The sequence below is a fragment of the Rhinopithecus roxellana genome, chromosome 19 (genome assembly GCF_007565055.1).
Source record: "Rhinopithecus roxellana isolate Shanxi Qingling chromosome 19, ASM756505v1, whole genome shotgun sequence".
Lineage (NCBI taxonomy): Eukaryota > Metazoa > Chordata > Mammalia > Primates > Cercopithecidae > Rhinopithecus > Rhinopithecus roxellana.
The window spans coordinates 81,386,637-81,458,725 of record NC_044567.1 but is presented as its reverse complement, the minus strand read 5'-3'; the positions used below and the strand labels follow the sequence as shown (position 1 = coordinate 81,458,725).

The 72,089-nt window shown below is 45.7% G+C and overlaps 2 pseudogenes; both read left to right on the top strand.

Moving 5' to 3' along the window:
• Window positions 1–30,979: 30,979 nt before the first annotated feature.
• LOC104654047 lies at window positions 30,980–62,774 on the top strand (annotated as a pseudogene).
• On the top strand, window positions 45,463–47,376 carry LOC104654046 (annotated as a pseudogene).
• Window positions 62,775–72,089: the final 9,315 nt, after the last annotated feature.

The window sequence follows — 72,089 nt, the reverse complement described above, 5'->3', positions numbered from 1 at the left end:
GCGGGCAGGGAGATCTCTGGGGGGACAGCAATGTGGGGTGAGGGTGGGAGGGGGACCCAAGAAGCTGCTGTCTCCTACGTCAAGTCCTAGGCAGGCAGAGGGGCTCTGGGACAGCCCGGGGCTGCAGGTGAGCCACTGGGAGGGAACTGGGGGAGGTGCAAATAAACCGGCAGAGCCACCCCAGGGCGGCTGCCCCAGCTGGGGGGTGTGGGTGGGGGTTGTTGGAGGAGGGAGTACAGGCAAGGGGCTAGCTGGAGTCCCCTCAACTTGGCCTCAGCTTCCAACTGTTACCAACACTCCTTGCCAAAGGCCCCCTAGCCGGCCCCGAGTGGGCCAGTTCCTTTCTCTCAATCACAGCGGCCTCGGGCTGCCCTCAGAGTTTGTTCTAGGAAGTGGGTGCTCAGCCTGGATCCAGAGAGGAGGCGCCCCCACGTGGGTTTTAGGATTCGGGAACGGGAGGGGAGAGAGTGGGGAAACTGCTATGGCCGCCCTCTAGTCCCCCAGGGGCGAGGGCTTACTCACAGTTCCCAGCAGAGAAGGAGGAAGAGGGCCCCGGGCTCCTTCCAGTCGGGGCTGCCTGCTCAGGTGCTGCTTGTATAAGAAGGTGCAGCAGTCTGGCTGGAACTTCCCTCCCAGCGGCCAATGCTCCAGCAGCAGTGGCAAGCTCCAGGCCAGTCCCACCTGCCTGAGCCTTCTCACCTCTGGACCAGAATGGTGACCGCATCCTAAAATCCCAGAGCCAGGACCGCAGCCCCGGGGAAGATTCTCAGAGGCCCCTTTATTGCATCGCCTTTGACCTGGCTTCCCAGGGCTCCCTGAGTGGCCTCTTTGGGGGAGGGGAGGAGTCATCCCTGCTTACCTCCCCTTCTCCCCTTCTCCCCTCTCAGAAGGGTTTGCTTCTGCCCTCTCCTGGGCAGCAAGAGAACAAGAGACGTCCCTCTCCTGGGATGTCATCAACTCTCCCACCACAGGGCTGGGCACACAGGATGCTCAGAAGAAGGAGCGCTTGCTTGCCTTCGGCTTGTACTGTTCTTGCCGAGGGGAACAGGGTGGCCAACCCTAAAGGCCACCTGGTGGCCAGGGACTTGGGGTCAGGGGGCCTGGAACTGTCCTGGACACAGCCACTTCCTGGCTGTGTGACCTTCATCCTGTCGCTAAACCTCTCTGAACCTGTTTGTACTCAGGGCAAATGGAGGTGTCCATGCCTGCCTTCCAAGTTGCTGGGAGCTTAACCCTGGGTACAAGCCTTTGAGCAAGAACCCACAGGATTCTTAGCCCCTTTGGGACTGCATCTTACCATACTCTGTCCCCAGTGTCCAGCACAGTGACCAGCCTACACCAAGTGCTCAATATGTGCGACTAGAGTGCGTGGGGAGTGACAAGACTGTAAAACACCATCCACGGCAGGAGCTCCTCTGTTCTGGGGGTCCCTGGCCCTGCCTGGTAGCCTGCCCTAAGCCCTGAGCTGCTGCCTAATAGAGGGGGGTCCCCACATGCTCCCCAGTGCCCCCATGCCATGCCATCCCCACATCCTGCCCCCTCTGTTCTGCACCCACTTTCTTCTGAGATTCCTTCTCAGCAATGACCTTCTCCTCATCTTCAGCCTCCCCATCTCCTGCCTACCCACCTGAACCTGGGGACCATGTTTCCATCCATGACCTACACCCCCCGGCCACACTGTCTCTCTCCTCCTGCCCATTGTCCACACGCTCAGTTCGCACCCTCACTTCACTCCTGACCACTGCCCTCTGCCTTCAGCACCCCCCTGACCAGCTGAGCTTCTAGTGGCCACTTCAGGTAAGTGTTATATGGCCTTTCTCTCACGTGACCTTCCTGTGCCCGCAGAGAATCCGCAGTCCCGTAGCACCGCCTCCCTCCGTGAGCCTGCGCCCCGGCCCCTGGGTCGGGGTTGGGATGCGGGCTCTGCAGACGCCCCGGCGAACAGCCCTACCTGGGGGCTGTCCCTGCCCCACTTCCAAGGGCCTTGGTGTGGGGGCCTCCGCTGTCAAGGCGGGGGAACCGGTTCTCTCGGTTTCTCTCTCCTTCCCCAGCGGCTTCAACGCAGACGTGAGCCCGAGCCGGGCCCGCCCCGCCCCGCCCTCTGCTCTCCGGCTCTCACGCCGCCGCCCCCCGAGAAAGGCTGCCCACCTGCCCTGGGACCCCTACAGTGCCCCCACGAGAGTGGCCCCTGGAGAATGCACTCTGAGGCAGTGACTATCCGTACGGAGTCCCAGAGCAGGGGTCCCCAGAGCTCTCCAGAGTGGTCACAAGCCCCTCTCCCGCCCCGGCTCCGGTGTGTCAGGGATGGGGGAGAGCCTAACTAAATCTGCCTGCGCCCCTCCACCAAAGCCACGAGTCGGTGGTCTTCTCCGGAAGTGCATGGCCCCTCCAGACTCCCACACTGACCACACCTCCTCCTGCCTCCTAAGGTGACCCGGACCAGGGGCCAGGAGACCGCCCCTTGCCGAGGCTGAGGAACCGAAGGAGCAGGGTCCAACTCGGCCCCCTGTAGGGCTCCTTCGCCACTTTCTCAAGCGTTCCTCGACGAGGAAAGGGTGTACACTGAGTCACTACGCACACTGGGCCCCGGAGGCGGGGTAATCAAGCTGCCCAGACTGGACCAAGAAACCCCAAGGAGGACACTGTCCCGGCGCCCCTTCCCCCTGGACCCCGCAGCGCACTCACGTCGGCTGGGCGGGCCTCAGGGAGCCCAAGGGCTGGGTGGGCGGAGCCCGCAGGTTAGGCCCCTACCATCACCCTGGGCGGGGCTTCCAAGGGCGAGGCCAGAGAGGCTGCGCGGAACCGGAGCTGGCAACGCGAGCGAAGAGGGACAGAGACACTCAAGAGTATTGTCACCGATACCCAAAGCAGCTGTGTCTGGGCGGGGCGAGGAGGAGCCTGAATGCCTCTGCTGGGGACCTTGCGGGGCATTGGGAAGACGAGGCCCGGAGCCGGGAAGGCTGCGTCGGGTCGCTAGCTGAGCTCAAGGAGGGTGGGGCCGCGTCTGCCCCGCCTCTGCCCCGCCTCTGCCCCGCCTCTGCCCCGCCTCTGCCCCGCCTCTGCCCCGCCTCTGCCCCGCCTCTGCCCCGCCTCTGCCCCGCCTCTGCCCCGCCTCTGCCCCGCCTCTGCCCCGCCTCTGCCCCGCCTTCCCCCTGTCCCCTCTCCCCCTTCCCTGGGGATTTGCTGTCCCGGAGTCCCTGCGTCCCTCCCGCGCGCGGCTCTGGGAATGCTGGGCTGAGGCTGGTTGTCTCGTCCGGGCGTTCCCGTTCGCGGGGAGGTCATTTGCACCCTGAATCACCCACTGCTACCGGACTGCAGACCCGCCCGCTCCGGGCCCACCTCCCACACCAGGGCCTTTCCCCGCAGTGCTCGGCCGGGCCTGGAAAAACTCCGAGGGGGATTCCCAGCGCAGGAACGCCCACCGGGCGCAGTGTCTCGGGCTGGATAAGAAGGGGACCCGGCCACGGCTCCTTCCCCGACATGGGGGAACACAGAGAAGGGAAGGGATTGGGGACGGGGGTGCCAGGAGGATCCCTGGAGCACGAGAGCGCACCCGTAGCCAGCAGGTTCTCCTGCGTCCACCGCCCACGTGACGCAAGATACAGCGGCGTCAACGCCTGAGTCGGCGCTGGGGGCCTCGGCCTGCTCCCCTCCCACCCCCCAGTGGAGGGTAGCCCTTCGCCTACCTTCTCCTTCCCGTGGGATACGGCCAGTGCAGCTCCCGCCCCAGTGTGGAGTCCAGGGGAGCAGGCGCGCAGAGCTCCCAGGTGCGGACCAGTCACCTGCCGCACCCTTTCCTCCTCCACCCTGCCCCTTTCCCCACCCCCACCCTACTTCCCACCTCAACCCCGGCTCGGCGCCCCACTCCCGACCCTGCCTGCCCGGGCACCTCGGGGCGACCGCTCGCCGGCCTTGCCTCCACTTGCTCCGGCAGGCGCGCATGGGCTCGGCATTCCGCGCTCCCTCCTCGACCGCGCGGCTCCCGCGCTGCCAGGTTTCCTGTATAACAGTATAACCAGGGAGGCACCGGCGGAGAGCGTCCGGCAGGACTTCCTCCCGGACTGGGGCTGGGCTGCGGTTGCGAGAGACAATCCCCGGCGTCCTGGCTTTCTGTCCCCTCTGGGCCAGGCCAGTGCATGAAGAGCGAAGACGCCACCCCCTCCTCTGCACTTCCCGGGACCCTGGGACACACCTGGCTGTCTCCAAGGAGGAAGAGGCCGCGGGGCTCAGATGGTGGGACTGGGGATGGAGGGAGCCTCCCCCGAGCAGCTTCTCCTGGCCAGGTTACCTTCCCGTCAATCCCCACTCCCTCTTGATCCTTGCGGGGAAGGAGGGCCACCTTCCAATCCGTCCACAGGGTAAGCTCCGAACAACCTCCTGGAGGCCAGGAGGCCAGCCCCAGGGCCCTCTGCCTTGGGGATCTTCTGTTTGGGAATTATCTGCCTCTCTGGACAAGCCGCCTCGCCCTGATCTGACCCTGCGCTCACACCAGACATCACAAGCCACAGCCCCAGCAGACCCCCTGTTCTCAGGGACCCCAAGGAACAGTTGTGCCTGTGGACCTGGCTGTGTGTGCCGGGAGCTGGCTGATTCAGGCCAGTGTTCTGGGAGGAAGAGGGGCCCGCAGCCCAGGCCATGGCCCCTCTTGACACCACCTCCTGGGGGTTCAGGTTGGGTGGGAAGCTGAATCTGGCCACGCTAGTTCTGGAACTAGCCCCTGCTAGGCGACATCATGGATTTGCAATAATGAAAATCCAGACCATGGGTAATATCTGCAGGATGCATGATGTGGCTTATTCAAGAATAAAGAGAGGCCGGGTGCAGTGGCTCATGCCTGTAATTCTAGCACTTTGGGAGGTTGAGGCGGGCGGATCACCTGAGGTCAGGAATTTGAGACTAGCCTGGCCAACATGGTAAAACCCTATCTCTGCTAAAAATACAAAACATTAGCCAGGCGTGGTGGTGTGTGCCTCTAATCCCAACTACTTAGGAGGCTGAGGCAGGAGAATCGCTTGAACCCAGAAGGCAGAGGTGGCGGCGAGCCGAGATTGCCCCATTGCACTCCAGCCTGGGCAACAAGAGTGAAACTCCGTCTGAAAACATAAAAATAAAAAATAAAGGGAAAAAGAGAAAGAGGAATCAATGGATTAAAAGAGATTTAAGAGACATAAAGTAATCATATTGTATGCATCTTGTTTGGATCTTGATTTAATAAAAATGTTAGAAATGCTTTTTGACATAAAATAGTTGGAAATTTGAACACTTACTGAATATATAAAGATATTAAAGAACAATTGTTTTAAGAAAGGGAGAGATAACGTGCAACCAACACTTGATAAAGAAGAACCCAGCAGCCTATCTATTATTAGAGAAGGCTACGGGGTATGCTGGGAGTCCTAACCCCGGCTCGGCCATCAGTGTGCTGTGTATGCAGCCTTGGCTGAGTCCCTTTCCCTGCCCAGACCTTGATTTTCCCACCTGCCCTTCAGATACTGTCATCATGAAAGTATCATCCTTAACATGGAAACTCACACACTATAAATGCTCCATGTAAAGTGGTGAAGGGGTGGAGAGGGGAACCTCCCTCATGGACCATCACAGATGCTTAACATTCTCTTGAAACCTGACAAGCTTTCTCCAGAAAGCTGAAATACGATGCTGATCATCTGCTACCAACACCAACGAGTTCAACACATGAACTAAATAATGGAGAAGGACACTTCCGTTTAAGTGGGTACTATAGAGCCGTAGTGTGGCCCACATGTTAGTGGCAAATCTGGATGCAAATCCTTGCACTGCCTCCTACCAGCTCTGTGACTTTGGTCATTTCTTAACCTCTCTGTAGCTTATTTAGTAAGAATGCCGTGAAGATGAGATGACTCCCTTCATACATTGTTTGGCATCATGCCTCACCCACCGGGAGGGCTCAATATGTGTCCCCAATTGTTTTTTCTTTTCCTTTGAGACTGGGTGTCACTCTCACACCCAGGTTGTGGTGCAATCATAGCTCACGGCAGCCTCGAACTCCAGGCTCAAGGGATCCTCCTCCCTCAAGCTCCTGAATAGCTGGGACTACAGGCACATGCTACCACACCTGGCTAATTTTTGTAACTTTTTTGTAGAGAAGGGATCTTGCCATGTTGCCCAGGCTGGTCTTGAACTCCTGGGCTCAAGTGATCCACCTACCTTGGCTTCCCAAAGTGTTGGGATTACAGGCGTGAGCCTCCACACCAGGCTCTTTAGGCGTTTCTTAACCTCTCTGCAGTTAATTTAGTAAGAGCGTTGTCAGCTGGGCACGGTGGCTCATGCCTGTAATCCCAGCACTTTGGGAGGCTGAGACAGGCAGATCACTTGAGGTCAGGAGTTTGAAACCAGCCTGGCCAACTTGGTGAAACCCCATCTCCACTAAAAATACAAAAATTAGCCGAGCGTGGTGGCACACTCCTGTAATCCCAGCTACTCGGGAGGCTGAGGCAGGAGAATGACTTGAACCCAGGAGGCCTCGGAGGTTGCGGTGAGCTGAGATCACACCACTGCACTCCAGCCTGGGCGACAGAGCAAGACTCTGTATAAAATAAAATAAGATGAATAGAATAGAATTGAATAGAATAGAATAGAATAGAATAGAATAGAATAGAATAGAATAGAATAGAATAGAATAGAATAGAGCTGTGAAGATGAGATGACTCCCTGCATAGAGTGTTCAGCATCATTTCACACACTGGGGTGGCTCAATGTATGTTCACAATTGCTTGCTTTTTGATTTTATGTTTATTGAGACGGAGTCCCGCTCTGTTACCCAGGCGGGAGTGCAGTGGTGGGATCTAGGGTCACTGCAGCCTCCGCCTCCTGGGTTTCAGCGATTCTCCTGCCTCAGCCTCCTGAGTAGCAGGGGTTACAGGTGTGCACCACCACCCCAGCTAATTTTTGTATTTTTAATAGACATGGGGTTTCGCCATGTTGGTCAGGCTAGTCTTGAACTCCTGAGCCCAAGTGATCTGCCCACCTTGGCCTCCCAAAGTGCTGGATTACAGGCCTGAGCCACCGTGCCCAGCCCACTATTACTTTTTCGGGGGAAGCTTCCATTGCAGCACCCCATGGGCGCTCCACCATCATGTCCCCCTACCCCTCAGCTGAACCTTCTCTCCTTTCCCTCTCGCCTATAAAAATGACCCTTCATTATGTCATTTTCTCACTGACATGCTAACCCATAACTTGCAGTGCCTGATGATGCAACTTTGACCTGCTTTATAATTGCGGGTTTCAGGCAAGGTGGGAGGCCTTCCACAGTCACCTTGAGAACCACAACTCTTTGGTGCCATCTGCAATCCTCCATATCAGCCCTGCAGATAACAGACAGGGAACTATGGCTGCTGCCTCGTTGGAGTAGGACATTCTTTTTTTTTTTTTTTTTTTTGAGGCGGAGTCTCGCTCTGTCGCCCGGACTGGAGTGCAGTGGCCAGATCTCAGCTCACTGCAAGCTCCGCCTCCCGGGTTTACGCCATTCTCCTGCCTCAGCCTCCCGAGTAGCTGGGACTACAGGCGCCCACCACCTCGCCCAGCTAGTTTTTGTATTTTTAGTAGAGACGGGGTTTCACCGTGCTAGCCAGGATGGTCTCGATCTCCTGACCTCGTGATCCGCCCGTCTCGGCCTCCCAAAGTGCTGGGATTACAGGCTTGAGCCACCGCGCCCGGCCAGGACATTCTTTTAAAAAGATCTGGGAGCAGCTCTTTGGAAGGTTGAGGAGGGTGGATCACCTGAGGTCAAGAGTTCAAGACCAGCCTGAGCAATATGGTGAAACCCCATCTCTACTAAAAATACACAAATTAGTTGGGTGTGGTGGTGGGCACATGTAGTCCCAGTAGTCCCAGCTACTCAGGAGACTGAGACAGGAGAACTGCTCAAACCTGGGAGGCAGATGTTGCAGTGAGCTGAGATTGCACCAACTGCACTACAGCCTGGACAACCTCCCTGTGCTCCCGGTGTTGGGAGACCAACAAGATGGAATCAGGAGCCATAAACCAAAGCCCAAGTCTCAGCTCTGAGTATTATGGGGGTATTAACGCCGACCTCCCAAGATAGGAAGCACAGACCAGGGAATTCTAAGTACTGAAGCCCTGAAACGTCCACTTACTGTACATGAGTCGCTGCTGTCCTCTAGTGGCCACTGAATAAATTGCACAGCACGCTGGCCTGAAGAAGGGGAAGTGGGAGATGCTTTTCCCCACTTCTGAATCTACCTGATGCTGGGGTTCTTAACCATGCTCCACTCATGACTTCCTTCTCATAAAATATATTTTGTATAATTACAGTAATTTTAAGCATTTTAGGCAGATTTACAGAAGTATTGACATATAATAAACTGTGCATGTACAGAGACTACAATTTGGTATCTGACCCTTGGTATACAGCTCAAATCATCACATTCAAGATAGTGAAGATAGCCATCCTCTCAAAAAGTTTCCTTGTTGCCCCTGGTGATCCTGCTTTCTGCCCTTTCTACTTCTGCATCACCCCCAAGCAACTACTGATCTACTTTCTTTTTGTTTTCTTTCCTTTTTTTTTGAGACAGAGTCTCGCTCTGTCACCCAGGCTGGAGTGCAGTGGCATGATCTTGGCTCACTGCAAACTCTGCCCCCCAGGTTCAAACGATTCTCCTGCATCAGCCTCCCAAATAGCTGGGACTACAGGAACGCAACACCATGCCCGGTTAATTTTTGTATTTTTAATAGAGACTGGGTTTCACCATTTTGGCCAGGCTGGTCTCGAACTCCTGACCTCAGGTGATCCGCCCACCTCGGCCTCCCAAAATGCTGCGATTACAGGCGTGAGCCACCACACCTGACCCCGATCTGCTTTCTATCATCATAGGTTAGTTTATATTTTCTAGTGCTTTCTAGACATGGAATCATACAGTATGTACTTTTTTTGTCAGGCTTCTTTCACTCACCATAATTATTTTGAGATTTATCCATGTTGTTTTGTGTGCCAATAGTTCATTACTTTTTACATTTTTAATTGTAGTTTTTGTGGGTACATAGTAAGCGTATGTATTTGTGGGATACCTGAGATGTTTTGATACAGGAATGCAATGCATAATAACCACATCATGGAAAATGGAGTCTCCAGACCCTCAAGCATTTATCCTTTGTGTTACAGATAATCCAATTCTACACTCTTATCTTTATTTCCATTTATTTATTTAATTTATTTTTGAGATGGAGTTTCACTCTTGTTGCCCAGGCTGGAGTGCAATGGTGCTATCTTGGCTCACTGCAACCTCCGCCTCCTGGGTTCTAGCGTTTCTCCTGCCTCAGCCTCCCAAATAGCTGAGATTACAGGCATGTGCCACTAGGCCCAGCTAATTTTGTATCTTTGGTACAGACGGGGTTTCACCATGTTGTTCAGACTGGTCTCGAACTCCTGACATCAGGTGATCCACCTGCATCCGCATCCCAAAGTGCTGAGATTACAGGCGAGAGCCACCGTGCCCAGCCATTAGTTATTTTTAAATATACAAGTAAATTATTATTGATTATAGCGGCCCTATTGTGCTTTCAAATACTAGGTCTTATTCATTCGGGGGTTTTCTTTGTACCCATTAACCATCCCCACCTCCCCTCATTAACTTTTTATTGCTGAGTTCTATTCCATTATATGAATGTACCAAAATGTATTATTAATTCAGAATGATAGTAATTTTAAAAATCAATATAATGCCCTAACTAGAATATACAACAGAAATTAACTCAAAGGCGAGTTCTGTATAAAGCCTCAGGGAAGCTGGGTGTGATGGCTCACACTTGTAATCCCAGCACCGAAGCAGGTGGATCACTTGAGGCCAGGAGTTCGAGACCAGCCTGGGCAATAGAGCCCCTCCCTCCCTCCCTAACCTCTACAAAAATTTTTTAAAATTAGCCAGGTTTGGTGGTGCAGGTCTGTAGTCCCAGCTACTCAGGAGGCTGAGGCAGGTAGACCACTTAAGGCCAGGGATTTCAGACTTACAGTGAGCCGTGATCGTGCCACTGCACTCCAGCCTGGGCAATAGAGTGAGACTCCCCCGCCAAAAAAAAAAAAAAAAACAGGCCGGGCGCGGTGGCTCAAGCCTGTAATCCCAGCACTTTGGGAGGCCGAGACGGGTGGATCACGAGGTCAGGAGATCGAGACCATCCTGGCTAATACGGTGAAACCCCGTCTCTACTAAAAAAAAAAAAAAAATACAAAAAACCAGCCGGGCGACGAGGCGGGCGCCTGTAGTCCTAGCTACTCGGGAGGCTGAGACAGGAGAATGGCGTCAACCCGGGAGGCGGAGCTTGCAGTGAGCTGAGAGCCGGCCACTGCACTCCAGCCTGGGAGGCAGAGCAAGACTCCGTCTCAAAAAAAAAAAAAAAAAAAAAAAAAAAAAAAAAAAAAAAAAAAAACAAACAAACTCAGGCATGACCACCTGGGAACATACAATGATACAGCCAGGTACCTATATATTATACATGTACTAGCTACAAGTACAGCCAGGTAGAGGTGGGGCAGATGGGCACATCAACTTCTAGCACAATTATGCCGGACATCATACAACGGGGGGGAGGGCTGGCCTTTGGGCCCAGGTTTGTTTGGCTCTGAAGCCCAGTGGCTGGTCATTCCATGCAGGAGGGCACAGTGCTCTGTGGCCCAAAGCATTGGGACTGGTGCTGAGCAGACAAGATGGACACAGGCAGATTTCAGCTAGATGGAAGGATGCGTTTCTCACGGGGCTGACCATTGCGGTGGCAGGTTCCTTTTTTTATTACATGGATGGTGTATTTGGGCTGGCTCACCCTGGGATGTCTCCAGCCATGACCCAGACTCATTCACCAAGGTCCATATTTGTCTTTCGAAGGTATGTTTGTATTTCATTTACTTTGCATTTCACGGTGACCCAATCCAGGGGCTTTTCCCAGCACTTCCCACAGCAGAGACATGCTCCTTCCTTGCCCGCCGCCCTCAGGGACCAGCAGCAGGGGGTGGCACTTCACAGTCCCGCCGGGGGCCTCCCTCAGGGCAGAATATAATTTTATGGAAGAAAGTGTTTAGCAATGCTTTCTTGAGATAGGATCTCGTTCTATCACCCTGGGTGGGGAGTGCCGTGGTGCACTCACTGCAGCCTTGACCTCCTGTGCTCAGGTGATCCTCCCACCTCAGCCTTCCAGGTAGCTGGAACTATAGACACACACCACGATGCCCGGCTAATTTACCTCACTTTTTGTAGAGACAGCGTCTCACTATGTTGCCCAGGCTGGTCTTGAACTCCTGTGCTCAAGCAATCCTCTCGCCTCAACCTCCCCAAGTGTTGAGATCATAGGTGTGAGCCACTGCACCTGGCCCATAGCAATGCTTTTGAGACAAGGTTTTATAACCTGCTACTATAAAAGAATCAGTTATATTTGCCTTCAGGGGTAATTTACCTACCGTGTTGTTATTAAAGGAGTCTGTTGGTTGGTGGTAACCCCTTGGCTTCAGAGTGGCCTGTCTTGCAAGGAAACTTTGAAGAATTTAGTACAACATTAGTGTTACAGAGAAGGACCCAAAGTCCATCGTAAGTGGAATGTAATACACAAGTTTTCCAGTCATTTCCTAACTCTGTCCTTAACATCTCACCCCAACAGTTTCCCCTGGATCCAATTAAATGTGTAAGTCACGCTTTTATTCTTAAGCTTTGCTTCTTTCTGTTTTCCTTGGAAATGTTTTCCTTCTGCTCCTTATACCTTTTTGGGTTGAATGCTCAGTTCATTTATTTTGTTTTATTTATAGGTTTTTGGTTTTGTTTTTAGTCCCCTTTCCTCTCCTCTGTCGCTCACAGTGCAGGCAACTTTGTGCAGTGGAAACAGTGTGGTCTTTGGAGCCTGAAAGCCTCCTGTTTTGACTCTTGGTTCAGCTTCCCATGAGCAACTGTGAAGTCTCAGTTTTTTCGTATGTAAAAGGACGGCAGAGATAGCCCTCTGCAGTGTTTTCTGAGGGATCGCGGTACGTAAGGAACATTGCACAGTGCCTGATACACGGCGGATGCTCACCGGATACCTGTCTCACCTGTCTCCTGATCACTTCCCACCCTGCACATTTACAATGCCCGCCTAGTTAATAAAACAAACAAAACCCCATAGTTTTTTTTTTTCTTTTGTGTCCTTTATATTAGTACTTCTTGCTGTAATGTCACAATGCATGGGCTGAGAGGTGAGTTGCCAGCAATAAGACGGGGACATAGCATAGAATAGCTATTAAAATAGGGGATTCTGGAGTCCAGCTGCTTCTTTCTGTCCCAGGCTTCTCCACAGACCAGCTGGATTAAGCAAATAGCATCAAAGCCTAAGGATCCTGCTCTCTATTTTGTTTTATTGGAACAAAAGCAGTTAAGACGGGGTTTCACCATGTTGACCAGGCTGGCCTCTGTGGGATTTTAATTGTAGTCAGAATATGGAGCCTCTATAATTTCTCCCTGGAAAGCTTGAGGTATTATTTGTAACCCAGTTTATATCAATTTGTATACTTATTCCTCAAATATTTGAGAAGGTGTACATTTTATGCAGTAAAGACAAGAGTGATAAGCCAAAAATTCAGTCTTATTAATCATACTATTTGAAATACATCTAAGTGGTGATGGTATCTGTGTGTGTGTGTGTGTGTGGGTGTGTGTGTGTGTTTTGGAACAGAGTACACCTGTCAGCTCTGCAGACCCACCTTTTGTCATCTCTGGGGTGTTGGTCCAGAATATCTGTCATTCAACTTCAGAGCTCCAATCTTTGTTGCCCCTGGCCATCCTTCTCTGGTTCACTGTTTTCACACCTTTCTCCTCTGCCTTCTCGAGGAATGTCTCAGGTGTGTGACTACGGCCTTGATCGATTTCATTTCTGTCACTGGATTTTAGTTCCTTGAAAATTCTTTTTTTTTTTTTTTTTTTTTTGAGACGGAGTCTCACTCAGTCACCTAGGCTAGAGTGCAGTGGCCGGATCTCAGCTCACCGCAAGCTCCGCCTCCCGGGTTCACACCATTCTCCTGCCTCAGCCTCCCGAGTAGCTGGGACTACAGGCGCCCGCCACCTCGCCCAGCTAGTTTTTTGTATTTTTTAGTAGAGACGGGGTTTTATCGTGTTAGCCAGGATGGTCTCGATCTCCCGACCTCGTGATCCACCAGCCTCGGCCTCCCAAAGTGCTGGGATTACAGGCTTGAGCCACCGAGCCCGGCCCCTTGAAAATTCTTTTATCATTGCTGTCAGAATTTCAGCAGACTGTATCATTTTTGTTTTTTTCTTATATTTTATTGAGTATTCAAAGCAGACATTTCCTTAAAATTTCCTCTGTAGGCTGGGCGCTGTGGCTCACACCTGTAATCCCAGCACTTTGAGACGCCGAGGCAGGCAGATCACAAGGTCAGGAGTTTGACACCAGCCTGGCCAATGTGGTAAAACCCCATCTCTACTAAAAATACAAAAATTAGCCAGGTGTGGTGGCAGGCACCTGTAATCCCAGCTATGCAGGAGACTGAGGCAGGAGAATTGCTTGAACCCGGGAGGAGGAGGTTGCAGTGAGCCGAGATTGCGCCATTGCACTCCAGCTCTGGGCAACAGAGCAAGACTCCATCTTGGGGGGAAAAAAATCCTCTGTTTTCTACAGCAATTTATTTCCAGAAGCATATTTTCCCAGTCCTGTCCTTAGAGCTGACAAGAGGAGCCCCTAACTGGGCCCTGCAATTTAGAGAACTCTACATACAAAAAAATTAAATTAATTAAGGACTACAAGGCCGAGTGTGGCGACTCATGTCTGTAATCCCAGCACTTTGGGAGACCAAGGTGGGCAGATCACCTGAGGCCAGGAGTTCGAGACCAGCCTGGCCAACATGACAAAACCCGTCTCTAGTAAAAATACATAAATAGCCGGGTGCGGTGGCGCCTGCCTGTAATCCCAGCTACTCAGGAGGCTGAGGCATAAGAATCGTTTGAACCTGGGAGGCAGAGGTGGTAGTGAGCTGAGATCACACCACTGCACTTCAGCCTGGGTGACACAGCAAGACTCTGTCTCAAAAACAAACAAACAAACAAAAAGCAAAAATAAAAAAAAATTAAGGCCCACAGGATGCCTCTGCTAGTCCAGATCTGGTGTCTGGCGTTGGTGCAGCACCACCTAACCCTATGCATCCTCTCTTAACTGACAATGTCCAGACCCCAGAGAGATGCTTCTCTACATCTTATCCTCTGTCTGTGGGAAAAATTATAACTACATCTAAAGGTTGAATGGGGCCTCTGCTAGGTACTATTTTGATGTACAGAGAAGCTGTGGGCAGAAAAGGACTTAGATGAGAGAAAGACAAGTTAACATATCATGGTTCCAGAGGTTCTCATGAGTTAGCACAGTATTTGCCTCACCTGCATAGAAGCTGAGGAAAAGTTTGCAATATTAACCCTTATCCCGTTTAGGAATAAAAGGGCAGCTCACTGCCAGTGCTCATTTAATTTTACAGAAATACGCTCTTTGAGGCTGAAGCTAATCTCACGGCCTGCCTTCCTTCCCTCCCTCCCTCCCTCCCTCCTTCCTTCCTTCCTTCCTTCCTTCCTTCTTTCCTTCCTTCCTTCCTTTTCCAAAAACATGCTCTTTGAGGCTGAAACAAATCTGACTGACTGACTTCCTCCCTCCCTCCCTCCCTCCCTCCCTCCCGCCGTCTCTCTCTTTCTTTCTTGTCTTTCTTTCAACAGAGTCTTGCTCTGTCCCCCAGGCTGGAGTGCAGTGGTGTGATCTCAGCTCACCACAACCTCTGCCTCCCAGGTTCAAGAAATTCTCCTGCCTCAGCCTCCCGAGTAACTGGGATTACAGGTGCCTGGCTAATTTTTGTATTTTTTAGTAGAGACGGGGTTTCACCATGTTGGCCAGGCTGGTCTGGAACTCCTCACCTCGGGTGATCCACCTGCCTCTGCCTTCCAAAGTGCTGGGATTGCAGGCGTGAGCCACCGTGCCTGGCTGCAAATTTGAATGATTTTCAGTTTGAAAATAAAATATAAAAACTGTTCTTGGAATTATTTCTAAACAGAACTAACTTCAGAATCATCTGAATCATCAGAATAGTCTATTCTGGAAAAATCAGATTCATCAATGAATCTTTGGCCAACAACTGTTTGAGAATGATGTTAGTATCATGCATAGGAATGCTACATTTTCTAGGATTTTATATTTTCAGCCATGGACAATTTTTGTACTTTGTAAATGGGGAAACCCTGCTACTAAAAACACAATGCTATAAATAGAATGACATCTTTTGTTTCCAAAGTGGATATACTAGAGTAATGCAAAAATAATAATAAAGTGAGATATTTCGTGGCAAAGTTATCTTGGGGAAGATGCTGCAGCTGCAGGTGCCACCAGTGAGTCTTCTCTGGGCAAATGAGGAAAGGATTAAGCAAATCACATTACACATTACTCTTAAATTCGTGTCTATGTCTAGCCCTCAGACAAACTGTGATGTTTATTCTTTTTTTTTTTTTGGAAATGGAGTCTCACTCTGTCGCCCAGGCTGGAGTGCAGTGGCACAATCTCAGCTCACTGCAACCCCTGCCTCCCAGGTTCACACCATTCTTCTGCCTCAGCCTCCCCAGTAGCTGGGACTACAGAAGCCCGCCACCACACCCAGCTAATTTTTTTTTTCTGCATTTTTAGTAGAGATGGGGTTTCACCGTGTTAGCCAGGATGGTCTCGATCTCCTGACCTCGTGATCTGCCCGCCTCAGCCTCCCAAAGTGCTGGGATTACAGGCGAGAGCCAACACGCCTGGCCGCTTATTCTTTACATTGGCAACGAGGTGGTCACTGAATGCTAGAATTATGAATTTTAATATAATTAAGTTTTCAAAAATCAAAATAAAGTGGATTTATTTCAATCATTTTGATTTACAAATTTGATTTATTCTAATTTGTATGTTGCCTTTGGTTTAATAGGTACTCTTCTTTTTTTTTTTTTTTTTTTTTTTGAGATAGAGTCTTGCTCTGTCGCTCAGGCTGGAGTGCAGTGGTGCAATCTCGGCTCACTGCAACCTCCGCCTTCTGGGTTCAAGCGATTCTTCTGCCTCAGCCTCCCAAGTAGCTGGGACTACAGGCATGCCATCACACCTGGCTAATTTTTTTTTTTGTATTTCTACTAGAGATGGGGTTTCACCATATTGGCCAGGCTGGCCTCGAACTCCTGACCTCATGATCCGCCTGCCTCGGCCTGGCGGGCGGGGATTATAGGCATGAGCCTACAAAGTGCTGGGATTATAGGCATGAGCCACTGGGCCCAGCAATAGATACTTTTCAATATTTGAAAAGAATATTGTTTGGGAAAACATTTCTGACAAAATTAAATTTTTTTTTGAGACGGAGTCTTGCTCTGTCACCCGGGCTGCAGTGCAGTGGCCGGATCTCGGCTCACTGCAAGCTCTGCCTCCCGGGTTCCTGCCATTCTCCTGCCTCAGCCTCCCGAGTAGTTGGGACTACAGGCGCCGCCACCTCGCCCTGCTAGATTTTTGTATTTTTTAGTAGAGACGGGGTTTCACCGTGTTAGCCAGGATGGTCTCGATCTCCTGACCTCGTGATTCGCCCATCTCGGCCTCCCAAAGTGCTGGGATTACAGGCTTGAGTCAAAAATTAAATTTTTTACGTAAACATATTTTTGATGAAAATATTAAGATGTTTGTACTTTGAATATGACCATCTTAATCCTTACATGTGGTTTTAAATCTTGACAATAACATAATTGATTTTGCTGAAAGGAATAAAAATAAATTTCATGGAATAGTTTCAGTAATTTATAAATTACACATATCTTTATTTTATTATGCATCTCAATATTAAGAATTGCTTGAACCTGGGAGGCAGAGGCTGCAGTGAACCGAGATCGCATCACTGTACTCCAGCCTGGGCAACAGAGTAAGACTCCGTCTCAAAAATTAAAAAAAGCAAAGAAATTTTATGATCTTTGACATTTTGATAACTTTCTGTCATCTACAAATCATAGCTTCACATACATTTTAAAATTTTATCCTTTTAAAGGAACATTTGTCAGGGGTTGAGGTTAGAACATACTTTATTTAACCCTCTGTTAATTTAATGTATAACTTGCAAATATTTAGACAGATGGCCTGTGGCATCCACCTGTCCTCTTGCCCCAAACTGCACATCTAGACTTGACTCATGGGCCCCAGCTTGGGTTTTCCAGTTCTTTGAATGGATAGAAATCTACTCAGGGCTCATGTTTGTCATAGCTTGGGGGCCAGGGGCAGAGGGTCCGTCTGGTCCCCTTTGAATGCTGCAGACACCATCTTCTCTCAGATTTTAAGCTGCAGAGACCAAATTTCCAGCATGTGGTCCTGGGCTATGGAATCCTCTCCTCCTGCCCAGGACTCACTCTACAGAGACGAATTCATTCAGGTCCCTGAAGGCCCCGTAGAGTTTTGGCCATAAATGGTTCCTCATAAAGTGGTGCCCCCAGGATGTTCAGCCTCCCCCCGGCCCCTGCAGGCCTCCTATCCCAGGGTGCCATGTGCTGCTGCCCTGCTGGGAAGAGAAGTCCGGTGGGCATGGGGCAGCACTGCCCACTTAGAAGCCCCTTGTACTTTCTTTCTGTCAGATCCTGCCGCCCTGTTTCAGAGGGAAGGGTGGGCTGTCAGTCACAAAATGTTTTCTCCCTTGCCCCTTTTTCGCTACAGTTGGTAGAAATTTCTCCCAGACTTCCTTGGTGACTAATGGTGTTGGGATGTTGTGGCCTTCACAGGAAGGGGACAGGTTGTCAGGTCACCATTTCACAGCTGGTTGACCGATGCTGACTGTAGCTGGCAGGTCTCTTCTGGCTGCAAGTGACAGAAACCCAACTCAAACTTGTTCGCAAGTAGGGACATTTATTGCTTCTCAGAATTGAAGGAAGGGGAAGGGTGTGTTTGGGTCGCAGAAAGGGTAAACCGTGGGAACTGGAATCCCGTCCAGACTCTACTCCCTCTTCACAGAAGCTTAGCGCCTCAGATGGGCTGTGTCCTCTGGCCCTGCACACATGGACTTCCTGTTGGAAGCTAAGCAGCTCCACGAGCTTCCACGTCTAAATGTAGTGACTGGCGCACAAGCGTTCCTGTGACTATCGGGGGTGACGGGGGGCAGGGTCTTGGGACTGGTAGCCCCCGCCTAAAACCCCATGAGGGAAGGATTTCCCCCAAAGGTGGTGCTGTTCCCAGAAAGGAAGGGAACAGCCCATGCTCTCCACCCAGTCCCGCCCAGCCATTTTCCTCACAGATGTCACCTGTCCTTCCAGGCCCAGCTGCTATTTCTGCCTGATGCTTGGCCAATTTGCATGGTTAAAACCAACGTATTTCCAGGAGATGGATAATGTCGCAGAACTGGGGTTCCAGAAGGCTGGGGTGGCCTAGCACTCCTGCCTTCTTTAGAACATGGAGAGCTGTTAGTTGGGCAGGGCTGCAGTGTTGGTGGCGAGGAAGAGGAGGCTTCTACTGCAGATGGCCTTGTTCTTGGGATCCTCCCAGAAATCCCCAGGCCAGCTGGAACCTGGGGCCAGAGGGGGATGGGAGAGAGGAAGGCTGTGAAAGGGGGTAGGAACACACCTGGAACCAGTCTTCCTTGAGGGGACCCCGAGAGGGGGCTTGATGGGCAGGGATGGAGCTTCCTCCTCATTTCTGAGGGACTCTCGTGAGTCAGTGTGGGGTAGGTGGTTGTTTGTCCGAAATTCTAATTTAACGGGATCTTGTAAATTTTATTTGCTAAATCTGTCAGCTCTGGGGGTAGGAGGATGAGAGGAGCAAAAGAATGATCCCAAGCTCAAGCTGGTGTGGAGTGAATCTTAGACAGAAAAAGAGACCAGAGAGGAAACAGGCCCACTGCAGTAGCCATCTTGTCCAACCGGAAGCCGCCTGACACTTGCAGGCCATGGATGGAAGAACTCAGCCCCCTACCTCCTCACCAACATGCACCTAGTTTAAGGGGAAAGACACACCTTCTCAGAAATAGCCCCGGATTTTCAGATTTATCAAAAGTATTATTTTTTTCAGGCCGGGTGCAGTGGCTCACACCTGTAATCCCAGCACTTTGGGAGGCCAAGGTGGGTGGATCACTTAAGATCAGGAGTTTGAGACCAGTCTGGCCAACATGGTGAAATCCTGTCTCTACTAAAAATACAAAATTAGCTGGGTGTGGTGGTGGGTGCCTGCAATCCCAGCTACTTGGGAAGCTGAGGCAGGAGAATTGCTTGAGCCCAGGAAGTGGAGGTTTCAGTGAGGTGAGATTGTGCCACTGCACTCCAGCCTGGGCAACAGAGTGAGACGAAAGAAAGACAGACAGACAGACAGAGACAGAGACAGAGACAGAGAGAGAGAGAATTTAAATCAGCCAGTTGTGGTGGCATGCACCTGTAGTCCCAGCTATTTGGGAGGTTGAGATGGAAGGATTGCTTGATCCCAGGAGTTTGAGGCTGCAGTGAGCTGTGATTGCATCATTGCACTCCAGCCTGGGCAACAGAATGAAACCCTATCTATAAAAAATGAATGAATGAATGAATGAATGAAATTTTCACCAGAAGAGTTTTGCTTATATTTTTTTAAAAATTTTTAGAGACACAGTATCCCTGTGTTGCCCAGGCTGGTCTCTAAATCCTGACCTCAAGCAATCCTCCTGCCTCAGCCTCTTAAGTAACTAGGTACAAGCCACCAGGCCTAACTATATTTACCTTTTTTTTTTTTTTTTTTTTTTTTTTTTTTTAAGATGGAGTCTCTCTCGCCCAGGCTGGAGTGCAGTGGCGCAATCTTGGCTCACTGCAACCTCCGCCTCCTGGGTTCTAGCAATTCTCCTGCCTCAGCCTCCTGAGTAGCCTGGACTACAGGCGCGCACCACCACGCTTGGCTAATTTTTGTATTTTAGTAGAGACGGAGTTTCACCATGTTGGCCAGGCTGGCCTCCAACTCCTGACCTCAAGTGATCTGCCTGCCTCAGCCCCCCAAAGTGCTGAGACTACGGGTGTGAGCCACCACACCCGGCCATAAATTTACTTTAATGTGAATGTAAAATGTGTGGGTGTGACCAACTCTTCTGCCAGCTGTTACATAAAGGAGACTTTATCATCATCATCATGCTCATCTTCACTCACAAACTGCCTATTTGGAACTCCCTTCAGTTCTCAGAGGATGAGAACATTCTTTAAGCGGACTTGTAGAAACCCTATTCCATACTAACATGCCAACCAATTTTACTTTCCCAGAGCCACAGAATGATATTACATTGTATGCCTCAATTCAATCACCTTTCCTTTTTCAAGGACCACTTGAATTCCTGATTGGCTACTTCATCTGACTGCTTCCTGCTAATCTTGCTGCCTATTCTTGTCTATATTCCATTCCTCACTGAATTAACCTTGATCAAATCTGAGAACTCTGCTTAGTAATGACTACGGGTATACTATACCCACTTCTGTAGCTTGTTCAACACCCTCTTCAATCCTGGTTCCACTTCCTGTGACTGAAATGATTACCTGTGAGATATTATTTAGCTTTTGGACTATGATCTGTTTCTAACCTGTGACCATTTCACATAGCCCCTCAAATATTGTAAAGGTACAGTAAAGATGATGAAACAGTTATTTGGTATCATTTTGTAAGTAATGAGTTTGTAGTGCGCTTTGGACATTGAGACCATTTCATAAGCTTTAGGTTTTGAGAATTTCACAGCATAAAGCTCATCGCTGATCAGTAATGAAGGAAATGTTCTACAAGTCAATAGATAGGTGAGAGAAGAGGGCATTCATATTAAATTTATTTACTTACTGAACTCAGAGTCTTAGGTTACTACCTGACCACCACTGCTATCTCGTTTAAGTATTTAAGTGTCCTTTTCTTTTACTTTTTTTTTTTTTTTTTGAGACAGAGTTTCACTCTTATTGCCCAGGCTGGAGTGCGATGGCCTTGTCTCAGCTCACTGCAACCTCCGCCTCCTAGGCTCAAGCGACTCTCCTGTCTCAGTCTCCCAAGTAGCTGGGATTAGAGGCGCCCGCCACCATGCTCAGCTAATTTTTGTATTTTTAGCAGAGACAGGGTTTCACCATGTTGGTCAGGCTGGTCCCAAACTCCTGACCTCAGGTGATCCACCCACCTCAGCCTCCCAAAGTGCTGGGATTACAGGCGTGAACCACTGCGCCCGGCCTTAAGTGTTCTTTTCTACTTTAGCACATACACCTAGTTCCTGTCTTTTTTGCTTTTTATAAATACAGAAAAGAGAATAATGTTTTAAAATAAAATCAAGGAAAGGCCTAAGGCACCCCAGAGGGTTTTGTTTTGTTTGTTTTTTTCAGTGAAATGAAGGGAAATGGTTGCCAGCAAGAACTGTGGCAACGTTATCCAAGGTGACAACTGTCTGTCCCATCCAGGGGCTCAGAGTCCTTCTGAAGTTTCATGGTTGTCCAAAAAGGCTCCACAGTGACTCATGATACAGGCTAGTCTTTCCGGTAGCGCTCAACATTTAAAAATTCGTCTTCATTTCTCCTTCCCAGCAAGCATTTCTCCTTCTCTCCAGTTGGAGAAAGTGACTTTATTTTTTGCTTGCTCATGGTTTTATTCATTCACTCAATCGACAGATCATCTATCCTCTATCATAGGCAAGAACTGTGCTTGGTTCTGGGAATAAAAAAGAATAAGATACGGTTTCCTGTGGCACTTACGGAGCTTATAAACCACTGATAGAGGAAGGTGCATACATAAATCGATGAAGAATTAACTTTACTGTTAATTCTTAATTAATTTCTAATATAATAAATTTGACTTTATTTGTATCATTTGAATTTCATGAATATAATCATATACTACACATAAAATGAAATAGACATATAAGAACTGCTGATGTAAGAAATCCACAGAAATGTGTAAAATATTTCAAGAATTAACGCTCAGTAGATATTTGCATTCTCAAAGAAGCTTATAAATGCAGATGAACCTCTATTAGTTTTAGTTGCTTGTAAAATATATAGAAGTATGTGTATTTCCTTTTTAAACGGGTTAGTAACTTGGGGAGGGGGATGGGTGGTGAGTTCATCTTATCTATTCTCCAGGTCATAGTGTCAAGAAGGAGCTACTGAATGGGAACACTGAAACAATTTCTTTTCTTTGCACAGTTGGTATTGACAAATCTCTGGCAGGCTGTGATATTTATGTGAAATCTTGTGACTTTAATGCTCGTCTTGGCACCAGACATAAGGCAGTTCAACATCAGGCTCTTGCCCTAAACATTAGCTCCTGATGCCAAGAACTGGCAAATTACTACTTTGGTTTCAATGGATGTCAGAAAGGATCATCAGGGTAAACCTTGCAGATTTTCTTTCAATAACCACACCCTCCTTTCAACATTGAAATTCTACACTGTAGACAGAAGTACTGAAATGGGTTATAGGGAGGAGATGTGAGAGGCCTCCTGCCATTGAGGATGAGTGGACATGTCTGAATTGGCCTGCTACCTAAAATTAATCATCTCAATCACTTGGATGGTGGTATCCATAATTTCCTCCACTGTTTGTGTGGCATAAAAAATGGTTGTCTGTATCTAGCAATTCACTTGCAAATCTTACTTGATTTTGAAGCCATAGAACAACTCAACTGTTACCTTGAATGACTGGAGTTTAATTTTTATTTCTCAGAACAAAACAGTTTGAAGCCTACATTAATATCCTCGGAAGGAACTTACACTAAAACTCCTAACAGCTTCAGAAGTTTTCTGACCTTGAAGAAAGGGAAAATGAAGAGGCTATGGTGCCACTTCCGAATCAAAGCCTGAAGTTCTGTGCTTTAGAGGTGGTGCTGCCATCCTATGATTGCAGGAGTCTGGTGTTGGCTTGGTGGAGGAGCCTGTGGATAAGGTGGAAGAAGGTCTGTTTTCACTGGAGGTGGAGGAGGGTAAGGAGTTGAAGTGGGAATGATCTCTCTCTTTTTTCTTACTTTCTAAAACTCATCTTTCCAGACACATATTAAGCCCTTCCCTCTCTGGGCTACTGAAGTCCTAGGCAGAGTTTTTCTGTCTTACAATATAGGTTTTTACCTTAGGCAATACCTGACAGAACCTTTAAATTTAAAATTATATAGTGGACCTTCCTGCCAGAAGCTTAGGAGGAAGAAGGAAGTAATGTTTTTCCAGTTTTGGGCTAAGAACTTGCTTTGTACTAAAATAGTCCTTCAAATACGTATCTCTTGTAGCCTTCAGTTATCCCAACAAAATCATCTAAAGATTATTTATTTATCTATTTATTATTATTTTTTTTTAGAGACAGGGTCTCATTCTGTTGCCCAGGCTAGAGTGCAGTAGCATGATCATAGCTCACTGTAACCTCAAACTCCTGGGCCAAAGGGATCCTCCCACCTCAGCCTCCTGAGTAGCCAGGACTACAGTCATGCACCACCACACGTGGTTAATTATTTTTTCTAGAGATGGGGGTCTTGCTGTGTTGTGCTGCCTGGTCTCAAGCTCCTGGCCTCAAGTGATCCTCTTGCCTCAGGATCCCAAGGTGCTGGGTTATAGCCATGAGCCACCCACCATGTCAGGTCATTATCTAAAAATTTACAAAAACTTTTACGTAAACATTCAGTCCTTTTTTTTTTTTTTTGAGATGGAGTCTTGCTCTATCGCCCAGGCTGGAGTGCAGTGGTATGATCTCAGCTCACTGCAACCTCTGCCTCCCAGGTTCAAGTGATTCTCCTGCCTCAGCCTCCTGAGTAGCTGGAATTACAAGCATGCATGCACCACCATGCCCAGCTAATTTTTGTATTTTTAGTAGAGACAGGGTTTCATTGTGTTGGTCAGGCTGGTCTCGAACTCCTGACCTCGTGATCCACCCTCCTTGGCCTCCCAAAGTGTTGGGATTACAGGCGTGAGCCACTATGCCTGGCCCATTCAGTCTTTTTTTCACTCATAGAAGGGCTTGAGCAGAAAAAGAGTCTAATATAGATACCTAGAAAGGGTACTCAGTTGATATAGACACTGAGATTTTTTTCTAGTATTCATGGCTGTCAAGTTTAGGGTTTGAAGTCAGAGGCAGGGTGGTAGGCTAATGGGGTGGAGTAGGCTCCCATGGATGATGCCCAGGGAGGTGCCAGATTATCTGTACCAAACCTTTTTTGGTTTTTTGAGACGGAGTCTTGCTCTGTCGCCCAGGCTGGAGTGCACAGGTGTGATCTCAGCTCACTGCAACCTCCACCTCCCAGGTTCAAGCAATTCTCCTGCCTCCTGCCCACAGCCAGCTAATTTTTCTTTCTTTTTTTTTTTTTTTTTTGGTATTTTTAATAGAGACAGGGTTTCATCATGTTGCCCAGGCTGGTCTCAAACTCCTGACCTCAAGGGAACTGTCCATCCTGGCCTCTCAAAGTACTGGGATTACAGGTGTGAGCCACTGTGCCTGGCCTCTTTTTCTTTTTCTTTCTTTCTTTTTTTTTTTTTTTTTGAGAATAGTCTCACTCTGTCGCCCAGGTTGGAGTGCAGTGGTATGATCTCAGCAGCTCACTGCAACCTCCGCCTCCCGGTTCAAGCTATTCTTGTGCCTCAGACTCCCAAGTAGCTGGGATTACAGGCACATGCCACCACACTCATCTAATTTTTGTATTTTTAGTAGAGATGGAGATTCACCACGTTGACCTGGCTGTTCTTGAACTCCTGGCCTCCACCCACCTCGGCCTCCCAAAGTGCTGGGATTACATGCGTGGGCCACCATGTCCAGCCAACCAAACCTTTTTCGGTGAGTGATTCCAGCCCTTGATGCATAGGAGGGTAGGGTCTGTAGGAGTGTAGCCTTAACTGATGAATTTGAAATCTCTGGGTGATGTGAGCATGTGCCAGGTTCTTGGCTTCTATCTCCCTTCTAGTACTTCGGGAACTTCCCAACTAGATGGGGGCAGTAAAAATGGGCCCTGCCAGGATATACCTGTAACAGAGCCATTCAACCATACCCTTGTGCTGTCTACCCTTAATCACGAAGATTATGAGCTAAGAATTGTGGATGCATTTTTATTTTTTAAACATGTAGCAATTATCACTCAGCTAGGCATCTTAAATCCATTTGTTTTGGTTGGATTTAGGACTGTTGTTGTTCCTTATGAAAGGGAAGACAACCCAGAAGCTTGCTATTCAGAAGGCTTTGTCAGATGCATTCCAGAAGCTGTCGATTGTGGTTCTAGTAAAACTTTCTTAATCGTTGTTGAAGTACTTCAGTTTCAATGAGCAAATAAACTCATTTTGAAAAGTTAATTGGATAAAAATATCAATATCTAAAACAGTCCCTGGTATGCTTTCATTTGCTAAATTCTTTCACAGCAACAGCCTCAAATTTGTTATTTGTGACATTTGTAGAAAAAATGACAGCAAATATTGTCCCTAGTTTATAGATGTAAAAGGACTTGCCTCAGTTCACGCAGAAAATGTTTGAGGCAGGTCTTCTTTCATTGCATGCCCATCATACAGCATAGTGATTATAAGCTTTGGACACATGGATTTGAGTCCTAACTCCGTCTCTCAGATTTTTTTTATGCAGATTTAGGTCTTAGAGCCAGAGAGATTTGAAGATGTTTAATATCTCTAAGCTGCAATCTCTCTATCTGCAAACTGGGGTTAGTCATCCAGTCAACCTTCTGGGGGATACTGTAAGACGAAATGAGATAACAAATGTAAAAACTCAGAACTGTACTTACAAGGTAAGCAGACAAAATATGCCGTCATTGTTGTTTTCTCTCTGAATAAATAAACACTCCGCTGAAGAGTTTATTAGATTATGTTTCCCGAATTGAGAATTCAGTTCCAACTTACATTTCTGGCACCGATGTACTGGCCAAATATGATTCTTCTACAATAATCAGCTGCTCTGCTGTGAGCGTTGGAAGTGCTCATGCTGTTGAACGGCATTGCTTGTATTCCCTATTCAGTTCTACGGTGGTGCAAATGTTATAGGCTGTGTCCAAAGGAAGCCTGATGTTTAGCGAAGAATCCCTCAACAGAGTTGCTCTTCTGCTTCACAACCCTGAAGGATTAGAGACTGACAGATCCTAATGAAGTTACCACAGACCTTTATTTGCTTGTAAGGGGTGGCCCTGATTGCTCTCAGCTTTCCAACCTGGGCAGCCCTTCTAGTGAAAGTCTTACTTCCGGCCGGGCGCAGTGGCGTAAGCCTGTAATCCCAGCACTTTTGGGAGGCTGAGACGGGCGGATCACGAGGTCAGGAGATCGAGACCATCCTGACTAACACGGTGAAACCCCGTCTCTACTTAAAAAAATACAAAAAACTAGCCGGGCGAGGTGGCAGGCGCCTGTAGTCCCAGCTACTCGGGAGGCTGAGGCAGGAGAATGGCGTAAACCCGGGAGGCGGAGCTTGCAGGGAGCTGAGATCCGGCCACTGCGCTCCAGCCTGGGCGACAGAGCGAGACTCCGTCTCAAAAAAAAAAAAAAGAAAGAAAGTCTTACTTCCTTGGTCATCAACTGTCAAGTCTGAGTGACAACATTTAATAACCAAGCTAAATGCGTGGCTTGTTTACCTCTCCCTAGTATGCAAAGGTATCCCTTGCACACACTCAAAACTTCTTAGACCAAAAGCCTTATAGCTCTAGTTTGCCTTGAAGGAAGTTGTATTGTCTATAGAGTATGTGGGATATTTTCTACCAATAAAATGTTCAAATGTTCTCTCTCTCTCTGAAGCTTTGTTCATTGTATCTGATGGAATTTTGATTCTCAGGGAGTAGACACCTAGATTTGCTTCTAATATGAAGTGTCTATTAGCCCAGTGGTCTCTATTTTGGATTTGAACTTACTTTGACTCCCCCACCTGATGCCTTACCATTTAATCATACTGTGATTGAACATTTTTGTTTCCACATTTTTTATTTCTTATGTTATTATTCCTCAGTTCCTATCTGTAAGATCATCAAGTCCTTTGAACCAAACACAGTTGCTATTTCATACATATGTTAAAAACTGAGGTGTGAGACTGGACATGGTGACTCATGCCTCAAATCTCAGCACTTTGGAAGGCCAAGATAGAAGAATCACTTCAAGTCAGGAGTTCGAGACCAGCCTGGGCAACAAAGCAGGACCATGTCTCTAAAAAAGAGAAGTAGCCGGGCACAGTAGTGTAGTCCCTGCTACTCTGGAGGCTGAGGCAGGAAGACCACTTAAGCCCAGGAATTCCAGGCTGCAGTGAGCTCTGATAGTGCCACTGTACTCCAGCCTGAGTGACAGAGAGAGGAGAGGAGGGGAGGGAGGGAGAGAAAAGAAAAGAAAAGAAGAAAAGAGAAGAGAAGAGAAGAGGAAAAGAAAAGAAAAGAGAAAAGAAAAGAAAAAAGAAAAGAAGGAAAATCGAAGTGTATGATGAGGAGATGAGGAAACTTCCAGGAAAATGCTCTTATTTTCTGCTTTTAGAAACCAAAAGAATGTCTCACTGTGGGGTGCTACCATTATATGCAGGAAGTTTTAGAATGAAAAAGATTCTGAATTGATCCTTGCTAACTTTATTTCAGAAAGTGGTAAAATAGCTGTGGAGTACAGACCCAGTGAAGAGACTAGATGTCAGATGGGAAGAAGAACTCTACGCAGTTTAATTCAAGTATGTGGAGATAAAAACTCAAGGATAACAGGGCCAGGAGCAGTGGCTCACACCTGTAATGCCAGTGCTTTGGGAGGTCGAGGCAGGCAGATCACCTGAGATCAGGAGTTCAAGACCAGCCTGACCAACATGGAGAAACGGTGGCACATGCCTGTAATCCCAGCTACTTGGGAGGCCAAGGCAGGAGAATCGCTTGAAGTGGAGGTTGTGGTGAGCTGAGATCGCGCCGTTGCACTCCAGCCTGCACAAAAAGAGCAAAACTCCATCTCAAAAAACAAACAAACAGGCCGGGTGCAGTGGCTCATACCTGTAATCCCAGGACTTTGGGAGGCCGAGGCGGGTGGATCACGAGCCCAGGAGTTCAAGACCAGCCTGGCCAACATGGTGAAACCCTGTCTCTACTAAAAATACAAAAATTAGCTGGGTGTGGTGGCGGGCACCTGTAATGCCAGCTACTTGGGAAGCTGAGGCAGGAGAATTGCTTCAACCGGGAGGCGGAGGTTGTAGTGAGCTGAGATCGTGCCACTGCACTCCAGCCTGGGTGACAGAGCAAGACTCTGTCTCCAGGGGAAAAAAAAACAACTCAAGGGTTGGATAACATAGCCAGTGTAACCATAATTCAAAACAAGCAGCAGTATGTGGAGGATAATTTGTTTCATTCTCAGGAAAATGTGAAACTCTGAAACTGCATTTTGAGTGCAGGGTATTTCTGGGGCTTTTCCTAAAGTCTTGACCCTTGGCTCTGACCCCTTATTTGAAGTTTGGAGAGCAGAACTGAGGACTGCATTACTGCAGTTGTGGACACAGGAGAGGGATCAGTCTCCTCCTCTGTCCCAGGAGTAAGGGATGCTGGGCTGCTTGAACAAGACCTTTTTAGAACTCCCTTCAAACGGGATCCCAGAGATGTGGGGAAAAAGTAACTGGCCTTAAGAATGATTGCGCTACAGCTTTCGAAAACTATAATGCCTTTCAAATATGGCTTATTACTTGGATCTCAATATCTCCCATGTATCTTGGGTGGAATATTTTGCTGAAGATCTTTCTGTCAATCATTTACAATCATGTGCTGCAAAACGATGTTTCGGTCAACAATAGACCACATATATGATGATGGTTCCATAAGAGTATAATGGAGCTATCCCTATACAGGTATATATATATATATATATATATATATATATAGATATATATATATATATATATATATTTTTTTTTTTTTTCCTGAGCTGGAGCCTCACTCTGTTGCCCAGGCTGGAGTGCAGTGGTGCGATCTCAGCTCACCACAACCTCCACCTCCCAGGTTCAAGTGATTCTCCTACCTCAGCCTCCTGAGTAGCTGGGATTATAGGCACACACAACCACACTCAGCTAATTTTTGTATTTTTAGTAGAGACTGGTTTTAGCCATGTTGGCCGGGCTGGTCTCAAACTCCTGACCTCAGGTGATCCACCCAGCTTGGCGTCCCAAAGTCTTGGGATTACAGGCGTGAGCCACTGCACCCAGGTCCCATTTTTATCTTTTATACAGTATTTTAACTATACCTTTTCCATGTTTACATACACAAATACCTGCCATTGTGTTACAATTGCCTTTAGTATTCAGTACAGTAACATACAGTACAGGTTTGTCACCTAAGAGTCATAGGTCATACCATATAGCCTAGGTGTGCTGTAGGCTATACCACCTAATATGCTGTGATGTTAGCACAATGGTGAAATCACCTAATGACACATTTCTCAAATTCCTCCTCACATGGCAAGCAATGCATGACTGTATATGAAAGCTCTTAAATAGGGATTAAGTTTCTAAATTAATCTCCAAACAATCATTATTTACTATATAGAGAATGTTTATTTTTAACAAAGGAGCAAAAGTTTCATTTCAGTGAGAATTTAATTTGGGGCTAGAGTGTTTTATTGAACTTCCACCCCAAAGTTGCAAAGTGTTTTGAAGTTTTTACCTGTAAAATAATTATTTTAATTCAATTTAAATAAAACCCACCAAGAAAACGTCACGCTTTAAGAAATCTAGCTTCCCGTGAAATGTGAGAGGAAGTCAGCACTGATTTCAGAAATCCGATTATAACAATAGATCCATCCCTAAATGAGGTGAATCTTGGAATCCCTTCCATTTTATTTATTTTTATTTTTTTTGAGGCAGAGTTTCACTCTTGTTGCCCAGGCTGGAGTGCAATGGCGCCATCTAGGCTCACTGCAACCTCCGCCTCCTGGGTTCAAGCGATTCTCCTGCTTCAGCCTCCCGAGTATCTGGGATTACAGGCATGCATCACCATGCCTGGCTAATTTTGTATTTTTAGTAGAGACAGAGTTTCACCATATTGGTCAGGCTGGCCTCGAACTTCTGACCTCAGTGATCCGCCCACCTCGACTTCCCAAAGTTCTGGGATTACGAGTGTGTGCCACTGTGCCCGGCCCCCTTTCAATTTTAAAACCATCACTGTGCACCCTATGCCTATGCTAGGCATGGAATAAGATGAAGCACCTGCTTAGAGTTTACATGCTGGTAATTGTGCCAGACAGTAATAAAGTAGGTAAGAATGGCTGTGGGAGAAGTCAGCTGAGTTCTAGTTATAGTTTCCTTTCAAGAAATTATTTAACATGCTGACTTTAACAATCTAAGCCTCTTCTCCATGTGTGCACACAGGGCTGATCTCTGAAGGGTGGCACTGTAATTTCTAGGGTAATGGCTGTGTTAAGGCAGGATGACAGTTCAGCCTCCTCCCAGGTAGTGCAAAGGACTCTTCACTCGGATTAAAGCCTTCTCTCCCAGACTGAACTGTCCACCCCCAACACCCCTCCTACAGAAAATTTGGAGTCCTCGCTTATTCCCTGGCAGCCCCTACCTAATAGGGTGGTGAATTAATTATCAAACATGCAACAAAAGATACTGAAACTTTGGCGAAAATGGCAAATTTTGGAATAAATGACTATAATGTGCGTTCTGCCTGCCACCCTAACTGGCGCCCATTTTGCAGGTCAGTTGCTCTCCTTGCAAGGAAGAGTATTCTTGAATTTCACCTTGGAGGAGGAAGAGTTCAGGCTGCCAGAACTGGACTAGCTCTTCTGACTATCCTGAGGCAGGGTCCCACGGTGACTTCCTTGGGAAGCTCTGCCGTGCCCCCACTCCACCCCACCCCACCACAACAGGCTGCTGGAGTCCTGGGACCACCCGGGTCTGCGGCCCAAATCCTTCCTCGCTAAGGGGAGGGGAGAGGAGGGGTGTTCCAGTGAGGGTAGGGGGGAAGGAGGGCTTGGGCGAGACTGTGACATAAGATTGCCACGGTGACATGGAGCAGATCTGGACCCGAGTCTAATAAAGGTGGCATAAAGATGTCATAAAGACTGGGCTGGGTGCACTCTTATCAGGGACACGAGCCTCTCCGGGCTGCCAGAATGGCTCACGCTCAGTGCGGGCGCCAGCGCATGTCATGTCCCGGCTGCGTCTCTGGGGCCCACGGCCCCTCCTCACGTGGCAACTATTGTGGCTTCTAGTCCAGGAAGTTCAGCCTCTGGAGTGGGTCAAGGACCCGCTCCAGCTAACCTCTAACCCCTGGGGCCGACTGAGCCCTGGTCTTCCTGCTCATCTGATCTCGCATGGGAATCTCCCCATGCGCTTACTCCCCTGGCAGACCCGGAGGGCTTTGATTACCTGGGGTCCTCTGCTTCCTCCCAGATGTGAGTCCTGCCCCAGGAATGGACTGAAAAATTTGGTTCCATTCCTGGACACAGATTTAGCTGGAAAGCTGCCCCTGGGACCAGAGCAGTTCTCGGCTGCACACCAGGATCTAAATGACAAGCTGACTCCGCAAGAAAGGCTCCCAGAGGTGGTTCCAGTGCTGGATGGGGATCAGAATTAGACCCTAGTTCAGCCTCCTTACCTCAAAAGTAAGGTTCAAACTGCAGATCTGGATCAGGCTGCAGGTCATCAGGCAGATGAAATACTTGTTCCGCTAGACAGTAAGGTTTCAAAAACCACCCAAATTTATTGTTTCGCCCAAGAACCTGAAGAAAGATTGAGCTCAGCACTGGAGCCTTGCTAACCAATTATCCAAACCTCAGAGTCAGAAACAAACTTTGCAGGATGAATATTCAAGTATGGATCTACTGTATCCCAGCAGCCTGCCTCCAGAACTCCGGTGAACTCAGATGAGCCTCCAGGGCTGCCTCTAGAGTCCTCTATGGAAAGTCTAGCTCAAACTCCACCGAATCATGAGGTGGCAGTTCAACCTGCAGGTGAGGATCAAGCTCATTATAACTAGCCCAACATTACAGTTAAACCTGCAGATATGGAGGTTACCGTAACTTCAGAGCCTACCAACGAGACAGAATCTTAGGCCCCAATCCAGCCTTCAGAGGAGGTGGAACCTTCTGCAACCCAACAGGGGTTCGCAACTGTGCCTCCTGTTCTTCCTGTGGAGCTGAACTTTCCCCCGGTGAGCAGGAGCAGCCAGCTCAGCCTTCTGAGTCTTCTAGGGAGGTTGAATCTTCTCCGACCCAGCAGGAGAGCCCAGCTCAGCCTCCAGAAGAGATGGAACCTTTTGTAATCCAAGAGGAGGCCCCAACTGAGCCTCCAGGTCCTCCTATAGAGCCTGAACTTTTCCCCAATGAGCAGGAGCAGCCAGCTCAGCCTTCTGAGTCTTCTGGGGAGATTGAATGTTCTCCAGCCCAGCAGGACAACCCTCCTATTCCCACTGAGCAGGCTGACTTTTCTGTAGCCCAGCCTGATCTCCCTTCCCCACCTCTGCATTCTCCTGAAAAGATTGAATCTCCAGTCCAGCAAGACGCCACAGCTAAGATTCCAGATCCCTCCAGGGAGGCAGAACCTTCTCCAGTCCAGCAACAATTCCCAGCTGAGCCACCAGAGCCCCCTAAGGAGGTGGAACCATCTGCAACCCAGCAGGAAGCCTCAGGTCATCCTCCAAAGTCCACTGAAGAGGTCAGTCCTCCACTGCAGCAGGGGATGCCAGCTCAGCCATCAGAGCCACCTGAGAAGGTGGAACCATCTCCAGTCCTACAGCAGGCCCCAACTCGGTTTTTAGAGCCACCTAAAGAGGTAGAATCCTCTCCAGTCCAGCAGGCAGTCCCTGCTCCGTCTTCAGACCCCCCTATTGTGATAGAACCCTCTCTGACCCAGCAGATGGCCCCATCTTTGCCTCCAGAGTTCCCTCAGGAGGTGGAACCATCTCTAACTCAGCACGAGGTTCCACCTCAGATTCCAGAGCCCCCTGAGGCGGCAGAACCTTCTCCAACCCAGCAGGAGGCCACAGTTCAGGCTCCAGAGCCCCCCTAAGGAGGTAGAAACTTCAAGCCAGCAGATGGTCCCAGCTCGGCTTCCAGAGCCACCTAAGGAGGTTGCAGCTCAACCTCCAGCTCATGATGAGGTGACAGTCCCAACACCAGGCCAGGATCAAGCTCAGCATTCAACATTGCCCAGTGTCACAGTTCAACCTTTGGACCTGGGACTTACCATCACTCCAGAACCCACTACGGAGGCTGAACATTCTACATCCCTGAAGCAGACTCTAGTTCCTCCAAAGCACCGTAAGGTGACACTTCCACATCCAGACCAGGTTCAGACTCAGCATTCACACCTGACTCAAACCACAGTTCAACCTTTGGACCTGGGACTTACATCACTCCAGAATCCACAACAGAGGTTGAACCTTCTACAGCCCTGACTACAGCTCCTCCTTCAGAACACCCTGAGGTGACACTTCCGCCTTCCGACAAGGGTCAGGCTCAGCATTCAAACCTGACTCAAGTCACAGTTCGACCTCTGGCCCTGGAGCTTACCATAACTACAGAACTTCCTACAGAGGTTAAACAGTCTCCAACCATGGAGAAGACATCAACTCAGCCTCCAGACCTGGGACTTGCCATCACTCCAGAACCCTCTACAGAGATTGGACATTCCACAGCCCTGGAGAAGACTACAGCTCCTCGTCCAGACCAGGTTCAGACTCTGCATCGAAGCCTGACTGAAGTCACAGGTTCACCTACTGAACTAGAACCTACTCAGGATTCATTGGTGCAGTCTGAAAGTCACACCCAAAATAAGGCTTTAACTGCATGAGAGGAACAGAAGGCCTCCGCAAGCACCAACATATGTGAGCTCTGTACCTGCGGAGATGAGACGCTGTCATGTATTAATCTCAGCCCAAAGCAGAGGCTCTGCCAAGTGCCTGTGCCAGAGCCCAACACCTACAATGGCACCTTCACCATCTTGTAAGAATCACCTTTCCTCAGTTGTCCTCTGTGTCCTGCCTGACATGGCAGCCTTTTCCTGGAGGGCTTCCTGGGCCTTCTTTATCTCCCCAAGCCATACGGACAACTGACTTTCTGCTTTCACCTTTGCTTGTCAACTCTCTCTTCTCTTTATTCTCCTTTACTGTTAGGCCCCTTCTCCAGTCTTTTACTTTTACTCCAGTCTTTTACTCGTTTTCTCATCCATTTTTATTTAGCCCCATCACATCATTGCTTAACCGCTGCTCTCCTCCCATTTTCGCTTCGCCCTCTTTACAGCAGCCTGTCCCTCTCCCGATCTCAGTGATGAGGCTCTAAGTGGTTAAGAGTTGATTCCGGGGCCAGGCTGCCTGGGCTTGAACCCAGGGCTGTTTATTAGCTTGGTGACCCAGAACAAGTTATTCCACTCTGTGACTCAATTTCCTCACCTTTCAACTGGGGGTAAGGCTAGTTCCCATTTCATAGGATTGCTGTGAAATTTAGGTGAGTGAATATATGAAACACTTCATCAGTGCCTAGCATATGTAGGAGTGTTGGCTGTTAACATGATTACTCAGTCCTTTAGTTATGTCCACAACTCATCTTTTTCCCTGGCTTTCTATATGTAGCACTCGTTTTGCGTCAAACCCAGGGCCAAGTACACTACTGTCTCCAGAACATGAAAATGATAGGAGGGAAGAAAGAGAATAGGCATAAAAATGGAGGTATATATAATTAATTACTAAAAGATAATGCAGACCATCAGTGCTATAATTTATCAGAATCAGTGATTGTTGAGGTGTGGAGATCAGGGAAAGCTACATGGATAAGCTAAAACTTCACTTGAGTCTTAAAGAGTAGCTATAATTTGTTAAATAGAAAAAAAAAATGGGAGTACAATCTAGGCAAAGGCATGGCTATAGCTATGGTTGGAATTTAGCAGACCAATCTGGCTGCAAAGAATTAGGTGAGGGAGCAATGAAGATATGATTATGTAAAACCTTGACTATCAGCTATAGGAGTTTGAAAGTTACACAGTGAGGTGTGGAAAGCCATGGAAAGTTTCCAAGATGTTTAAAATGATGGTTAAGTGGTAGAGCTAGAAATGTTTACACTAAGTAAGCATGTCAGAAATGCCCCCAACTCTCCACTAATTACAAAATAACTATCTCCCCAGCCCTGTTACCAAGAAAGCAATACCTGCATAGTATTTCTATCTGTTTAGAGACAAGAAGATACTATGTTCATTGCTATGACAGCATGATTCTTATCCTTTGTCCATAGAGGTGTGTATGTCATTAATCCTTATTAAATTCATTAGTGATGCTCTTTTGCAAACAGATTCTTTCAAATGTAGAAGGCTTAAGGAAAGTGGGTGTAAAGACCCACAAGTGGATGCCAAAGTGCTGCAGAGGCCATGAAGTAATAAAACTGCAATTCCTTTAAAATCGTCATTTTCCTTCTACTCACTCCGCCAGCTATTCATTTATTTTACAAATATTTTAATTTGCTTTGCCACGTGTCAGTTTTAAATATGGTGGGCAATGCAGATGAGCAAGACCTACTCCATGCTTGCAAGGAGTTTATGCACAGAAAAAATGGGATGAAAAATAACTACATTAAAAAGAAATCAACGTGGGAACTAGGAGGGATAAATTGTTTCTGAAGCATAGAAGAGGGGAAAATGACTTCAATTTGGACCCAGGAGGATGTTACTAGAACAATGCCACTTGAATAGGACTTTGAAGGGTCATTGTGTAACATCGGACAGACATCTTGGGGAAAATATTCTAAGCTTGCAAAAGGAAAATGGGAGAAGGGCAAAACACAGGAAGGTATTCGAGGAATGCCATGAGTACCTGTAGAGTACAAGGAGGGAGAGTAGGAAATTGGAGCCAGATCTTCTAGGGCTTTGAATGCCAAGCTGAGGAGCTGTCATGGGGAACCATGTTACCGCAGCAGTGCTGTAGATAGATCTGCATCACAATCACTGAGAGGGCGCCTTAGAACTCAGTTCTGGACTCCGCCCTCGTAGTTACTGATTCAATTGGTCTAGAGTGGGACCAAGAATTTGCATCTTCAATAATTTCCCAGGAGATGCTGGTCTTTGCAGGCCACTTCTGGGGAGTTTATATGATGACTGTGTGCAGGATAGTTTAGGAAGGGAGCGACTACAAATGGAGACATCAGCCAGACAACGTTACACCACCCAGGTAAAGAGGGAGGGACAACAGGCCCCATCACTGTGTAACTGAAGAAATTGCTTTCATGAAATATTAAAGCGATATAAAACGAAAAATGAATTTCTATTAATATGATAGAAATTAATTCTATGAATATGATTTGAATTAATTCAAAGTTATGTATTAGGTAAAGGGGTAACTTCCTTTCAAATGCTGTGAAAGGATGTCTTTTATTTCTTCTGATACTGAACTGGCTTAGGAAAACAGACCTAAACTAGGAAGGTGTATAAATGTGAGGCTATTCATTTTAATATTAGAAACTATATATAGAGATAAAAACTTTGAGCTCATAATCTAGGATTTGATGATGCCACAAAAGGGCATCTAATCAAGTCTACTGCCCTCAGGAAAAATTAATTCCAAAGTCTATTAAGTTGTATATTTCATTTATTAAAACTATGAAGGTGAGATTCTAGGAGAGGTACGGGCAGGGTTAGGGGCTGTGGAAAGTTCAAATACAAGTCCAAACGTTTACAGTTGAGATGAAAAATGTGTATTCAATATTATTCTAAACTCTTATTATTCATACTAATAGACATCTAATAACTTATCAAGGCAATATTTTCCTTTTCCTAGAGATTTATCCTGCAATAAAATACCGTCTATTGAAAGACACACATTTGAACCACTACAATTTTTGCAGTTTATGTAAATTACAAATATAACTTTATTGCATTTGGAATTTTTATAAAACTTAATTATAAACCTCTTTGCTATTCATTTTGAAATATGATTAAAATTTGACCAGTAGAAAGGTACTAAAATTATATAGAAAACCGTTTTTGTCTCTAGCAAAGATTAGTGTGAGAATTATTACACAGATCATAGTGAATCATCAGAGAGCAGTGGTTCTCAACTGGTGTGATTTTGTACTCAGGTGACATTTGGTAATGTCCAGAGACAGTTTTGGTTGACAAAACTGTGGGTGTGCTCCTGGCATCTGGTGCGCAGAGGCCAGAGATGCTGCTCAGCATCCTCCAAGGTATAAGACAAACCCCCACGGCAAATTGTTATAGAGTCCAAAATGTCGATGGCACTGAAGTTGTGAAATCCTGTTCTAGAGAAATAAAGATCACTTAACATAGGTATTTACTGAGCACTCACTGTTTTGTATCTAATGTACCACATGTGCAATGTTAAATTATAAATCATAAGCCAGTATCTTCCACAGTGAGATTTCTTTAGTGCATAAAGGATTGAGGCTATGTTCCATCCTATATAAATTAGACTCATGACAAAGGATAAATGTTCTGAAATATTTTTTTTTCCTTTGCCTTATGTCTTTTTTTGTAGAAATCTTGGTTGCAGTTTACTCACAGAACTGAGCTTTGGAACATTTCAGGCCTGGCACGGAATGCAGTTTTTACACAAGTTGTAAGTGAAATAGAAGATGAATACATGTAAACAACTATTTATATATAAAAACTCATACAATTATTGGTTAGCTGGGAATAAGCCCATTATGAACTCTGAAAAGTATGTCTTAAGACCCATTCTTTTTTCTCAAATGGGGAAACTAAGGTACAAATAGGCCAAGAGACTTACCTAGCTTATATATGACCTGCTCTGCTTGTCCTAGTTCTGACCTACGGCATGGGCAAGAAAAGGCATCAAACAAGTGACCCTCAAATTAGTCTTGTTGCTGGGCAGGGTGGCTCAGGCCTGTAATCCCAGAATTTTGGGAGCTGAGGCGGGCGGATCACCTGAGGTCAGGAGTTCAACATCAGCCTGACCAACAGAGTGAAACCCTGTCCCTACTAAAAATACAAAATTAGCTGGGAGTGGTGGTGTAGTTTTTTGCTCCCTGGAGGGCTTTGTGTGAAGCTTTCTTCCTTGCAGCTAAATGTTGCAGACATTTAAGCAGTTAGAAACTCTGCATATGAGCAGGAATCAAAGTTAAATCCAAAGTGTAGGGCCAGGCGTAGTGGCTCATGCCTGTAATCCCAGCACCTTGGGAGGCGGAGGTGGGAGGATCACTTGAGGTCAGGAGTTTGAGACCAGCCTGGCCAACATGGCGAAACCCTGTCTCTACTAAAGATACAAAAATTATCAGGTCATGGTGGCAGGCGCCTGTGATCCCAGCTATCAGGAGGCTGAGGCACAAGAAGGGCTTGAATCCGTGAGGTGGAAGTTGCAGAGAGCCGAGATTGAGCTGCTGCACTCCAACCTCCCCTCCAGGCTGGTCTCGAACTCCTGTGACCTCAGGTGATCCACCCACCTCAGCCTCCCAAAGTGCTGGGGTTATAGGTGTGAGCCACCATGCCTGGCCAAAATGGTGTTTATGTTAAGCTATTGTGCAAAAAAAAAAAAAAAAAATTGTAAAGAAAATACATCACTCTGTTTTAATTCCATATACTTTCCTGACTACTCCTCTACCATAAGTGCAAAAATTCTGTGATTTCTCTACAGAACATACCCAGCAAATCAGAGTGGGTATATTCAATCACCTGAAGGGGACTTTAGATTCAAGGTGAAGATTCTCCTCGACATCTGACTTTAGAAAAAAGACTTTCCACCTCTCTTGTGGTTCAGAAATCTAGTTTGACACAGTTCATTTAGAGGTAGAGGGAGGCGTTCGGGATGTGTCTGGAGTAGAGCAGCAGTTTCTGCAGGTGCTCCCCTCTGTCCTCATTAATGTGCTGATGCTTAACTTAGGGAAAGGACACTGAGGGTCTGTTTTTCTTTTGCCCTCACACCAGAGAACAGGCTCATTAGGTCCCTCCACCAAGAGGTTTAGGGAGCATCAATACAAATGTCTTAAACTCACCACCTTTACTAAGCACTTTATAACACTGGGAGTCCTTCATAAGAATCTGGCAGCCAGGAGTGGTGGCTCATGCCTGTAATTCCAGCACTTCTGAAGGCTGAGGTGGGTGGATCACCTGAAGTCAGGAGTTTAAGACCAGGCTGATCAACGTGGTGAAACCCCATCTCTACTAAAAATACAAAAATTAGCTGGGCATGGTGGTAGGCACATGTAATCCTAGCTACTCAGGAGGCTGAGGCAGGAGAATCACTTGAACCCAGGAGGCAGAAGTTGCAGTGAGCCGAGGTCATGCCATTGCACTCAAGCCTGGGTGACAGAGCAAGACTCCGATGGAGATGGGGTTTTACCACGTTGGTCAGGCTGGTCTGGAACTCCTGACCTCAGATGATCCGCCTGCCTGAGCTTCCCAGAGTGCTGGGATTATAGGCCTGAGCCACCAGGCCCAGCCAATAAGTGGAAACTTTAACTTAAAAGAAGGAAAGAAGGAAGGGAGGAAGGGAGGTAGGGAGTGGAGGGAAGGGAAAGAAGGAGGGAGAGAGGGAAATGAAGAAAGAGAAAGAAAGAAAAGAAAAATTCAAAAAACCATAAGGTTAAAGTAAACCCTTTTTCTTCATACAGATTAAGCACATGAGTTCAGATTACAGTTTTGCTTCTTAATAGCTTGGTGACCTAGGACAAGTTATGTAACCTCTCTATGCCTCAGTTTCTTCATTTATAAAATAGGGCAATAATAATATCTACCACATAAGGTTATTGTGAGGATTAAATGTGAAATGCTGATCACAAATACCCAGCAGCCCAATAGATACTCACTGTAATGATTATTTTTATAATTTCTGCAAAAGTACAGTGATAATTCTTGGGTTAATCTAAAGGGTGATTTTCTTTTATTTCTGCCTGTTTCTTTTCTTTTTCTCATTCACTTTAAAGAATTAAAAAGAAAATAGATTCCAGCATTTTGGAATAAAAATTCACATCAAAATGAATTTATTCATTTTATTGACATATAAACAAAATGTCATTTATTTATTCAATAAACATTTATTAAATCCGTAGTAAATTTCAGACATCATGCCAGGCACAGGGATGACAATGACAATAAGATGCAGTCTCTGCCCACAAAGAGCTGATAGTCCAGGAGACTGACAAGTAGACAGATGATTACATGCAATGTAACAAAGGCTGTGATGTCATATAAGAAGACAAGTGGGAGTATGTGATGGGAGTATGGTTTTGGCCAGTTCCTCTTCTTAGTTTATCCCTTTTTCTTTGGCTATAAAGCAAAAGAATTGGCCCTATTTTTTTTCCTTAACTGTGCAAATTAAACCATAAATTTTAAAAACGTTATGAAGATAAAAAGGCAAGCAGTCAGGCGCAGTGGCTCACGCCTGTAATCCTAACACTTTGGTAGGCCGAGGGGGCTGGATCACCTGAGGTTAGGAGTTTGAGATCAGCCTGTCCAACATGACGAAACCCCGTCTCTACTAAAAATACAAAAATTAGCTGGGCGTGGTGGTGGGCACCTGTAATCCCAGCTACTCAGGAGGCTGAGGCAGGAGAATCGCTTGAACTCGGGAGGTGGAGGTTGCAGTGAGCCGAGATGGAGCCATTGCTCTCCAGCCTGGGCGACAGAGCAATACTCCATCACAAAAAAAAAAAAAAAAAAAAAAAAATTAGCAACTTGAATTATGGAGGACACTAGAAATAGTATTTCCTACAGAGTCAGGACTTCCTACCAACATAGTCACTTCTGGGTTTTTTACCTGAAAAGTTCTGTGGCATATTTTTTCTTTGCAATCCACTTTTTTTTTTTCCTTTTCTTCCCCTCTTTCTCTCCTCTACTTTATCTTCTAGAGACCTAGGTAGTTCCCAAAGGAATAGTGCTTTGTGGAGTCTAATGGTGATTTATTAGGTAAAAACAGAAAATGATTTTCTTTTTACCTAAAAGTTCCATACCAAAAAATGAATATAAACTTTTTATGCAGTTTCACACATTGAAAATGCAGGTAATTTTAATTTCATTTCATTTTTCAGAATTCTCAATCGCAATCCTCTGACAGCTGTTGAAGTTCCGTATCTCTTTGAACTGCCGGCATTAAAATATCTGTAAGTACTTTAGTACTCTCATGAGTCATGAGATGATTTATGCTCTTTAAATTTGTCACCAAGGATTAAGTATTTTGCATTTAGGCTTAAAAGTCATAATTTAAATTTTAACTGAGTTATTGAAAAAAGTTATTGGCAAAGAAAAGGATTAAGAAAGGATGTATAATGGTCAAGACAGCCAGCAGGAGAAGAGAACAGTGTTGAAGAACCCATATAGATTTGGAACATGTAGACACATGGAGGAATATTACTTAAGCAAAAAAGCAAAGAGGAACAGGTGTTCATTATTCTAAAAAGGAAGAAAAGAGTAAATAATCAAGATGGGTGAATGCAGTATGAAAAACAAACAGTGTAAGTTCTCTTAAATATCATCAATTTGGTGATGCAAATCCACTTAAATTTCTTTAATAAGAGCTCTCTAGAATTTTACAGCAAATAAACTGTTGAACTGGCTTGTTTTGTAGAGAAGCCAAAATTGAAGTAGTCACATGTCCTTGAAATATCTTTTTAAGTACAGAATTTTGTATTGGGGTTCGTATCATGAATGTTTCGGCTTTCTTCTTCAGAGACATGGGAACAATACAAGTCCCACTTACAACACTTAAGAACATTCTCACGATGACTGCTGAACTGGAAAAACTGTAAGTTATTTTTTTCTTAGATTTAAATTTACTTAATTGGTTTTTTAGGTTTGCTTTATTATTTTCTTAAGTCAGGTTTATTGAGATGTAATTTTCATATAACAACATTCACCCTTTATAAGTGTATAGTTTGATGAGTTTTGACAAATGTATAGTTATATAACCACCACCACATTCCCAACATAAAGCATTTCTGTCACCTCAAAAAGGCCCCTCGTGTCCCTTTGTAGGCAATCCCCTCCTCCTACCATCAGCCCCTGTTAGCTACTAATATGATTTCTGTGCCTATAGTTTTGCCTTTTTCAGAATGTGTTATAAATGAAATCATGCAGCATGTAGCCTCTTGTGTTTGGCTTCTTTCTATATATATATATATATATATATATATATATATATATATATATATATTTTTTTTTTTTTTTTTTTTTTTTTTTTTTTGAGATGGAGTCTGTCACGCAGTGCAGCAGCATGACCTTGGCTCACTGCAACCTCCGTCTCCCAGGTTCAAGCAATTCTCCTGCCTTAGCCTCCCAAGTAGCTGGGATTACAGGCGTGTGGCACCACGCCCAGCAAACTTTTGTATTTTTAGTAGAGATGAAGTTTCACTCTACTTCATGTTGGCCAGACTGGTTTCGAACTCCTGACCTCAAGTGATTCGCCCACCTCAGCCTCCCACAGTGCTAGGATTACAGGTGTCAGCCACCTCGCCCGGCCTCAGCCTAATTTTTTTTGAGATTATGCTACCATCCATGTTGTTGCACCTATCAGTATAGCAGGCCCTCCATATCTGCAGGTTACTCATCCATGGATTCAACTAACCGTGGATGGAGAATATTTGGAAAAAATAAAAATATATAAAATAATAATACAACAATAAAAACAGTAGAAAATTTAAAATATGGTATAATTATTTACATACTATTTACACCATATTAGGTATTTAAAGTATACCCAAGGCTTATGTCATTTATTATATCAAGTATTATGTCATTTCATATAAAAGACTTCAGCATCGTGAACTTTGGTGTCTGCAGGGGGTCCTGGAGCCAGTCCCCTGCAGACACCGAGGGACAGCTGTTCACTCCTTTTTATTGCTCAGTAGTATTCCAGTTGTGTGGATGTATCAATTTGTTTATCCATTCATCAATGTATGGACATTTGTGTAGCTTCCGATTTTTGGCAATTATGAATAACTTCTAAAAACACTCATATACATGTCTTTGTGTGAACCTATGTTTTCATTTCTTTGGGTAAATACCTAGGAGTTGGACTATTCATATGCTTAGTGTATATTTCACTTTTTAAGAAAGGGTACAGTGGCTCACACCTGTAATCCCAGCACTTTGGGAGGCTGAGGCAGGCAGATCACAAGGTCAGGAAATCGGGACCATCCTGGCCAACATGGTGAAACCCCGTGTCTACTAAAAAAATATACAAAAATTAGCTGGGCATGGTGGTGTGTGCCTGTAATCCCAGCTACTCAGGAGGCTGAGGCAGTAGAATAGCTTGAACCAGGGAGTCGGAGGTTGCAGTGAGCTAAGATCGCGCCACCACACTCCAGCCTGGGTGACAGAGTGAGACTCCGTCTCAAAAAAGAAAAGAAAAAAGAAACTGCTAAACTGTTTCCTAACGTGGCTGTGCCATTTTACATTTCCACCAGCATTGTATGAGAGTCACAGTCGTTCCATATCTTCATTTTTTGTTCTTTTTTTTCTTTTTTTTTTTTTTGTGACACAGTCTTGCTCTGTCCCCAGGCTGGAGTGCAGTGGTGTCATCTCAGCTCACTGCAATCTCTACCTCCTGAATTCAAACAGTTCTCCTGCCTCAGCCTCCCAAGTAGCTGTAGGCACCCACCACCACACTCAGTTAATTTTTGTATTTTTAGGAGAGATGGGTTTTCACCATGTTGGCCAGGCTGGTCTTGAACTCCTGACCTCAACTGATCCACCCGCCTGGCCTCCCAAAGTGCTGGGTTACAGGCATAAGCCACCATGCCTGGCCCAGCAGGTTTTTTGTTTTTTGTTTTTTGTTTTGAGAGAGTCATTGCTGGAGTGCAGGAGCAAGATCTCAGCTCACTGCAACCTCGGCCTCCCAGGTTCAAGCGATTCTCCTTCCTCAGCCTCCTAACTGGGATTATAGCTGCATACCACCACGCCCAGCTAATTTTTGTATTTTTAGTAGAGGTGGGGTTTCGTCTTGTTGGCCAGGCTGGTCTCGAACTCCTGGCCTCACTTGATCCACTCGCCTTGGCCTCCCAAAGTGCTGGGATTACAGGCATGAGCCACCACGCTTGGCCCAGTCCAGCAGATTCTCATATTTGAGTTTTTAAAGAAATGTTCACCTTTCTACTGCTAGATGTGTAGTGGAATCTCATTGTGGTTTTAATTTGCATTTCTTTAATAGCTAGTGATGTTGAATATTCATGTGCAAATATCTTCTTTACTAAATTGTTCAAATCTATTCCCATATACTTGTATTGAGGTTTTTTTTTTTTTTTCCCTGTTGAATTTTAAGAGTGCTTTAGGCTGGGCACGGTGGCTCAGGCCTGTAATCCCAGCACTTTGGGAGGCCGAGGCGGGTGGATCACGAGGTCAGGAGACCGAGACCATCCTGGCTAACATGGTGAAACCCTGTCTCTACCAAATATACCAAAAAAAAAAAAAAAAAAAATAGTCAGGAGTAGTGGCGGGCACCTTTAGTCCAGCTACTCGGGAGGCTGAGGCAGGAGAATGGCACGAACCCAAGGGGCAGAGCTTGCAGTGAGCAGAGATCATGCCACTGCACTGCAGCCTGGGCGACAGAGTGAGACTCCGTCTCAAAAAAAAAAAAAAAAAAGAGTGTTTTATAGATTCTAAATACAAGTCTTTTCAGGGAATAGGTACAGTGGCTCATGCCTATAATCCCAGCATATTGGGAGGCTGAGGCAGGAGGACGGCTTGAGGCCAGGAGTTTTAGACCACCTGGGCAATATGGTGAAATCCTGTCCCTACCAAAAACACAGAAATTAGCCAGGTGTGGTGGTGCTCACCCACAGTCCCAGCTACTTGGGAAACTGAGGTGGGAGGATTGCTTGAGCCTGGGAGGTCGAGGCTGCAGTGAGCTATGATCGCCACTGCACTCCAGCCTGGGTCACAGAGTGAGATGCTATCTCAAAAATTAAATAAGTAAATAAATAAAAACAAAAAACAAGGCCTTATAGATATGTGTTTGGTAAATATCCTCTCTCAGGTTGTGGTTTGTCTTTTCATTCTGTTAAAAGTGTTTTCTGGCTGGGCACAGTGACTCATACCTGTAATCCCAGCACTTTGGGAGGTCAAGGTGGGTGGATCACTTGAAGTCAGGAGTTCGAGACCAGCCTGGCCAATGTGGCTAAACCCCCATCTCTACCAAAAATACACAGATTAGCCAGGTGTGGTGGCCCACGCCTGTAATCCCAGCTACTCAGGAGGCTGAAGCACAAGAAGTGCTTGAACCCGGGAGGTGGACGTTGCAATGAGATGTGATTGTACCACTGCACTCCAGCCTGGGTTACAGAGTGAGACTCTGTCTCAAAAAATAAATAAATAAATAAATAAATAAATAGTTTTCTGAAGAGCAGAAGTTTTAAACTTTGATCAGCTTTAAGTTAGCAATTTTTTCTTACATGGCTTGTGCTTTTTTGTTTCTTACCTAAGAAATCTTTAAGAACCTGTTGTTTAATCCAAAGTAGAAAAGATTCACTCTCTCTGTCTTCTCCCAGAAATTGTGTAGTTACATCATTGAGGTCTCTGATCCATTTTGAGTTAATTTACATATACGGTGTGAGTTTTTATTTTTTTTATTTTTTTTATTTTTACTTTTTGGAGAAACGAGATCTCACTACGTTGCCCAGGCTGGTTTCAAACTCCTGGCCTCAAGTGATCCCCCTGCCTCATTCTCCCAGAGTGCTGGGATTACAGGCATGAGGCACCATGCCTGGCCTTCTTTGTAGATATAGCTATGGATATATATCTATATCTTCACCTGGGTGAGGGCCTGATCCACCACAGGAAGGAGCTGGGTGACGAGTGCAACTTCAGCAATGCACTGCTGGATGCCAGCAAGTCCAAGTCCAGGACTCCCTGGAAATAGAGGTCAAGTAGAACTTCACTGACCCCGTCCAGAACCTATGCAAGAAAGACCTGAAGGAGATCCAGCACCACCTGCAGAAGCTGGAGGGTCGCCACCTGGACTTTGACTAAAAAAAGCAGCAGGGCAAGATCTCTGATGAGGAGCTGCGCCAGGCGCTGGAGAAGTTTGAGGAGTCCAAGGAGGAAACCAGCATGCACAACCTCCTGGATACCGACATTGAGCAGATGAGTCAACTCCCGGCTCTGGTGGAGGCGCAGCTGGACTACCACCAGCAGGCGATGCAGATCCTGGATGAGCTGGCCAAGAAGCTCAAGCACAGGACGCAGGAAGCTTCCTTAGACTCCAAGCGGAAGTATAAGCCCAAGCCTCGGGAGCCCTTTGACCTCGGAGAGCCTGAGCAGTCCAAAAGGGGTTTCCCTTGCACCACAGTCCTCAGGATTGCAGCTTCATCCTCTTTCCAATCTTCCGACAAGCCCATCCGGACTCCTAGCAGGAGCATGCCGACCCTAGACCAGCCAAGCTGCAAGGCACTGTAGGACTTCGAGCCCAAGAACGATGGGGAGCTGGGCTTCCATGAGGGTGATGTCTTCATGCTGATCGACCAGATCGACGAGAACTGGTAGGAGGGCGTGCTGGATGGCCAGACTTCTTCCTGCTCAGCTACGTGGACGTGCTCGTGCCTCTGCCCAGTGACTTACCGGTGGCCCCGCCCCGCCCTTCCATCCACACTGGGCGGCACCCCCTGCCAGGTCTCCTGCTTTCCATGGGGCCCCTGCTGCCAGGGCAGTGTCCAAGCCTGCCGGTGCCACCCAGGCCCAGGCCCTTGAGGTACTCCCTGAGCAGGGTCCCACACTTGGGCTGCCCAGCTGGCCGAGGTAGAGCAATACTAGGGTGCTCTCAGAAACACTAATGTTCCTCCGGGACAGCCCTCACCTCCGTTCTGACCCCATGGGGGCCCAGCCCACTGCCTACCCTCGAGTTCCACGGCCTTAACAGGCTTGGATCGAGCGTCCCTGTGGGGTGGCTCAGAGACAGGACCCTGGTTTTAAATCTTCCCCCAGCCTGGTGCTGACGATGAGCCCTAGCCCCACTCTAGGGCCACTGTACCCCAGCCTCACACATGCACTCCTCCCCAAGGCCAGGGCAGAGAGCCTCACTGCTTCCCCGGCCTGCTGTCAGCTTGCAGCCCAGGGACAGAGGCCAGATGGGATCTGTCCCACCTTCCCCCACCACCCCCTGCAACTAGGACAGAGAACATGGCCTCCTGCAGAGCCCCGCCTCCCAAGCCTTGCCCTCACAAAGCCAAGTACCTTTTCAGCTTTTTAACTGTCCCCAGCCAGGCCCATGGAAGCCTGTGTCACTCTGGCACAAGCAGTCACTACCGGCCACCTACACACCCTCCAGCACACCTCACACGGGACCACAGCCCCAGCCATGCTGCTGAGGGCCAAGCACAAAGGCTCCAGTGAGCGAATGTTCAAGCCCCTGGTAGCCAGGCCTCCCCTTGCTGAGCCACTGCCCCCTGTAGACCTCTAGACCCCCTGTAGACCCCCTGTAGCCTCCTCCTCTAGACCATGGCAGGCAGCCCCAGGGTCCCCAGACCCCTGCCCAGACCAGCAGGTCCGCAGCCCCGACATCTGCTTCCTCTGTCGCCCAATCCAAAATTGATGAAATGGAGGGTCCTCTGGGCTGGGCCACATTCACATTCCCCTTCCCCTGAGGCCCTGCGAGGCCTCCGGACCCCAGGCTCTGCTCTGCATCCTCATCAGCAACACATGAGGGGCACAGACACCCTGGCAGAGATGAGCACACAGCCTTGGGCACAGTTCAGGGCAAACTGAAATGTATGCCTGAATTTTGTAAACAAGTATTAAAGGTCTTTCTACAAAAAAAAAAAAAAAAAAAATCATGAACGCTAAATACAATGTCTGATGTTTGACTGGATTCTGAATTTTTTAAGCCATGTTATATTGGGACAATTGTGAAAATGTGTATATGTACTGCACAGTAGACAATGATAATATTAAGTTTCATTGGGTGATAATAGTATTCTGATTAGGTAGGAGAATGTCTTGGTTCTTAGGGAGTGCACACTGAAGTCTTTAATGGTGAAGGGTCATTATGTCTGCAACTGACTCTCAAATGGTTTGTCCAGAAAATGTATAGACATACACACATGGAAAGCAAATGTGGCAAAGTATTAGCAACTGTTGATTCCAGATGAAAGTTATACAGGTGTTCATTATATCATTTGAAAATGCTTCCTAGCCATCCTAAGGCTTAAAGGAAAAAAAGAAAATGTTTAAAATCAAAAGTTGGGGGCAGAAAAAGAATAACAAAAACTTTGGGCTCACGCCTGTAATCCTAGCACTTTGGAAGGCCAAGGAGAGAGGGGTGCTTGAGCTCAGGAGTTCGAGCCCAGCCTGGAGTACATGGTGATACTCCATCTCTACAAAAAATACAAAAATGAGCCAGGCATGGTGGCACACACCTGTAGTTCTAGCTACTCAGGAGGCTGAGGTGGGAGGATCACTTGAGCCCTGGAGGCAGAGGCTGCAGTGAGCCAAGATTGCACCACTGCATTCAGCCTGTGTAAGAGTGAGACTCGGCCTCAAAACAAAAGAAACACCTTTGTGTCAAGAGTTAAGGTTGCTAGGCCGGGCGCGGTGGCTCAAGCCTGTAATCCCAGCACTTTGGGAGGCCGAGACGGGCGGATCACGAGGTCAGGAGATCGAGACCATCCTGGCTAACACGGTGAAACCCCATCTCTACTAAAAAATACAAAAAATTAGCCGGGGGAGGTGGCGGGCGCCTGTAGTCCCAGCTACTCCGGAGGCTGAGGCAGGAGAATGGCGTAAACCCGGGAGGCGGAGCTTGCAGTGAGCTGAGATCTGCCCACTGCACTCCAGCCTGGGCGACAGAGCGAGACTCCGTCTCAAAAAAAAAAAAAAAAAAAAAAAAAAAAAAAAAAAAAAAAAAAAAAAAGAGTTAAGGTTGCTATATAAGTAAAATGCTAGGTTATGGTTCTGGGTACATTCAATCTATATGAAGATCAGAGGCTTCTATTGGACCCAAAGGAATACTAGTCACTTGTGATTATTCCTCTATAGGTTTGAAAGATGTGTCAGACCAACTTATTGGATGCAGTTTTAATCTAAAACTCTGTACATTGTATCCCCAACTCACAGACTTCATGTATCCATTGAATACTCTCCTGTTTTCACAATCTTAATGTGGCCCTAATAAAGTCATCCTTATGGAGGACTCAGAAAAGGCCCCCCCACAACCTCTGTAATGTAATAATTATAGTAGTTAACATTTATTGCGCACTCACTGTGTGCCAGGCATTTTTCAGGTACTGATTCATTTAATCCTCAAAACTCATTAGAGGTAGGTACTATTATAATGACAAGGCCAAGGAACAGAGATTAATCAATTTGCCCAAATTCATATTATTCACAGAGCTGGGATTTAAGCCTAGTCTGGCTATGGAATCTGTATTCTTAATGACCATGCTATCTATACTGCTTAAGATTAACCTTGAGAATTTATTCCAGTTACAGAGATTGTTTTTATTTCTCTGAAACTGCCCCCAATAAGCCATAACAATACATTAATCAATTATCTTGGTTATCTCTTTTGCCCAAATTTATATTTTGAAAAAAATTCAAACATACCAGAAAGATGAAAGAACAGTACAGAATCCAATGAAAGATTGGGCACTGCATGTCATGTCTTCATTTCCTTTAATCTAAAACATTACTCTACTTTTTTTGATCTTTAATGACAAGTCATTTTTTAAGAGTCAAAGACAGTTTTCTTGTAAATTGTTCCACAATCTGGATTTGTCTGTTTCCGCATGATGAGATTCAAGTGAAGCATTTTTGGGAAGAATACTGCATTGGTGATGGATCCTTCCTGCCTCGTGACCGCAGGTGGCTCATAATGCTAAGTTTGATCATTTGTTTAAGGTGATCTTCCAGATCTCTCCATTGTAGTTATTTTGCTGGGTGTGGTGGCTCACACTTGTAATCCCAGCACTTTGGAAGGCCAAGACGGGCAGATCGCTTGAGTCCAGGAGTTTTAGACCACCCTGAGCAACAAGGTGAAACTCTGTCTCTACTAAAAATACAATTAAAAAAGAAAATTAGCTTGGCGTGGTGGTGCAAGTCTATAGTCCCATCTACTTGGGGGGCTGAATTTGGAGGGTCACTTGAGCCCAGGGGGTCGAGATTGCAGTGAGCTATGATTTTGCCACTGTACTTCAGCCTGGGTGGCAGAATGAGACCTTGTCTCATAAAAGAATAAAAAATAATTTTTCCCTTTGGTAATTAATAAAAAATCTGTGGGGTAGTACTTTGAGATCAGTGAAGATCCTGTTCTCAAATGTCTTTTATTTTTGTTATTATTATTTGAGATCGAGTCTCGCTCTGTCGCCTAGGCTGGAGTGCAGTGGTGCGATCTCGGCTCACTGCAAGTGCCACCTCCCAGCTTCACTCCATTCTCCTGCCTCAGCCTCCCAAGTAGCTGGGACTACAGGCGCCCACCACCACGCCCAGCTAATTTTTTTGTATTTTTAGTAGAGACAGGGTTTCAACATGTTAGCCAGGATGGTCTCAATCTCCTGACCTCAGGTGATCCACCCGCCTCGGCCTCCCAAAGTGCTGGGATTACAGGCATGAGCCACTGTGCCTGGCTCAGATGTCTTTTCACCCAGCTGTGTCCATCAATGATAATCCTTGTCTGAATCAATTTTTATTACATTGGTGGTTGCAAAGTGACACTTTTAAAAATTGTCATTCCTTCTACATTAGCTGGCATTATTTCATTAAAGAACAACTCCCTCTTTTTTTTAATATCATTCTTCATGGATTCTTTTTTATAAATTATGTTGTAGCTTTTTGTTGTTATTCTTTCGAATGCTCAAATTGTCCAGATTTGGCCAATGCAATCTCTGTTATTTTTTTAACCCCACAATCCAGGTTAATCTGAGCTATTTTTAATGCCCAGAGTAATTTCTAATATTTCCCACTCCCAACAGGAATTGAGAAAGGAACTCCAGAAGTTGGGGGCTTATTCAGACTCTTCTTAGAAGTCTACCTTCTTCCTGTGTACTTTCAGCCCAAAGTGAGACTTTTGAGTTGGGAAGAGATACTTCTGAATTAAACTACTGATCAGTGTCACCCAATTCTAATCCCAACCACCTTTATTCTAGGCATACCATACTCACTGCCATGCTTACCTTTCAGTTGGGCACCTTTGTCCTCCTTCCCATTGGTCTTCTGGTTCCTACCCAACTGTCCCGTCCACAGGCCTCAGTAACACCTTTTTGCCCAGCCCTGTGGTAGTGCTGGCCTGCCTCCTTTGCCTACCACTTTGCCTACCTTTGCTTTACCACTAATTTATTGTTTTGTGTTTTCCATCTATAGGATCTTAGCCATGTGGCCTGCTGCCTCTGCCAATTTAAAAATAGCACTGAGGCTGTCTGCAAGACAGTCAAGCTGCACTGCAACAATGCAGGTCTGACAAACACCATACATTGTCGTGAGTCCAAATTGCCTGGTGATAAATTGTTACATTAAGTATTTGTTTTTATATTTTTATTTTTAATTGATGATAAAATTTTAAGCTAATGATATAATTGCTTTATTTACTCATTCAGAGTTAAACTCCCTCAACTTCTGAACTACTCCTTTGCTGGGAGTCAGGTTCTCAGTTATTATCACAAAATTTAATAATGGAACTGTTCCATATGCATAAAGGACCAAGAGAAAGGAATGGGAAGGCTAGGGAATGACATTAACATCCACACCCAGTGTACTGTGCTCTCTGCTTGGTGCTTTGCCCCCAGTGATAACTTCCTCATATAGTGCAATGTAGTTTGTAAGCTAGTTTTATATGTGTGAGGTCTCAAGTACTCTCTGCCTTTTAGGACAGATGTAGATCCTGTTTTGTTTTTGTTTTTACAATTTTATAAGAGTACAAGTGATGCTGTTTTATTTGAAGCCTGAGGGCTTCTGGTTCCATAACCAGAAATTGCTACCTGGCTCTTCTAATGGAATGGAGGGCTTTTCCATTCTTAGACCATCCAACTCTGAACTTGTTCTGAACCTTTCTATTCACAGAACAAATGCTCAAGTGCTTTCAAGAGTTTTTCTGTAGATTAGGTTTATTAGTACCAACTTCATGACTACTAAAATGTGACTGCTTTCCAGTCCAGATAACTTGAATACAAGTATCCACCAGTGATACGGGGTGGATAATTAATAATGTTTGGCTACTTATATAAAAACAAACAAGTGTTGCTTATTTTTCAAAACTTTTTTTTTTTTACCAATTAAATTATTCCCTTCTCCCCAAGAGGTGGACAGAAAACCATTGTTAATCTCCTTTTACAGATGAGGAAAAACAAGATCAGAGATGCTAAATGCTGTAGCCTAGTGCCAGGTCTTCTGTCTCCAATTCTGGGTTCTCCCCAAGCCCATGTTTCTCCTTTCTCACAATCTTCACTTCTTCCTCTGACCCTCACCACCACCCAAAATACTTTTAATTCTGGAAAAGAAACCCAGCTGCACACTGGCACACTTGACCTTCATGCAGTCAGATTTGGATGATTCCCCATCCAAAATATTAGAGATGAAATGAAAGCAAAGTAGGCATCTGACAAAAGTTGCTTTTTCCCTTCTGCATTTTAGGACCTCAAGTAATGTTTATCCAGAAACTGCTATCATACCATAGATTCATTATATATTTAACAACATAGGCACACCATCTGGCAAATTAATCTCTTAACCTACACCCTGGATCCCTTCCCAAATTTAAGAAAAGAACTAGGGTGGACACAGTGCTTTTTCCATGTCACCTCTTCTGTGATGCGGCAACGATATGTGGGAGCAGAGAATGGGGTGGGTGAGTGGAGCGCGTGCCAGATGAGGATCTATCAGCAATGGGAGGGGGCCTCCACTTTAGCATCTCCACCCTGCTCCTCTCAGAGGACCGCCTTTCATTGCATTCAGCTGTGATGGTAGCAAGAACACAGATACACTGAGGATGAGAGAGGGAGTCTTGTGCTCTCTCTGCATCTGAGGCAGGACAGCACAGGGTATGGAGCAGTCTGCAGAGAGGCCAGCTCATCAGCTCATCAGGGAAGCACTTGTCTTCCACCTTGGGCTTTCACTGAGCCCTGGGCAATTGGCCCCTGGGGATCAACAGAATAATCCTAAGCAGAGTTACTATATGTCACACTATGGAATGTTCCAAGTAGGTGGCCATGTTTTCAAAAAATGTCTTTTCCTCCTTTTGTTGTTGCCATTTCATAGGTTTAGGATTGCGTGTATGTTTCACCTCTCTGAATGGCACTTGAATGTTTGCTGACTCCTACTCTGTGTGACTGGAGCATACAGCTATGGACTGATGCATGCCGTCCCATCATCTTTCAAGATCAAAGCAATCTCTTCTTTTTTGACAGCTGAAGAAGCATCTGTTGGGAATCCAGAAGGTCCGTTCATGAAGGTGTTACAAGCCCAGAAAAAGCACATGAGCACTGAGCTGACTACTGAGCCGGAGGCAGCCTTAGACAGCAATGGCATCAGCTTGTCAGGCTTTGGGAGTGAGCAGCTAGACACCAATGACAAGAGTGATGTTATCAGTGTGCTAAGTTACATCTTGCCTTATTTCTCAGCAGGAAATCTAGATGTGGAATCCATGTTGTTACCATTCATTAAACTGTGTTTTTCAAATGTGCAAGATGGAGATAGGCTCCTGAGTATTCTGAAAAACAATACAAACAGCCCCTCACTTTAACCTGCATCCAACAACTCAACTTATGAAAATAAACTGAGAAAGGTATATTTCCTAGAAAATATATTAGATGCAGAAATACAAGAAAAAAATTGATGAAGTTAAAAGGGAAGAAAAAACTGCCATGCTTATGCAGTCCAGCCTTCTAGGTAACAAATTTAAATGCCAACTATTTGAAAAGAACTTAGAAACTGTCCAACCGGCCGGGCGCGGTGGCTCAAGCCTGTAATCCCAGCACTTTGGGAGGCCGAGGTGGGTGGATCACGAGGTCAGGAGATCAAGACCATCCTGGCTAACATGGTGAAACCCCGTCTCTACTAAAAATACAAAAAAAAGGCCGGGCGCGGTGGCTCAAGCCTATAATCCCAGCACTTTGGGAGGCCGAGACGGGCGGATCACGAGGTCAGGAGATCGAGACCATCCTGGCTAACACGGTGTAACCCCGTCTCTACTAAAAAATACAAAAACTAGCCGGGCGAGGTAGCGGGCGCCTGTAGTCCCAGCTACTCCGGGAGGCTGAGGCAGGAGAATGGCGTGAACCCGGGAGGCGGAGCTTGCAGTGAGCTGAGATCCGGCCACTGCACTCCAGCCTGGGCGACAGAGCGAGACTCCGTCTCAAAAAATAAAAAAATAAAAAAAAATAAAACTAGCCGGGCGTGGTTGCAGGCGCCTGTAGTTCCAGCTACTCAGGAGGCTGAGGCAGGAGAATGGCGTGAACCCGGGAGGCGGAGCTTGCAGTGAGCCGAAATCGCGCCACGGCACTCCAGCCTGGGCGACACAGCAAGACTCCGTCTCAAAAAAAAAAAAGAAACTGTCCAACCACAGGAAAGCAGCCTGGCAAAGATTCAAAGTGTAGGCAAAAACCTGCAGAGAATGAACAGAGTCCTCATGGGCCCAAGGAGCATCCAGAAAAGGCACTTCAAAGAGGTGGGAAAGCAGAGCACCAGGAGGGAAGAGGGTACGCAGGCATTTGTGCAGAATGCTGCCATAGAAAAAAAGGCTTGGGAGTCCAGCTTCAGGGGAGCTGGAATAGTCTCACATAGAGCAGGGGCCCAAGACCGTAGTGGGAAACGCCGTCAAGTCTTCATTCACCCAAGAGCATAAGCCAACAGTCTCCTCTGTGCTGAAACCCTTCTCCATGGGCGTGCCTTCCGCCTCCACCCCTACAAAAGCCCTACCTCAGGTCAGATAGATAGACTTAGCCTAAGCCATTTTAATTTTAGAAAATGCAAAGGCTAGAGTTAAAAATATGAAGGCTGCTAAACCAATTATACATTTCAGAAAAAAATACCACTTTCATAAAACTCACTGCCGTGTGGCCCACAGAACACCCAAGGTCAAAAAGATTAAAAAGTTGAGAAAGAAAAGTTATCTCAATAGACTGATGCTCACAAAGAGGCCGCCGTTCTCTGCAGCGAAAAGCCTCATAAATTCCTCTTCACAACAGGCTTTTTCATCCTCAGGAGACCTGAGTCCTCCACAAAATCCTTTTCTGGAAGTATTTGCTCCTTCAGAACAGTTTATAGAAACCACTAATGTAAAAAACACAACTGTAAGAAATGCCTCGTGGCCGGGCGCGGTGGCTCAAGCCTGTAATCCCAGCACTTTGGGAGGCCGAGACGGGCGGATCACGAGGTCAGGAGATCGAGACCATCCTGGCTAACATGGTGAAACCCCGTCTCTACTAAAAAATACAAAAAACTAGCCGGGCGAGGTGGCAGGCGCCTGTAGTCCCAGCTACTCAGGAGGCTGAGGCAGGAGAATGGCATAAACCCAGGAGGCAGAGCTTGCAGTGACCTGAGATCCGGCCACTGCACTCCAGCCTGGGCGACAGAGCGAGACTCTGTCTCAAAAAAAAAAAAAAAAGACTCTGAAGAAAACGTTTTTATGGAAAACACTACTATGCCAGAAGGCCCCATCTCTGAAAACACAAACTACAATCCTCCTCCTGAGGCAGATTCCGCTGGGACTGCATTCAACTTAAAGCCAACTGTTAAAGAAACTGAGACAAAATGGGAATACAACAACGTGGGCACTGACCTGTCCCCCGAGCCCAAAAGCTTCAATTACCCACTGCTCTCATCCCCAGGTGATCAGTATGAAATTCAGCTAACCCAGCAGCTACGGTCCCTCATCCCCAACAATGATGTGAGAAGGTTCGTTTCTCATGTTATCTGGACCTTGAAGACGGACTGCTCTGAGACCCATGTGCAAGTGACCTGTGCCAAGTTAATCTCCAGGACAGGCCTCCTGATGAAGCTCCTCAGTGAGCAGCAGGACGTAAAGGCGTCCAAGGCAGAATGGGATACGGACCAATGGAAAACTGAGAACTATATCAATGAAAGCACGGAAGCCCAGAGGGAACAGAAAAAGCAGAAGAGCAGAAGACCACACAGAAACATGAGACCCAGAAAGAGTAGAAAGACCCAGAAAAAGCAAACAGAAAGAGCAGAAGACCACACAGAAACATGAGACCCAGACTTTCCCATCATTTAGCATATGCCAGGAAAGTGCCCACACAAGAGAACCTGGGACTCCCAGGCCATAGCTTGTCTTGGCCATAACTGTGATCTCCCACTTTGTAACTTTGGCCATAACAGTGATCTCCCACTTTGTTCATTTAGAGAGTGAAATAGATTAGTGTACGTGATAAACTGTAGGCCGGGAGTGGTGGCTCACGCCTGTAATCCCAGCACTTTCGGAGGCCGAGGTGGGTGGATCTCTTGAGGTCAGGAGTTTCAGACCAGCTTGGCCAACATAGTGAAACCCTGTCTTCACAAAAAAATACAAAAATTAGCTGGGTGTGGTGACACGTGCCTGTAGTCCCAGCTACTCGGGAGGCTGAGGTGGGAGGATCACCTCAGCCCAGGGAGGTAGAGTCTGTAGTGAACTGTGATCGCACCACTGTATTCCAGCCTGGGTGACAGAGTGAAACCCTGTCTCAAAAAAAATAAAAAAGAACCTGTAAGCTACTCAACTGGAATACTGGGGTTTTGAAAAGTTAGCTTTGATTCTTTTTTTTTTTTTTTTTAATTCTTTCCTTTTTTTTTTTTTCTTGTAGCTCACGAAAGAAGTTCCAGGATATGGCTATAACAACAGACTCATCTTGGCAATATCTGTGACTGTAATGCTAATAATTTTGATTATAATTTTTTGTCTTATTGAGGTAAGGACAATAATTAATTCAGGTTTTCAAAATGCAGTCCTGTCTGTGTGGATTCAGATCCCACAAACTCAAAACCAAAGCCACTTTCCCACTTGACATTCTTCTTCAGTAGTTTAAGGCTGAGGTATGCTTTTACTGCAGTGTATATTCCAGGATTTTTAAAGGATCCTTGCTTCCAGGAGATCTCTGTGAATCGAAACCAAGTTAATCCCATTAGACCATTTTAAGAAGTTAAGGTGATATAATAGCAAAATTTCTCCTACCCAAAACTATGTCAACAATTGGATGTACTCACCAAGTCACCCTTACTTTGCCACTAATTTATTTCCTTGTTGCTGAAATGATGAGAGACATATAATCTCCACCCTCACGGAGTTGTCATCACCCTGGAGAGGAAGGAGACAGCCAAAAGAGAGAAGCATTGTCTTGTAGATTAGATTCACATAGTATCATCCTTCTCCAGTGTGTAAGGCATTGCCTAAATAGGTCCAGTTAAAGCACTACAGAGTAGCCATCTTTTAAAAAAAATGTTGGCCACATTTTTAAGTTCACAGGGGAGGGGGAATGATGTCTCATACTCTACCCCTTCTGAGTCCAGGCCCTCTGTGAGATGTGTCCGTTTCTTGGACACCATATGAGACATTCCCCCTTCGATTAGAGATGCTCAGCCTGCATTAACATGTCTAAAGCCTACATCTGGCTACTCTGGGACAAGTCTTGTTCACAGTGCCCATTCCTGGAGCTTGCCTCTGTTTGCCTTTTGTTTGATTACATGATGCATTACTTTTCCCAACAGGCCAGTGCTAGCATATTGGAAGACTGATTTAATAAGCTGGCAACCTTGACGCTATGCTACCAATCCAACCTTATTTGCCTCATTCACCATTTCATTATTGTGGCAGCCCTCCATTCCAGCCAGAGCAGCCCCTCACCATATCCCAGTCACACCATCCGCATTTCTGCTTTTGTCTATGCGTTGTCCACCTAAAATTCCCTTATTTCACTCTGCCTGTGGGAATCCTATGAATCTCTCAAAAGCCAATTCAAGTTCATCTTTCTGCTTGAAACCTTCCCTGAATATTCCAGCCCTCCTGAGCCTAGTTCCTTTGTGAGATTTGTCCCCATTTCTTGGACACGATATGAGAGACTTCAGAGGCTGAAGTGGGAGGATTGCTTGAGGCCTGGGAGGTCGAGGATGCAGTGAGCTGTGGTCATACTACTGCACTCTAGCCTGGGCAACAGAGCGAGACCCTGTCTCAAAAACAGCCACCACCCAAAACGATCTTGGGGTTTGAACAGGATTATGTTAAATTTGTAGATGAATTTGAGAATTGACATCTATACAACATTATAGGAACGTGCTATCTCATGGCATGTGTTCATTTCTTTTTAATGTCTTTCAGAAGAGTTTTAGGGTTTCCATCATATAGATCTTACATATTTTTTGTTAAAGATCTTTGTATTTTTATTCCTAAATACTTCATACATTTGCATTGTCATTGTAAATGGGATCTTCCATTTTCTAATTAGTTATTGGTGGTGCATGGGAAAAGTAGTTGAGGTTTTTGTGCTAATCTCTTGATTTTGTATATAGCCACTGTACTGAATTCTCATATTACTTCCAGTAAAATCTTAGTTGAATCTCTCAGGCTTCTTTGGCTGTCTAACATTTATCATTTCATATGCAAATAATCATAGTTTTGTCTCTTCCTTTTCTTTTTTTTTTTTTTTTTTTTTGAGACGGAGTCTCGCTCTGTCGCCCAGGCTGGAGTACAGTGGCCGGATCTCAGCTCACTGCAAGCTCCGCCTCCCGGCTTTACGCCATTCTCCTGCCTCAGCCTCCCGAGTAGCTGGGACTACAGGCGCCCGCCACCTCGCCCGGCTAGTTTTTTGTATTTTTTTAGTAGAGACGGGGTTTCACCGTGTTAGCCAGGATGGTCTCGATCTCCTGACCTCGTGATCCGCCCGTCTCGGCCTCCCAAAGTGCTGGGATTACAGGCTTGAGCCACCGCGCCCGGCTCTTCCTTTTCAATACTTATATTCTTTCCTTCCTTTCCTTTTTTTTTTTTTTTCCCTCAGGGCCTTGTTGTCACCCAGGATGGAGGGCAATGTTGTGATCTAGCTCACTGTAACCTCAAACTCCTGGGCTTAAGGGATCCTCCTGCCTCAGCTTCCTGAGTGGCTGGGACTACAGGCAGGCAGCTAATTTTAAAAACTTTTTTGTAGAGACAAGGTCTCACTATGTTACCCAGGCTGGTTTTCTGGCCACTTTAGAGGAAGGACTAAGGTTTCCTTTTTTACCTACTTTTAAGAGGTTTTTATTTGGAATTGTCTGTTGAATGTTAGCTAAAACAGTCAATAAAATGTATTAAGTGCCAGGTGCATGCGAGACCCTAAGTTAGATACAGTCAGCCCTCTTCATCAGCAGGTCCACATCTTCAGATTCAACTAGACGAGGCTGAATATTTGAAAAAAGAAACAATAAAAATACAAATAGAAAGTACAGTATAACAACTGTCACCATTGTACAATATCTATACATTTTATTACTGATGACTTAAAGTACATGGGGCCAGGCACTGTGGCTCACACTTGTAATCCCAAAACTTTGGGAGGCCAACCTGGGCAGCATAGTGAGACCTTGTCTTTACTAAAAATAAAAATAAAAAAAATTAACCAGGTGTGGTAGTATACACCTGTAGTCCCAGCTACTCAAGAGGCTGAGGTGGGCAGATCACTGGAGCCCAGGAGGTTGAGGCTGCAGTGAGCTGTGATTGTGACACTGCACTCCAGCCTAAGCAACAGAGGGTGATCCTGTCTCTAAGTAAATAAATAAAGTATATGGGGGATGTGTGTTGGTTATATGCAGATATGCACCATTATATGTAAGGGATTGAGCATCTACAGATTCTGGTATGGTGTGGCAGTGGTATCCTAGAGCCAATCCCCCACAAGATATCAAGGATGACTGAACTATGGAAGAATCAAAGCACTGTTAAACAGCATACAATTCCTGTCTTCAAAAAAGTTATCTCATCAGGTAGATGAGACTTATAATGAATAGAAGGAATGAATACAGATTTGGAGATAGTGGTTGTTGTGATGGATAATCTTAATTTCATTTTCTTCCAAAACAGATTCATTCTCATAGAAGGGCATCAGAGAAAATAAAGAAGGATCCTCAATGTCAGGCCCCTGAGCCCAAGCTAAGCCATCATAACCCCTGTGACCTTCAGGTACACATTCAGATGGTCTGGAGCAACTGAAGAACCACCAAAAAAATGAAACAGGCAGTTCTTTCCTTAACTGATGACATTCCACCTTGGTGATTTGTTCCTGTCCCACCCCCAACTAATCAATCGACCTTGTGACATTCCTCCCCTGGACAATGAGTCTCATGATCTCTCCACCCTGCACCTTGTGACCCCTCCCCTGCCAGCAAGAGATAACCACTTTTAACTGTAATTTTCCACTACCTATCCAAATCTTACAAAACTGCCCCACTCCTATGTCCCTTTGCTGGTTCTCTTTGTGGACTCAGCCCACCTGCACCCAAGTGAAATAAACAACCTTGTTGCTCACACACAGCCTGTTGGTGGACTTTCCTCACACGGACAGACCTAACAGTTGGGAGTTTGAGACCAGCCTGACCAACATGGTGAAACCCCGTCTCTACTAAAAATACAAAAATTAGCTGGACGTGGTGGAGGGTGCCTGTAATCCCAGCTACATGGGAGGCTGAGGCAGAAGAATGGCGAGAACCCAGGAGGTGGAGCTTGCAGTGAGCCGAGAGCATGCCACATTCAGCCTACCTTTGCCATTCTTAAAATTATGTTGTTTTGTTTTTATTGTTGGATTATAATAGTACTTTTCTTTCTTCTCTTTTTTATTTTTATTTATTTTTGAGACAGGCCCTTGCTCTGTCACCTAGGCTGGAGTACAGTGGCATGATCTCAGCTCAATGCTGCCTCAACTTCCCAGGCTCAGGTGCTCCTCCTGCCTTAGCCTCCTGAATAGCTGAGACTACAGGCTCACACCACCATGACCAGCTAATTTTTTTGTATTTTGTATAGAGATGAGGTTTCACCATGTTGCCCAGGCTAGTTCTTTAAATTGTATATATTCTGAATACTAGACCCTTACCAGATACATGATTTACAAATATTTTCTCCCATTCTGCTCACTTTTAATGGTATTGTTGGCAGCATAAAACCTTGTAATTTTGATGTAGTTCAATTTATCTAGTTTTTCTTTTGTCACGTGTGCTTTTGGTGTGGTATCTAAGTACCCATTACCTAATCCAAGGTCACAAAGATTTACTTCCATTATTTCTTCTAAGAATGTTATCATTTTAGCTCTTACATGAGACTCTGTGGTCCACCTTGAGTTAACTTCTGTGTATTGAGGATGTAGATACCCAGTAGAACCAGCACCATTTGTAAAAAAGGCCATCCTTTCCCCATTGAATTGCCCCACTTTCTCCTTTAAAAATTTTTTGAGGAATGATGTATCTAAAGTACCAGATATTCAGTGTCCACCTTGGTGAGTATTTACATATGACATGCACCCTGTGACCACCATCTAGATCAAGATCTAGAACGTGTCTAGCCCACCAGAGGCTCCTGTGTACCTTCTCCCAGTCATTGTGCCCCTTGAAAACCACCATTCTGACTTATGGCGCCATGCGTTAGTTTTTCCTGTTGTTGAACCTCATGCCTATAAAACGGAATCATGCAGTATATATTATTTTGTGTCTGGTTTATTTCGCTGAACACTGCGTCTGTGAGCTTCAGCTGTACATATAGCATGAGACTGTAGTTCATTCTTTTCCATTGTTCTGTAGTACTCCATTGTAAAAATATATCACAACCTATTATCCATTATCCTATTAATAGATATTTGGGTTGTTTCCAGGTTTGTTTGTTTGTTTGAAATGGAATCTCTCTGTGTCGCCCAGCCTGGAGTGCAGTGGCATGATCTTGGCTCACTACAACCTCCGCCTCTCAGGTTCAGGTGATTCTCCTGCCTCACCCTCCCGAGTAGCTGGGACTATAGGCACGTGGCAACACGCCCAGCTAATTTTTTGTATTTTTAGTAGAGATGGGGTTTCACTGTGTTAGCCAGGACAGTCTTGACTTCCTGACCTCATGATCCACCCGCCTCAGCCTCCCAAAGTGCTAGGTTTACAGGCATAAGCCACCATGCCTGGCATGTTTAGCTTTAATAGATACTACCACCAAACAGTTTTCTAAAGTGTTTGTGCAATTTATATTCATATTGGCAACAAATGAGCATTCTAGTTGCTCTTTATCCTGACCAATGGTGTTACCAATCTTTTTCATTTTAGCCACTCTGGTAGGTGTGTAGTGGTTTTAATTTTCATTTCCTTGATGACTAAAGATGATACCTTTTCATTTGCTTATTGGCCAGTCAATCCTCTTTTATAAAATGTCTGTCCAAGTTGTCATCCCAGTCTTAAATTGAGTTGTATGTGTATGTATTGATTTGAAGGAGCTCTTTGCATATTACAGATATGTCTTTCATTGGACAAAAACAGTATATATATAAAGTATCTTTTTCTAGTCTATAGGACTTGACTTTTAAATCTCCTAATGGTATTTTTATTGAACAGATTCTTTTAATGATGTGCAGTTTATCAGTCTTTTTGCTTATGGTTTGCTTGGTTTTTGTCCCATTTAAGAGATATTCATCTCCCCCAAAGATCTGAAGATATTTGCCTATATTATCTTCTAAAAGCTTTAGTGATTTATCTTTCACAATAAGGTTTATGATCTTCCTGGGATTAATTTTTGTGTGTGGTGTGAGTTAGAAGTCAAAGCTCATATTTTTCCATATGGATATCTGATTGGCCTCGCTGTTTCTTGAATATGATCATGTAAATCACAGAACTGTCAGCGTGAGTCAGCCTCTTTGTATTTGCTATTCTGAAGATGCTTCAGTACGTCCTGAAGATTTACTTCCTGAAAATGAATGCGCTAGGACCCTAACGGTTATGACTGTGCACCTCCAACTCAAGCTGAAGGTTGAAGAGGAAAGCTCTGGAGCCCCTGCCTCAAGCTGGAGGCAGAGTGACGTCTGAGGTTGGGAGTTCGAGACCAGCCTGGTCAACATGGAGAAACCCCGTCTCTACGAAAAATACAAAAAAATTAGACGGGCATGGTGGTGCTTGCCTGTAATCCCAGCTACTCAGGAGGTTGAGGCCGGAGAATCGCTTGAACCCGGGAGGCGGAGGTTGCAGTGAGCCGAGATGGCACCACTGCACTCCAACCTGGGCGACAAGAGTGAAACTCCGTCTCAAAAAACAATAAATAAATAAATAAAGAGATGAGGTCTCACTATGTTGCCCAGGCTGGTCTCGAACTCCTGGACTCAAGTGATCCTCCCACCTTGGCCTCCCAAAGTGCTAGGACAACAGGCGTGAGCCACCATGCCCAGCCAAAATTGTTCTGATCGAGCAAAAATACATATAACTGCATTCCTAAATACAAGCAATAACTAGGATTAGAAAACACAATGTAAATCACACAAATAAAAATAAATTATCTGAAATTAAATTCAAACATAGGAAGAAAATTATAAAGCTATCCTGAGCAATATGGGCCAAAGCTTAAATAAACATAAAAACATAGCATGCTCCTGGGTGAGAAAACTAAATAGACGTAGATATCTCTTTTTCCAAAGTCATGCAATTCTAATAATAATCCCAACGAAATGTCTTTTTTTTTTTTTTTTTTTTGAGACACAGTTTCACTCTGTCGCCCAGGCTGGACTACAGTGGCATGATCTTGGCTCACTGCAACCTCCGCCTCCCGGGTTCAAGCGATTCTCGTGACTCAGCCTCCCCAGTAGCTGGGATTACAGGTATGTGCCACCACGCTCAACTAATTTTTGTATTATTAGTAGAGACAAGATTTCACCAGGTTGGTCAGGCTGGTCTCAAACTCCTGACCTCAGATGATCCACCCTCCTCAGCCTGCCCAAAGTCCTGGGATTACAGACATGAGCCACCACACCCAGCCCTTATTAAATTTAACAAGTTTAATATTTATGTGGCAGAAAAAAATAAGAATAACAACAAAAAATTGGGAGGCCAAGGTGGGCAGATCACTTGAGGTCAGGAGTTCGAGACCAACCTGACCAACGTAACCCCATCTCCACCCCAAAAAAAATTAGCTGGGAGTGGTGGCATGCACCTGTAATCCCAGCTACTAGCAAGGTTGAGGCAGGAGAATCACTTGAACCCAGGGGTCAGAGGCTGCAGCAAGCCAAGATCACGCCACTGTACTCCAGCCTGGGTGACAGAGCGAGACTCCATCTCTTAAAAAAACTGGCCTAATGAGAATATTAAACTAAATTATAAAGCTACAATAATGAAAACAGTATGGCACTGAACAAGAGCTATATCTGATTCTATTATAATTAACATAACTGAAAAGATACTACATCACTGTGGAAAGGAAGAATTGGTTAATAAACAATGATGAGATGGCCAAATAGCAGTTGAAGGGGGAATAGTTTATTAAAGCATTTTTTAAAAACACTAAATATAATGTACTTATTTATCAAACTTCTTGAAGAAAAAGGCTTTCCAAGTATAGAATACGAAAACAAAACAAAAGTTAGACAGATTTTGACTCCTAAGATAACACATTTCTACACGTCCAAACAATGACCAATATTAAAAGACAAATAATTCACCATGGAAATGTTTCTAGCAAATATGACAACAGATTAATATTATTGTAAGTCTCAGGTAGATCAATAAGAAAAACATTAAGGCTCTGACATAACTAGGACAAGGCCAAACAAGTCAATGAAAATAAATATGATTAGTAAACAGACAGGAAAATATCCTGCTTCACGAATGTTTAAATGGCACATGCCATGAAATTAGCAAAAAATTTAAAACGCAATTAGCTAATGCTTATAACAGAATAGCGAAAAGGGACATCTTTATTTACTGCTGTGCTAAATAGGCCCAACTCTTTTAAGCAGCAGCCTAAAGGAAAAATTAATCATGAAACCTTAAAAATATCCATACACTTAAACTCGGTAACACTATTTTTGTGGAAGCATCCTAAAAAAAAATCCTTTAAAAAAAATCAAAGTTATCTACACCAAGATGTTTACAGCAATTATTTGTAATAAAAAATTTTGAAATAAACATTCAAACAAGAAAAAAATCTGAACGATGGTTGCTGTTGAATCTTCTTAACCAGTTACCCTAAAACCAGTCTTCATGGCTCCCATTCCAGTCCATCCTCCATACTGCTCCCAAATTGTGTCTAAACAGCAAATATATCAACGCTTAAAATCCTGCAATGGTTCCTACCACCTTTAAAAAAAAATGAACATCTTGGCAAACTACAACAAGGTCCTAACTAGGCTGGTCACTATCTACAGCCTCACCTCTTGCCACTCATACCCAATGCATTAGCCATAAAGAACATATGCAGAACTATTCGGAACTCTTTATAGCTCTCCAGCATTCATTAAATAAAATGCCAAAAACATCTTAATCCATGCTCACACAAGGATCCTGACTTCATGGCACTTAAAGCATAGGAACAATAAACGCCTATCAGTGGGTTAGGTCTGATACTAGAAGAAGAGTTTCTTAGAGTCACAGAGGACAGTTCAACTCAGGTCAGGGAAAGTTGTAGGGATAACAGTAATCTTTGAGTTGAGCCTTAAAAGATGAGCAAGTATTGCTAGGGGTGAGGGCGATTCCGAGTGAACAGAATACGTCAATTTTATTTTTCCACACAAATTCTAATAAACTTGTAATAAGCTTTCTAGACAACTTTGGTTGTGACATGTACTTCTCCAACTTTCAGTTTCTCCTACCACTTAGAGCTACTATGAAAATTAAAAGTGGTAATAGATATGAACTTAACACAGCATCTGGCACTTAAACTTTCCATACATGTCAATCATACAGAAACATGTACAATGCTGATTACGATGGCGTATTTAAAGGGTTCAGCATTCTCAGATGAAGAAAGTATCAGTAAACAAAAATGAATGCAAAAAGAAAAACTAGTAAGAACAAAGTTAAACGACCTATCACCATTTAGCCAGGATGAAATCCTTCTCTCTACAGGCCCTAATGAGATCCTCACGTTACATATAACAACAAAACAATAATTCATATTCATTTTATATTGAATCATGAATAAAACGTTAAGTTCTACTAAGTATGATCTATTTGAAAAGAGGAGGATGTGTTACATCTTTAAGGCTCTCGGCCAGGCGCGGTGGCTCAAGCCTGTAATCCCAGCACTTTGGGAGGCCGAGAAGGGCGGATCACGAGGTCAGGAGTTCGAGATCATCCTGGCTAACACGGTGAAACCCCGTCTCTACTAAAAAATACAAAAACCTAGCCGGGCGAGGTGGCGGGCGCCTGTAGTCCCAGCTACTCGGGAGGCTGAGGCAGGAGAATGGCGTAAACCCGGGAGGCGGAGCTTGCAGTGAGCTGAGATCCGGCCACTGCACTCCAGCCTGGGTGATGGTGACAGAGCGAGACTCCATCTCAAAAAAAAAAAAAAAAAAAAAAAAGACTCATCAAAAAAGGCTAAAACAGGCCAGGCATGGTGGCTAATACCTGTAATGCCAGCACTTTGGAAGACTGAGGAAGGAGGATCTCCTTGAGTGCAGAAATTCAAGACCAGCCTGGGCAACCTGAAGAAACCCCATCTCTACGGGGGGTGGGGAAGGAGTAAAAAAACTTAGCCAGTCATGGTGGCATGTACCTGTAGTCCCAGCTACTTGGGAAGCCAACATGGGAAAATCACTTGAGCCAGGAGGTCAAAGCTGCAGTGAGCTGGGATGGCTCACTGCACACTGTTGCCAATGAACTCCAGCGTAGGCAACAGAATAACACTCTGCCAAAAAAAAAAAAAAAAAAAGGCTAAAATAAAAATCTTGTATGCCTAAGTATGACCCTTCATTTATCTTGAAAACTGAATTATGCTAAATGAGATGTTAGTATGCTGTGATAGTAACAGCTCAACCAACAAGAAAAAAGTAAAAGTGATGACTAAAATACACAGACTTTACTATGAATACCAAACTACATCAAGGACGTTGGCATGTTCTACTGCCTGCCTGAAGAGCATTAGACTAGAAGACAGAATTTAAGAGAAAAAGAAGGAGCTCAGCTACACTGGCTTCCTCCTCAGAGACAAAGAAAATAAAATGAATTGGGGACATTCAAATCACTAACACCTCTAGTATATAAAAGTCATTATGGGCTGGGTGCAGTGGCTCACGCCTATAATCCCATCACTTTGGGAGGCCAAGGCAGGGAGATCACCTGAGGTCAGAAGTTCGAGATCAGCCTAGTCAACATGGCAAAACTTCATCTCTACCGAAAATACAAAAAAAAATTAGCCAGGCATGGTGGTGGGTGCCTGTAATCCCAGCTACTCAGGAGGCTGAGGCAGGAGAATTGCTTGAATCTGGGAGGCAGAGGTTGCAGTGGGCCAAGATTGAGCCATTATACTTCAGCCAAGAGCGAAACTCCATCTCAAAAAATAAAGTCACTATGGTGTATAGGCGTACTTAAAAACCTGTGAAACAGAATGAAGCTATAATTTTTAAAGCCTTGACTAGATAAAATATGTAGTGAACCAAGACTAAGATGCTAGCATATCTAAAGGGAAATTTTTAAAGTTAAATTTCCTTACATTATAGGCAAGTTTAACCTCCTTATTGCCAAGGGCTTTGAAATTAATAACACGAGCAGCAGCATACAAAAACATTAAATGTACAAAAAGATCTGAAATAAATGTTCTGGAGGAGTAATCTTATTTTACTTCTCCATACCCAAGAATTTAAAATATTACAAATTACGACACTAAGCTGCTTTTTCCAGCCTTTGGTTTTCAGAAACAATAATGGTCTAAAAAATTATCCCGAAGTTTTTACTGTAAAGAATATTTCTCTATCCAAACGATTGTAAGAAAAACCTGTATCAAATAGTCATATAAGTATGATCTATAAATGATACATTTTACAATCAATTTGTTATAGAAATATTAGTTGAAGTTGATAGTGTTACCATACAGCCCATTTTAATGATCATATGTTAAGGTGTCATAAAGAACAGAAGTAGCTTGATGGGTGAAATCAGATTCTAACCCCCAGTTGCCTGAGGAATCTAAAATTTGGGATTAAATTATTAAATTAGCCCCACTTTGTTAGTGTTGACAAATACCAAACAGTTCACTGATAGTGGTTTTAAGAATAACAGGTGGAAAGGTCTAATATCAATTGTGGGCAGAGATCTCATGGTTCAAATATTTCCTCTTGTTCAGAAAGAGAGAGAGTGTGTGTGTGTGTACACGTCACCATGCAAGAAATGTTTACACTTTTCAGTAAAGGGGCAATTCCACAACAAGGTTATTACCAACTAACTAAAGTTTATACAGCATCTTGAAATCAAAGGTACTCTATAAATTTAAAATACTAATATGGTATTAACTTAAAGCAAAGAACAATAATTTTAAAACATCTTATAGGCCGGGCGCGGTGGCTCAAGCCTGTAATCCCAGCACTTTGGGAGGCCGAGACGGGTGGATCACGAGGTCAGGAGATCGAGACCATCCTGGCTAACACAGTGAAACCCCGTCTCTACTAAAAAATACAAAAAACTAGCCGGGCGAGGTGGTGGGTGCCTGTAGTCCCAGCTACTCGGGAGGCTGAGGCAGGAGAATGGCGTAAACCCGGGAGGCAGACCTTGCAGTGAGCTGAGATCCGGCCACTGCACTCCAGCCTGGGCGACAGAGCGAGACTCCGTCTCAAAAAAAATAAATAAATAAATAAATAAAAATAAATAAAAAATAAAAAATAAAACATCTTATAGCCCAAGTGTATTGTAAACCAAATATAAATTCGCTATGGGATCTATCTTTTTTTAAGTGATTTTTTTCCTCTATTAGGGAACCCAGATCTAAATGAACTCTAAATGAACTGTTAAACACTTAGTCTAAAGGTATGCCAAACATTTCTTAAGGTCTTCACAAAGAATCAACTTTTTTAAAAAAACAAAATGAGGCCTAGGTTAAGTATTTTACTTGGCTTCTCACGATGGACTGAGAAGTTGGGCACCAGCTCCAGACCAATTCCCGGACGCACATCAAACACAGCCCTGTCATTTATCCAGTCAGTCAAAACAATCTTTTCCATCTAATCCTTTAATCTTTACGTCCTTAAAAGCTGCTAATTGGATCCAGTTCTTGAGATCTATTTGCTAAAATCTGTACCATCTAATTTGTAAATGATGAACAAAAATGAAAAAAAAATGTTAACTTTCCTGGCAAAACAGAAGAGACTACACTGTAACCAAAGAAGGAAGGACAATGTTTTTAATATTTGTCAAATTTTAAGAGAAAACTATTCAGAGACAAGTAGTTGTAAGAAACTCAGAGCACCTCAAACTGTTTTTACTATTAAGAGGACACAGGGGCCGGGCGCGGTGGCTCAAGCCTGTAATCCCAGCACTTTGGGAGGCCGAGACGGGCGGATCACGAGGTCAGGAGATCGAGACCATCCTGGCTAATACGGTGAAACCCCGTCTCTACTTAAAAATACAAAAAACTAGCCGGGCGACGAGGCGGGCGCCTGTAGTCCCAGCTACTCGGGAGGCTGAGGCAGGAGAATGGCATAAACCCGGGAGGCGGAGCTTGCAGTGAGCTGAGATCTGGCCACTGCACTCCAGCCTGGGTGGCAGAGCAAGACTCCTTCTCAAAAAAAAAAAAAAAAAAAAAAAAAAAAAAGGACACAGGGTATTTAAAATTCCTCAGAAAAACCTGAAACAAAAATCACTCTATAAATGTAGTTAAATATGCCCTCTTGCCCTAAAATATAAGCATAATCTTTCCTCTTAACAAGCTTTACATACAAATTTTTATAATGTATCATAGGCAGTACAGAAACCACAGATAAACACTTTAAGATCTATTGAGTCATACTAAAAACCTCAACTCATTTTATCTGCAGAAAATCAAAACCCCTATTTTTTTCCTCATTTTCTCTATATAGCCCAGAAATGGAAAGTAAATGGAAACAGCCTATTTCTGATACCTGAGATCGCATGTTCTTTCCACGATCACTGACTCCAGATAGCAACAGCAACAGATAAACTTTAAAGCAACAAAGATCCCCTATAAAGGTTTCCATTGACTCCTCCCAATATAAGGACACTGAATGGGGGTTGGAAATATAAGTATCCCCCAATCCAGGTTTTCCATTAAGAACCACTCAGTTAATGATTCCCTGCAATTTTCCCTAGGGAAAGCATTAAGGTAACATATTATTTAAATTGCAGCCAACATACATTCAAGCTAAATTCTCAAATACCAAATTCACTGCAACTTTTCACCCAGCAAGTTCAGCCAGTGGACTGAGATGTGACACACAGGCATTCAACTACAAAATTAGTCCAAATAAATCTCAAAGTCTAGTGTGGGCAAACATAATTACAGCTTATTCGTCCACGTGCACGCACACACAAATCCTCTACGGAAAATTATCTTTCTCACCACTCACCCGAATATAAACATGGACAATTTATCAGGGGTAAATGGTGAAGGTAGGATAACGCCGTGATTTCAATTCTTTTTCAAACCAAATACAAGTTCTCCTAAAATGGGGGTGGCATGTCCATGTAAGAATACCAAAAATGGCACTGTAAGTAAAACGTACCTGTAATGTTAAAGATTTCATGCACCTGGAATCATAAACACTTTGTAAGTGTAGTCCTCTATCTGGCAACCCCTCCGGACATTCTTTTCCATTTAGAAAAAGGAAGGGGGAGGGTGGGGAGAGTCACAGAAAGTTTGCTCCGAAGTTTGTATGAGGACATACTTAGAAATGTACCCCCTCCCTCCCCCCAAAAAAAGTGTGTTTTTAAAGCAGGTCTGGAGTTAGAAGTGAGACACAAGTTCTGCGGCCTACAAGGAACAACCCCACACACGCCACCCTACAATCAGACACTTCCAAAACACAGTGTACAATGAGCCCGAGCCGAAGGATCAGACACACCGGAAAAGTCAACCTGTCTCCTCTCCTCAGAGAGACGTGAGTTCAAGATGTGTGGTCCCGGCAGCGGTGGCCGGCGGCGGGGAGTAAAGGTTTTTCATGCGGGCCTAAGTGGGTGTGCAAGGTAACAACCCGGGAACACACACGCACACCCTCCCGTTAAGCGCTCCATCTTTAAGGAGTGTTTACTGCGCGCAGTCAGCAACCGGATTCAATAAGCCTCGCCACGGGAGCTCTTCATCCCCTTCACGATCCCACCTGGGCGGTAGCACGGGGGCTGCTCCCCGAGACCCGGGAGGCAGCGTCGGGCTCCTTGACCAAGACTTTCCGACCTGAAATCCGCCTGCGATGCGAACCGGTGTATCCTCCCCTCCACAAAAGACCACCCCCACCCCCGCCCCGAGTCATCCTCGGCTTTTTTTTTTTTTTTTTTTTGAGACGGAGTCTCGGTCTGCTGCCCAGGCTGGAGTGCAGTGGCGCGATCTCGGCTCACTGCAAGCTCCGCCTCCCGGGTTCACGCCATTCTCCTGCCTCAGCCTCCCGAGTAGCTGGGACTGCAGGCGCCCGCCAACATGCCCGGCTAATTTTTTTTGTATTTTTTAGTAGAGACGGGGTTTCACCGTGTTAGCCAGGATGGTCTCGATCCCCTGACCTCGTGATCCGCCCGTCTCGGCCTCCCAAAGTGCTGGGATTACAGGCTTGAGCCACCGCGCCCGGCCATCCTCGGCTTTTTAAAGAATGTCCAAACCGGAGCAAGTGGTTTTCCAATTACTCTCCCTGAACTAGGCCTTCCCACTCCTCCGACCCCCAACTCACCATTGATCGCGACCCTGGCCCTTCCTAAGGCCACAGGCACCCGCCGCCAGCTCCCCACCCCGCGGCTGCCCGGCCCGGCCCCCCTCACCTGTCAGGCGCAGTTGGACGAGCCCGTTCCTCTGTCTTCGGCGGCGGGAGGGACAGGGACCGGGGCGACGGCGAGGCGCGGTGGAGTCACCACAGCGGCCGGGGCTGGGGCCTGAGCAGCCGGCGCCGCGACGGCCACGGCCTGAGGGTCCCGGATGTGCCGAGCGTCGTTGCCAAGAGCCGCGGAGGGAGCAGGACGCCGCGGCCTTTCCCTCCTCTGGTCTCGGTGAGGCCCAGTAGCCGACTGGGCTGGTCGGCTGAGGCGGGCCGTGCTCGGCGGCGCCGGAGCAGGACTGTGGACTCGGCCGCTTCCTTCTCCATCCGCCCTCCTGTCTGAGGGACCCCAGACCTGGGACCGCCGCCACCACCACTTGTCGGCTCCGGGGTGCGGGGAGGAGACGGTTGGCGGTTGGCGGGGCCGGAGGGGCGGGGCCGGCGGGTAACGGCT